General features: G+C 48.9%; 3 protein-coding genes, 1 non-coding gene and 1 pseudogene across 15 annotated transcripts; all 5 read right to left on the bottom strand.

The window, feature by feature from the left end:
• Positions 1-11,273: 11,273 nt before the first annotated feature.
• Positions 11,274-14,220, bottom strand: LOC101103344 (free fatty acid receptor 2-like; annotated as a pseudogene).
• A 20,935-nt stretch (positions 14,221-35,155) lies between these two features.
• Positions 35,156-45,352, bottom strand: FFAR3 (free fatty acid receptor 3). The gene is made up of 2 exons (XM_027977432.3): positions 41,907-45,352; positions 35,156-41,635 (listed from the first exon to the last, which is right to left on the bottom strand). Exons 1-2 carry the CDS (start codon positions 42,016-42,018, stop codon positions 40,650-40,652), a joined length of 1,098 nt encoding a protein of 365 aa, XP_027833233.1. The 5' UTR covers positions 42,019-45,352; the 3' UTR covers positions 35,156-40,649.
• FFAR1 (free fatty acid receptor 1) lies at positions 45,281-51,721 on the bottom strand. Its single transcript, XM_042231370.2, has one exon. The coding sequence runs from the start codon at positions 46,546-46,548 to the stop codon at positions 45,643-45,645; it is 906 nt and encodes a 301-aa protein (XP_042087304.1). The 5' UTR covers positions 46,549-51,721; the 3' UTR covers positions 45,281-45,642.
• TRNAG-CCC (transfer RNA glycine (anticodon CCC)) lies at positions 47,936-48,008 on the bottom strand. The gene has a single exon. It is a non-coding gene; the product is annotated as a tRNA-Gly (tRNA).
• Positions 50,910-64,861, bottom strand: CD22 (CD22 molecule). 12 transcript variants are annotated; one of them, XM_027977448.2, is made up of 14 exons: positions 64,816-64,861; positions 62,665-63,071; positions 61,620-62,000; positions 59,725-60,018; positions 57,852-58,112; positions 57,439-57,702; positions 56,078-56,332; positions 55,608-55,871; positions 55,263-55,526; positions 53,360-53,456; positions 53,129-53,204; positions 52,614-52,738; positions 52,167-52,251; positions 50,910-51,857 (listed from the first exon to the last, which is right to left on the bottom strand). In XM_027977448.2, the coding sequence occupies exons 2-14, from the start codon at positions 62,951-62,953 to the stop codon at positions 51,726-51,728; spliced, it is 2,787 nt and encodes a 928-aa protein (XP_027833249.1). In that variant the 5' UTR covers positions 62,954-63,071; positions 64,816-64,861; the 3' UTR covers positions 50,910-51,725. The 12 variants fall into 12 exon arrangements, with proteins under 12 accessions (XP_027833249.1, XP_042087920.1, XP_042087921.1 ...); XM_042231986.1 differs by having other exon boundaries at positions 62,665-62,830; XM_042231987.2 differs by having other exon boundaries at positions 62,665-62,809.
• Between the last annotated feature and the right edge of the window lie 5,230 nt (positions 64,862-70,091).

The raw sequence follows: 70,091 nt of genomic DNA, 5'->3' as shown, positions 1-70,091 counted from the left end.
GCAGGGCGGGGAGGGTGGGGGGCAGGTGGGGGCAGGTGAAACTTATACCGGTTGTTACTATTATTATTTTATCTTTGTTTAGGATAAGGCTAGATTACATCTGAGAAAAGTCGATTTTTTAAAAAATCCATAAGTAAATCAGGTGGTGTGTGGACACAGTAAAAGTTGTGATCCTGCTTTTCATAACTGAAGTGAAACTCGAGGCGGGGCCACAGTATTTTGTCCTCTTCTTCACTTCTCACTGCTTACCACTGACTTTTCCATCTTTTCCTGCTACTTCGTTACTGGATTTTCTGTTGTGTAGAAAACCAGCTCCTTAGGTCTCTGTTGTCTTTCAGCTCTCTCATCTTTTCTGCTTCTCTGGCTGAAGAATTATTTTCACGAGGATTCCAGAGTCTCGTAAGCACTCTCCACTCCAGGAGGGGAAGATTCTGGTATATCATAGATCAGCGGTTCTCAAAGTGTGGCCTCTGGGCTAGCGGCGTCAGCATCACCTGGGAACTTGTTGGAAATGCATGATCTTTATTAAAATATTTATTTATTTATTTTTGCCATTCTGGGCCTTCACTGCTGTGCGTGGGCCTTCTCTCATTGTGACGAGTGGGGACTACTCTTCGTTGCGGTGCACAGCTTTCTCATTGTGGAGGCTTCTCTTGTCGTGGAGCACTAGCTCTCGGGCGTGTGGGCTCAGTACTTGCGGCTTGAGGATGCTAAAGCTCGAGGTCAGTAGTTGTGGTGCACGGGCTTAGTTGCTCTGTGGCATGTGGGATCTTCCCTGACTAGGGATCGAACCCGTGTCTCCTGCATTGGCAGGTGAATTCTTAACCACTAGACCACAAGGAAAGCCCAGAGATGCACATTCTTGACCCCTCACGCTAGACCCGCTGAATCAGAAACTCTGGGGGACCGGCGGTCTGGGCTTTAACCAGCCCTTCAGGAGATTTCCGTGCACACTAAGGGTTGAGAGCCACTGTCACAGAGGGGCTGTTGTGGGGTTGCGCAAGTTCACAGTCCTGTTCTGGGCACCTGGCACTCATGGGAAACTCTCAGGCTTGATCGCGAAGACAGGGACCAGAGGCAGAAGAGTAAGCAGACAGGGAGCCAGCTGAGCTCTGTGAGTGCCTTTTAGCCTGGTTCCCTCCTGAACCTTCCAGAGGCAGAGCTCAGTGATGTCAGCCAGGCGGTTGGGAAGACAGCCTGGATTCCCACGTGGGCTCTGTCTTGATTAGCTGTAAAGTCTTGTGGAGTCACATAACCTCTCTGGGCTTCCTGGTGGGTCGTAACCCTCTGTGAATAGAGCAGGATTGTTTGGGGAAATAAATAAGGTAACATTTGCGAAAAAACGTGTGTGTGTGCATGCACTCAACTGTGTCCGACTATTTGTGACCCCATGGACTACAGCCCACCAGGCTCCTCTACCCATGGAATTTCCCACGTAAGAAATACTGGATTGGGTTGCCATTTCCTCCTCCAGGGGATCTTCCCTACCCAGGGGTCGAACCTGCGACTCTTGCACCTCTTGTATTGGCAAGCAGGTTCCTCAGCACTGTACCACCTGGCAAGACTGAAAATACTTCTGTACGGTAAATTGTAACCAGACAAATAAACTCTTTACTGGAGCGAGTCTCAACTTTTCCCCAGTGGCCACACATGGGACAGATTATGCTCACATGCTGGACAAACTCCCGGAGCATTCCAACTGCAACTTCTCCCATTCGTCTCCTGATCAACAGAGAGAATGCTGACAGCTGAGTCAGAAGTTCCAAGGGGACAGAAGAGACGTCTCTCTGCCCTGTGGCCTTGGCCTTGTCCGACCCCTCTCCCCTGGCCTCCAGAGCCCCATTCAGCACTGTGCTGTCTCCCCACTGGCATCTCTCTAGCCCTTTCCCAGAACACAAGCAGTCAGCTAAGAACTTTGCTTTGTACTGTTTTGTTACTGAGCAAGAGGGTGCCTGCCTCCTAAAGGGAGTCTCCAGGCTCCTAGTGAGGCAGCAGAATTGGCGCTCCCTCTCCTCACCCGACTCTGCTCCAGGGTCAGGCTTTTACCACGATGGCCATGTCATCAGCAGAAGGTTGATGACTTCTCCGTCTTTCCTCGGAAAGCCCTGGCAACCCCGTCTAAAGGAGTCCTCTCCTCCTTGTTAAGATACTGTTTGATGTTCTTCATTGTGTCTTACCAAAATCTGAAATCATTTTGTTTATGTTTATGGTCACCAGTTCTTGGTGACTGGGAGGTGCTACTCAGGCCACAGTCTTGGTTTTATATTGCTCCCAGTAAAAGCTTTTCATCAGCTCAAAGGACATGAGTTTGAGTAAACTCCGGGAGATAGTGGAGGAGAGGGGAGCCTGGCATGCTGCTGTCCAGGGGGTTGCAGAGTCAGATACGACTTAGCGGCTGAACAGCAAATAGAAATGCATACCCAGGCACACTTTTAGGTCAGGCAAACAAGGATTTTTTGTTTTGTTTTGTTTTTGTTTTATTTGCTGCCTTTCAACCCCCACCCTTGGCTCGGAAACAAGGAGGAGGAAGCCACACTTATGCTACCAAAACAACTTCATTAACTATCTGGAGACCTCTATTAGTTTGGTCACATAGTAATCATTTACAGTTCGTCTCATCCCGGGAGAGTCCGCACGCTAGACCAGAAGGGATCCTCCAACTCCACCGCACTTCCAGAACATAAACCTCGTGCAAGCTAGTAGCTTCTCTGTCTCGTTGACAATAGCATTCCCCAACCTTGAGCAAGTCCTGAATCGGAGCAGGTACTCTTGTAAATACAGTTGAATGAGAGAATGAAAGGCAGACAAATAAGAATGTGGGCTGCTGAGGCTGCTGTTAAGTCGCTTCAGTCGTGTCCGACTCTGTGTGACCCCATAGATGGCAGCCCACCAGGCTCCCCTGTCCCTGGGATTCTCCAGGCAAGAACACTGGAGTGGGTTGCCATTTCCTTCTCCAATGCATGAAAGTGAAAAGTGAAAGGGAAGTTGCTCAGTCATGTCCGACTCTTTGCAACCCCATGGACTGCAGCCTACCAGGCTCCTCTGTCCATGGGATTTTCCAGGCAAGAGTACTGGAGTGGGGTGCCACCGCCTTCTCCGAGAATGTGGGCAGTTGTCTCCATCTCTGAAGAAGGAAGTGGTCCTTTGTCTTCCCAAAGCCCTGCAGCGAGAGCCTTTGGGGAGCACATGAGACTTTTAGAACAGTGCCAAGTCCACAGAAAGTTCTTCATCATGCTTCCTGTTGACAGAGGCCCCAGAAGACTCAGTTCCCCTCCCAGGATCCTAACATTCAGCCCCCAATCCTCTTTTTCTGGCCATGCCCCAAAGCATGTGGGATCTTAGTTCCCTGACCAGTGATAGAACCCGTGCTCCCTGCAGTAGAGGCAGAGTCTCAACCACTGGACCACCAGGGAAGTCCCCAAACATTTAGCCCTATAGTCTTCCTTGCACCAAAAGCACCAAGCTGCTTTTGAACAAAATTCTGTACTCCTGTCTCTGAGTTCTTCCCAATAGCTCCTGACTTTTCAGAAAGCTGGTGGAATAAAAGGAGCCCTGGACATGGAGGATCAACCTAGATTCTGGTCCAGGCATGACCACTGTCTGGCTGTGTATCTTTGAGGAAGGCATCTAGCTTCTTTGGAACTTGGAGTCCTTGCTTATGTAGGAGGCATAAGAAACCAACTTCAATGATTATCATATGAGTTGAGCCATAGAAATGCTTTTAAAACTACAGAGCACATTTCTTCTAATTTTAGTTCTTGTTGTTAACCAGGCATGTGACCTGTGAAAGCAGCTAAGGCAGCCCCCAACATACCTAGAACTATATGCCGTTCCTTGTCCATACGCTGTCCCTCTAACCTTTGCATGTCAAAATGCAAATGAGTTGGTGAAATTATGAGATATAGCCTCAAATGTCCTATAATTTATTTAAAAATATCATAAAAGATATATTTCAGAAATATTCCTTATTATTAGTTACAAACTGTTTACTGTTTGTGTTAATATCTTGATTCCAGGTGACAGAAACTTGCCCAGGCTGATTAAGCAAAAATGGGAATTTGGGGCTGTAGAACTGAAGAGTCTGTGGCAAAGTAGCTTCAGAAATGGCTAGATCCAGGTGCTTAAATGAAGCTGCTGGTCAATTGCCTCCAGGTTTCAGCTCAGTTTTCTTTGCCAGCTTCATTCTCAAGCAGAACCTTCCCAAAGACAGCTCTCTGAAACTCCAGGATTACATTTTTTCCAGCCTAACAACGCTGTGGAAAGAGTGTGCTTCTTTCCAAATCACTCTAGAAGAATCTAGAAATGATTGACTCTGGATGGACTGGTTTGGGCATGAACCCGAGTCTGGGTGACATGCTCTTCCCTGCAGCCTGGTTGGGGCCGGTCTTTTTTTCCCCCAACCCCCTACCCCCTGCCACATGGACTGAGAGTGGAGAAGGAGTGGTTGACTAAGAAAGAGTGGGGTGTTGTCACCAGCAGAATGAAGGAAGAAAGCTTGGCAGGCCAAACTCCAGGGATCCACTCACAGATGACCACAGGAAACAGGCTCAGCACAGAGGCGAGGACTGTTAGATCAGTTAAATACCAGGGTGTTTCTTTCAGACAAGGAAGCCCAGCTCTGCTTGGGACCTCCCCACCTTAACTTGTGTAATCCGTCCACCAGTTTACGTCTTCACTCAGTCACTCAGTTTTCTTGACCTTTACTCTTCTGGCGTCACCCGTTCACTGGCCATGAACTCCTCACCTTGGTCTCCTACTGGGTGACCCTGCAGTCACTTAAGCCTCTCATCTTCTTCCTTTTCTGGATCAGATTTTATGGTGCCATCTCCTAGGGCTTGCTTGGTGTTTGGGGTGATGAGCCTCATCCCATTCCCAAGCAGATGTCTCTGAGTTCAGCCCTGGAGGGACATCTCCCAACTAGTGGACTAAGGCGCAGAGACACAGGTGCTTCTGCCCTCTCGGGATCTCCCAGGACATTTACACTTGAACTTGTGATATGTCAGGAAGAGGAAGGTCAAAGGTTGAGCTCTTTCTCAAGCCACTCAGCCCTCTCTATTTCCCCCAAAACTCTGTTCCCACAAATCTCATTCATCTTTTCAAGCCATGATTATTCTTCCAGATGTGGCTCTGCTTTCATAGTTCAGGTGTCCTGTTTTACATATTTTCCTGAGCTAATCATTTGAAATGAACTTGCATATGAGTTTGTTCATGTATTGGAGAAGACTCCTGAGAGTCCCTTGGACTGCAAGGCTATCAAACCAGTCCATCTTAAAGGAAATCAGTCCTGAATATTCATTGGAAGGATGATGCTGAAGCTGAGGCTCCAACACTTTGGCCACCTGATGAGAAGAACTGACTCATTGGAAAAGACCCTGATGCTGGGAAAGATTGAAGGTGGGAGGAGAAGGGGATGACAGAGCCTGAGAGGGTTGGATGGCATCACCAACTCAATGGACATGAGTTTGAGCAAGCTCCAGGAGTTTGTGAAGGACAGCTAAGCCATGTGCTGCAGTCCATGGGGTCACAAAGAGTTGGACACAATGGCACCCCACTCTAGTACTCTTGCTTGGAAAATCCCATGGACAGAAAAGCCTGGTAGGCTACAGTCCATGGGGTCGCAAAGAGTCAGACATGACTGAGCGACCTCACTTTCACTTTTCATTTTCATGCATTGGAGAAGGAAATGGCAACCCGCTCCAGTGTTCTTGCCTGGAGAATCCCAGGGATGGCAGAGCCTGGTGGGCTGTCGTCTATGGGGTCGCACAGAGTCAGACAGGACTGAAGCAACTTAGCAGCAGCACCAGCAGAGTGACAACTGACTGACGTACTCCTTTCTCTGCTCCTGGCCACACTCCCTGTTTTGTTATTTTCCCTAGACAGAATCCAGTTGAACTGGCTGTTCTTCATCCCTGTCTCACAAAACCACTCTAGAATCCCTAGACACATACGCACCTAAAGAAGAAAGCGGGGCCATGTGTCGAACTATCCCCCAGAGGGCTGGGGTCGTGACACAACCTGTCTCTGTGTGCAGGTAGGGCTTCTGATTCTGACTCCCAGTGTCCCATCTCCTGACTCCGTACGACCTCTGCCTTTTCCCCACCTCTTCTCTGCTTCAAGCATATAGATCCAAGGTGACTCCAGTTTCCTTGGAAGCCATTTGACAAAGACACATAAATACATGAGCGACCATGTGGTTCTATAGAAAATATGCCTGGTCATAGCCCACGTCATATAGTCTAGAACCAACAGGCTGCATTCTCATCCCCATAAACCAGGACACTTGACCCCCATCCCCACGCCCTAGATTCACCCTCAGAGTCCCAGCATCTTATTTTCCTTTTACTCCATTGTCAACCTGGACCAAGATTTTCTCCTCTAGGACCAAGATTTTCTTCTGGGCACCATTTCTTCTCAGATCAGATGTACCTCCAGTATAAACAATGGAATGTGGGAGAAATACCTCTCTGCTACTATTTTACAAATTCTTGTATTTATTTAGTTTTGGCTGTGCTGGGTCTTCTTGGCTGCCCTCAAGCTTTTCTCTAGGTGCAGTGAGTGGGGGCTACCCCAGTTGCAGTGTGCAGGCCTCTCATTGCAGTGGCCTCTCTTGTTGCAGAGCGCGGGCTCCAGGCTGCTTGGGCATCAGTAGTTGTGCCCTAGAGCACAGGCTCAGTACTTATGACCCACGGGCTTAATTGCCCCGAGGCCTGTGGGATCTTCCCAGATTAGGGATTGAACCTGTGTCTCCTGCATTGGCAGGCAGATTCTTTACCACCGAGCCACCAGGGAAGCCCTCAGCTACACTTTAAAATTTTTTTTAAATTGAGGTGAAAGTTGCATAATATAAAGCATACTATTTTAACCATACTTAACTGTACAGCTCAGTGGCACTAAGTACATTCACATTGTTGTACAACTCTTACCATCATTCATCTTCCAAATTTTTCACCTTCCTAAACTGAAATTCTGTCCCGGTTAAACACTAACTCCTCCTCCCCCCTCCCCACCCCATCTCCATGCCAAGGATCCTGGCATCTACCAGTGTACTTTCTGACCCTATGAATTTGACTATTCTAGGTACCTCGTATAAGTGGAATCAAACAGTGTTTGTCTGTGCCAAATGAAAACTGGAATACATTTTTAAAGTTAACTTATGTCCTACAAACAGGTTGTACCTGCTTTTATTTCTCATTCCCTCTGTGCAATACAGTAGGCCCTCACCAGCCATCCACATTTAATTGTGTTGTTGTTGCTGTTGTTCATTCATGTCCAACTCTTCACAACTCCATTGACTGCAGCACTCCAGGTTTCCCTGCCCTTCACCATCTCCCGGAGCCTGTTCAAACTCATGCCCATTGAGTCAGTGATGTCATCCAACCATCTCATCCTCTGTCATCCCCTTCTCCTCCTGCCCTCAATCTTTCCCAGCATCAGGGTCTTTTCAAATGAATCGGCTCCTCGCATCAGGTGGCCAAAGTATTGGACCTTCAGCTTCAGCATCAGTCCTTCCAATGAACATTCAGGACTGATTTCCTTTAGAATGGACTGGTTGGATCTCTTTACAGTCCAAGGGACTCTCAAGAGTCTTTTCCAACACCACAGTTCAAAAGCATAAATTCTTCAGCGTTCAGCTTTCTTTATAGTCCAACTCTCACATCCATACATGACCACTGGAAAAACCACAGCTTTGACTAGAAAGACCTTTGTTGGCAAAGTAATGTCTCTGCTTTTTAATATGCTGTCCAGGTTAGCCATAGCTTTTCTTTCAAGGAGTAAGCATCTTTTAATTTCATGGCTGCAGTCACCATCTGCAGTGATTTTGGAGCCCAAGAAAATAAAGTCTCTCACTGTCCCCACTGTTTCCTGGTCTATTTGCCATGAAGTGATGGGACCAGATGCCATGATCTTTGTTTTTTTGAATGTTGGGTTTTAAGCCAGCTTTTTCACTCTTCTCTTTCACCTTCATCAAGAGGCTGTTTAGTTCCTCTTCACTTTCTGCCATCAAGGGGGTGTCTTCTGTATGTCTGTGTTATTAACTGGGTTATTTTACCTTTTTTTATTTGTTTTTTATTGAAGGATAATTGCTTTACAGAATTTTGTTGTTTTCTGTTAAACCTCAACATGAATCAGCCGTAGGTATACATATATCCCCTCCCTTTTGAATCTCCCTCGCATCTCCCTCCCCATCCCACCCCTCTAGGTTGATGCAGAGCCCCTGTTTCAGTTTCCTGAGCCATAGAGCAAATTCCCACTGGCTATTTTACATATGGTAATGTAAGTTTCCATGTTACCCTCTCCATACGTCTCACCCTCTCCTCCCCTCTCCTCATGTCCATAAGTCTGTTCTCTATGTCTGTTTCTCCACTGTTGCCCTGTAAATAAATTCTTCAGTACCATTTTTCTAGATTCTGTATATGCTCTCCTGTAATGTTGCTGAAAGTCTGGATTTGGTTAAGAAAGATGAGGAATGGGGAGACAGACCACTTCTTTACCCTAAGGGCCTGAAGAAGTTCTCTGCCCCACCTTGCCCATGCTGTTGCTGTTTAGTCCTTATGTCCAATTCTTTTGCAAATACATTGGAGAAGGAAATGGCAACCCACTCCAGCATTCTTGCCTGGAGAATCCCAAGGATGGAGGAGCCTGGTAGGCTGCCGTCTACGGGGTCGCACAGAGTCGGACACGACTGAAGCGACCTAGCAGCAGCAGCCCTCTAGCCTCCTCTGTCCATGGGATTTCCTAGGCAAAGATACTGGAGTGGGTTGCCATTTCCTTCTCCAAGGGATCTTCCTGACGCAGGGATTGAACCTGAGTCTCCTGCTTGGCTGGACGATTTTTTTTTTTTTTTAAACCACTGAGCCACCTGGAAAGTCCTGCCCATGTGTAAGATGTACAATATATGGACATACACACCTAGTCCATTTACATGTTCCTGCCATGTGTATATCTGGAGCATCTGCCACTCCACGGGGTCACTTTGAGGGTCTCAGGCCTCATTTGAGCTCATTTTCCTCTTGGCAAGTAGCACATACCTGGTCTGTTCCCTCCCACTCCCGACTGTGTGTCGACTACAGGGCCAGTGTCAGAAGAAGAGCTGCTGGGAAGGTGGTCCCGGTAGCAGGGGCTTCTGCCAGCCTTTTCTTTGAAAGAGCTGGCTTTATGCTATCACTTTGGAGAGAGTTTGGCAGTTTCTGCTGAAGCTGAAAATGCAGATGCCAATGCTCCCAGTGTTTCCTTCCCTGGAGGAATGTTCCCACAAGCGCACAAAAAAGACACGCACAGGGATGTTCAAAGTACCATTGCTATGCTGATGGAAAGTGGTCAAGTCCACAAATCATTTTGCTCTTCCCTGCCTCCCTCTTATCACTCTGCGCCCGGCCCCTGTAGCGGAGTTTCCTCCTGGCAGTGAAGTTGTAAATGCTAGACCTGGGCTCTTCGGTGGACTTCCGTAAGCCAGCAGGTCTCCACCCAAGTAGGGGTGGGAGCAGAGCCTCTGCCAGGTGAGCAGGTGAGAATCACAGGATAGTATGAAGGTAGGATGGCGTGGATGGCTCGAAAATACATGTTTAATATAATTTTATCTTTGCAAAACAGTATTTGTTTAATGTGACACAAATGACAGCAGTTAGCAAGGTATTATTGTCAAAACGGCATGTGTTTCAAGGTCGCAGAGTGCTTGTCGTGGGGGTGGTATCTTGAGCCCAGTTCAGAGACAGAGCTCTCACAGGAGTTTACATAAACCAAGTGACCTGATTTCCTTTCCTGTGGAAGCACACCCTCCGCACCATTAACCTGAAAACCGGAAAGGGCTGAGATATGGTATTGCTAATGGTATCTTCAAACCTTCCCCTTAACACAATGCTCCAGGAATTATTTATCAGCAGGTGCAGCAGTCGTTGCATTGAACTAGATTATATGAACCAGATGTTGCTGAGTACTCTGACTGCAAAACGGGGCTCTAACTGGGGCTCTGTGAACCCCCCCAAATAAAGGACACTAAGTGTGCTCAGGACTTTTACCCTGATGAGCTTTCTTTAATCTTTGTTGACCAAAAAAAAAAAATCAAATGTACAGTTTTTTTCAGGATGACACTGGCAAATAGAATTAGTATTGAGCCTTCCCTTCCTCCAGTTACTACAACTTCTCAAATCAGAAATCCTATCTATAGTTTAGATCAATATAGTGAAAGTGAAAGTCACTCAGTTGTGTCCAACTCTTTGCGACCCCATGGACTGTAGCCTGCCAGGCTCCTCTGTGGCATTCTCCAGGCAAGAATACTAGAGTGGGCAATCTCTCCCTACCCTAAGGCACTCTTAACATATGAAAACATCTGAAATAATCAGTACAATAATAAAGACAGAGCATATAATTTCAAATCAGTAATGTGAGAAATCAATATGAGAATGATATGAGAAACGAAAGGAAATAAAACAAAAGGAAAAAACCCAACTTAATCCCAGAGGAAGGCAAGGGAAGATAAAAAAGAAATATTAAAATATGAGGAAAACAGAGAGCACAAAATAAGACGGTAGGTGTTTTTTTGTTTGTTTGAATATGTTCATGGTGACAATTCATCTGGCCAGTACACTTATTATCAGGCCATGCGTGATATGCACGTATGTTTCAGTGTGTATGTATACTTCAATGAAAGTGTTTAAAAATAAGATGGCAGAAGTAAATCCAAATATATTGGAAATTAATTATGACATAAATATGAATGAATGAAAGGATATAGTTAAAAGACAAATACTTTTGAATCATAGGACTGGATCACAGAAAATCCAACTACTATATGTGTTGCTTATAAAGGACACATTTAAAACATCAGGATATTGAGAGTTTGAAAAGAAAAGGATGGGTAAAAATGTACTAGGCAAATACTACTAAGAAAATGCATATTGGTGTGACTGTATTCATATCAGACAAAATAGATTTTAAGGCAAATTAATGTTGAAAGACATTCAACATTCTCAGAAGACTGAACTACAGGGAGAAATAGACAAATTCACTGTCATAGAAGGAGTCTGTAAGCCACCTTTCCATGCAACTGATAGATCAGACAAAAGTAAATAAAGGTGATAAAGATTTGAACATTCCAAATTAACAAGTTTAATCTAAAGTGTATAGAGAGAACACATCAACAATTTCAGAACCTTTATTCTTTTCACAAATGGAACATGAGATAGACTATATTCTAGACCAAAAAACAATTCTCAACAAATTTCAAGGAACTGGTACTATTAAAATAGTATTCTCTGATGGCAGTGTGATTTACTTAGCAATGAGTAACAATAATAATAATAATAATAGGGTCAATTAAAATTCATATGCTTGAAAATTAAGAATCATTTCTAAACCTAGGAGTCAAAGAAAAGAAAATTAGGTGGGAATTAGAGCCTATTTATAACCCAAAATAATGAAAATTCTGCAAATCAGAATTGCGGCATCTCCCTAAAAGTGCTCTTAATGTGCCTGCTAAGTTGCTTCATTCGTGTCTGACTCTTTGTGACCCCGTGGACTGTAGTCCACCAGGCTCCTCTGTCCATGGGATTCTCCAGGCAAGAATACTGGAGTGGGTTGCCATTCCTCTCTCCAGGGAATCTTTCTGACTCAGGGACTGAACCTGCATCTCCTGAGGCTCCTTCATTGAGGGAAATTAATAACCTTATATGGGGCTTCTCAGGTGGCACTAGGGGTAAGAACCTGCCTGCCAAAGCAGGAGACATGAGAGACGTGGGTTTGATCACTGGGTCGGGAAGATCCCCTGGGGGAGGGCATGGCAATCCACTCCAGTATTCTTAGCAGGCTACAGTCCAAGTCCACAGGGTCACAAAGAGTCAGACACAACTGAAGCGATTTAGCACACATGCAAGCAATAGCCTTATATACTTACATTAGCAAAGGACAAAGGCTGAAATAAATGAGTATCCAACCTTAAAAAGTAAGAAAAGGAACAACTGAAAAGACTCAATAAAGTACAAGGAAGGAAACAATAAAGATAAAATTAAGACATTAATGAAATAGAATACAGAGATAAGTGTCAGAGAAAAGCTGGGTTTTTGGAAAAGACAAATTAATAGACCTCTGGCAAGACTGATCAAGGAAAAAAAGCATATAAATACACCGTTTGGGGATTGAAAATAAGACATAACTACTAAGAAGTATCCTGACCCAAGTTTCTTCACACCACCACCGATTTCCTCTCAAGGACATTTTTTCTTGCCCATTATAGATGTGAGCCCTCAATTGCTTTAGTCAGGGCTCACAGGCAGCATCTCATCCTGCTCTGTAGACCTCTGCCTGTGCTGGATGTTTAGACCCCACATGTGGAAATCACCCACTTTTGATTCAGGGCAAAAGATAAAGCTAAAGAATTCTGTAGTAGATACAACATACCTTGGCAATGTGGCAGGTTTGTTTCCAGACCGCTGCAATAAAGTGAATGTCGCAGTCAAGTCAGTCATGAATATTTTGGTTTTCAGTGCCTGGTGGCTTGGTGGTAAAGAATCCATCTGCCAGTGCAGGAGATGCAAGAGATGTGGGTTCAGTTCCTAGGTTTGGAAGATCTCCTGGAGCAGGAAAATGGCAACCCACTCCAGTATTTCTTGCCTGAAAAATCCCAAGGACAGAGGAGCCTGGCAGGCTATAGTTCACAGGGTCACGAAGAGTTGGACACAGCTGAGCATACAGACAGACAGACAGACAGACAGACACAGACACACACACACACACACACACACACACAAGCTTATACCGTACTTTAGACTGTAAACTGTACAATAACATTACATCCCCCCCCCCAAAAAAACCCACTTTTAAAATTTAGAAATACTTTGTTGCTCTTTGCAAAGTATTGCTCTTAGAAATACTTTGTTGGCCATATAAAGTTGCCACAAACCTTCAAATGGTGGAAACCACAGTATCTTGGAAGTACAATATAAGGAGGTATGCCTATTACTGAACTCTGCCATCTTACAGACACTGGCAAGGAATTCCACGGCTCTGATATTCCAGGATAAAAGGGCTTATAGCTTACCACAAGCAGTACTAGCCACGAATGAGGAAATGTCATAAACCGCAGGGAACAAAATGAAAACCCTCACCCAGTGGATGAGTTAGATTTAAGAGGTCCACTGCTCTTTGCCCCTTAAGCTCCGCACAGGAGAACTTGCCCTGGTTCTGTTTCATTGTTCCCCTTTTTGAGCCCCCTTCTCCCCAAAACATCGTAACCCAGGCTGGCAAATCTAGTCTCATATGGCCGCACCTAAGCCCCCATTTCCTCTCTCCGCAGCTGGCTGTCCAGCTCGCCTCCTCCAGTGCCCTACCAGGGAGGCGCCCCGCTCTGCAGCCTCAGTAGCCCTCTATCAAAGGCTCTGCGCACAGCTGGGAGGAGAAATAGAAAATCAGAGGGTCAATGCAGGCATTGAGAGCGAGCATCACGGCGCAGACCCGCCACCTTTCGCTGGTCTTACGGAAGAACCCCACCACGTGAGACACATTGTAGGGCCCGAAACAGACCAGGAAATTGAACAGCGTCGCAACAACCAGCGCCACGGCTCTCCAGCGCTTCCGGGTCGCCCCTTGCGGGTGGGAGAGAACGATTCGCGCCAAATACCACTAACAGAAGATGGTGACCTCCATGGGGACGAAAAAGAGGAGGCGGCACAGTTCCAGCCGCACCGGAAGCAGCACGCGCAGCTGCTCTTGAGTGAAGCTGTCATAGCAGACAGGGCGGCTGTTGGCCTCCCGCGGCGAGTTGGTTGGTAAGTGCTGGACAATGATCACAACGCTACAGTGTCCGAAGGACAAGAGCCAGATGGCCACGGCAGCGATCACTCCGTACACGGGCCGGCGGTTAAGCTTGTGCTGCACGGGCAAAGCCACACTGCGGTAGCGCTCCACGCTGATGCCCACCAGCAGCCGCGTGCGGCAGGAGATGCCGCAGTAGAAGCCGAAACCTGTGAGGGCACAGAGCGTGTTCCCCAGGGGCCAGGTGAAATCATGCGCAGCCTCAGCCGTCCTGAAGGGCAGCAGCAGCAGCAGCAGCAGCAGCAGGAGGTCGGCCAGCGTCAGGCTGAGCAGGAGGATGTGGATGGGTGCGGGGTGGGGCTGGCGCACGCGCCCCACAAAGGCCCACAGTGCCAGGATGTTGGCAGGGAGACCGAAGAGGAAGGATAGAAAGTAGACAAGGAGAAGTCCCAGGTTTTGGGGACTTGGGGCCATCCTTCCTGAAGAGACAAAAGATGCTGTCAGAATTCTCACTGAGTCTCCTAGCCCCAAACCAAGGTGAATCAGACTCTTTACATCTCCCCTCTGTTTCACTAAGGGATTATTGCCTACCCTGCAGAGGGAACACTCTTCTTCTTCCTGAGTGTCAGGGAGAAAGAACTTGTCCTTCTTCACAACAAAATTGTGCTTTTTTGCTTCACAACAAAATTATTTCTTTAGAATCTACACAACAGAGTTACCCAAGAAAATTACTTCTTTAGAATCTTCCTCTTCTCCATTTCCGCCCTGCAAATTGAGAGAGAGAGAGACAGTCTTAAGAATTTTGATGTCTCAGAAGCTCCCACAGGAAAAGTTTTGAGGTCTCCAAGTCCCCAATAGAAAGGGGGACGTCCCTGGTGGTCCAGTGGTTAAGAATCTGCCTGCCAATGCAAGGGACACGAGTTCGATCCTTGGTCTGGGAAGATTCGCCTGCCTCCGGGTGCTCCACAACAAGAGAAATCACCACAATGAAGAGTCGGTCGCCCCCACTCGTTGCAACTAGAGAAAACCCCCTCACAGTGACAAAGACCCAGAGCAGCCAAAAACAAATAAACAAAAAAAAAATTTTTTTTTTTTAAAGAAAGGACATTGTGTGAGGGTCTGTGCGGTCCTCTGTTTTAAGTACCTAGAACTGTGCCCGACACATAGCAGGGGCTCAATCAACTTCTGTCAGTCAGTGAATGGCTGGGTGAACTGTGGTTCCTCACGAAGACTGGGTAACCCCAAGACTATCTCTGAATATTTCCAAATTCTACTTGACCTGCTTGTGGCTTTTTCCTCTCCTAATCTTTGACCTCTTTTCTTTTTTCTCTCCCCGAGTCACAGGGCTTGAACACAAGATTCTTAGCTTCAGCTCTGAAAATGGGAGTTTGGTTGAGTTTGAGGGGAAAGCAGCTCAAGCCCGAGGTGAGCCTCAGATGCCCTGCTTCTCAGTTCTATGCAGAGCCATTCAAAGACAACCTGTAGGTTCCGGGTAGGATAACAGAGGGGCCTGACTGGGACCAGGATTCCAGTCCAGGCCATGCCATGGATCAGTCATGTGACTCTGGGAATCATTCTAAGTCCTCCCAGCATCGGCTTGTTTGCTTCTGGGTTACATATAGCTAGTGATTTCACCAGAACCACCACAGTTCCCATAGGCTGCCAGCCAGTTCACCCTTCTCCCGCTTGAAGAAAGCATATACGTGAGATGTATGTCAATCAAGAATAACCTTTAATCTCCTTGTACACACTGTTATGCGCTTCGTAGGTGGCTCAGTGGTAAAGAATCCGCCTGCCAATGCAGGTTGGATCTCTGAGCCTGGAAGATCCCTTGGAGAAGGAAATGGCAACCCACTCCAGTATTCTTGCCCGGAGAATTCCATGGACCAAGGAGCCTGGTGGTCTGCAGTCCCATGGGATAGGAAAAGAGTCAGACACTACTTAGCAACTAAACGACAAGAACATACTGCTATATCTGAGATGGATAGCCAACAAAATCCTACTGCATAGCACAGGGAACTCTGCTCAATGTTAGGCAGAAACCTGGATTGGAGGGGAGTTTAGGGGAGAATGGATACACGTGTATGTATGGCTGAGTCCCTTTGCTGTTCACTTGAAACTATCACAACATTGTTAATTGGCTATACTCCAATATAAAATAAAAGTTAAAAAAGAGTAACGTTTAATCTCCTTTCATTCATCATTAACAAGTGTACATTTAAAATTAAACTTGAGTCCTTAACCTGTTACTGGTAGCATATTACTGGTGGCCCACCCGTATATCTCACTTCTAAATTGGAAAAATCTCAGAAATAGAGGGACCTGTGAAAAGGGAGATGACCCAACTCGTTGAGCTCACCTTTTCTGTTCCTTGTGTTCTTACCTGTGCCCTGGCCCTCACCAGCACCCTCTCTCCCTTGACTTACCCTGGCCCCCTTTCATTTCCATGACCTTCTTCCCTCCCCTCCTTCTAGAGTCAAGTTCATACTCTGCTCCCTCTTCCTAAGTTTATCTACTCAAACTCCTTCCATCTCCTTTCCACCTACAGTTGTGATCCCAACAGCCTCTTCCCTGAGCCCAAGCAAAGTCAGGAGCCTTGCCTTTTCCTGGAAGCGGATGGATGGCTTTGAAAATATATCAGGTCTCAGAAGCAAGTGGAACCTAGTCTAACTGGGCCACCTTCCACCTCCCCCAAAAAACAAGTGTGTGTGTGTGTGTGTGTGTGTGTGTGTGTGTGTGTTTATACCTAGAGGAGTCACGTGGTCAAAAAGAGGAAGGTCAATAGTTGAGCTCTTGCCAAGGCAACTCGACCTGGATCCCCCACCAAATTCTGCCCCACCAAACATATTTCTTCCAGAACCCAGATCGTTATTGTTCTTTCGAGCGTTCTCCTCCTTCTGCATTCCAAGTAATCTCTTCTCTCTCCTTTCTGTGGGCCATTATTCCAAACAATTTTGCACACGCATCCACTCCCTGCTCCCTCTGCTCTTTCCTCACCTGTCCCCCCACCCCCCCAGGCCCCATCTTTTCTCTCAAGGCCACTGACCTGATCAATTTCCTGTTCTCTTTCCAGGCAGCTCTGGAGGAATCTGGTTAGCATCTTGAGCATTGCCTGACTTCCTCTGGCCCATTAGGTCCCTTCTTAACAGATATTTTCTTCCTTGGACTCAGACTATCCATGTAACACATAACATGGACTCAGTCCATGCTGCTGCCAGGCAACCTGTTTCTGGCTCTTCTCCTCTCCCTTCTTCTCCCCTCTGGAGTCATTCCCCTCCCACCATGATCTCAGTCCTGCTTGGACCACCCTCTCTTCTCACTGTTCTCTCATCAGCCTATATAGGACCCGCATTGCTCCCTGCTAGCATCTCAAGGCAGACATGCAAGATGTTTGTCTCTCCTCAGGAAACGTGCTTGTCTGTCCACTGGCTGCCCGACGCTCCCAACAGAGGCTCTGGTTCTCTTCCCATGACCCAGGAAACATGACCCTCAGCCGTTTCTCCTCCAGAAAGGATCTCTTCTCACTCAGCTCATCACTCCCCACCTTGGTGCTCACGTGGTCTCTCTACATTTATGCAGCCTGCCCTTTGTAACCCACATGGTGTGTATCCTAGAATGGGCACCTAGGAAGCGCTTTTGATGCTTGATACACAGGAGACGAAGGCAACATAATTATCTTTCATTCTCTACCAAGGTATTTTGTGCTATTTTACTGTCTGCCTGTGATTGAGCAAGAGAAACTTACTGGAAAGGTGAAGATTGCTGGATAAGGATAAGGCTGCTTTCATTAGCTTAAAATGCTAAGAGAGGGAACTCTTTTCTCCACCCTTATCCCCCAGCCATGCAGACCGGCAGAACCCTCTCTTCTAGCAGGTGCCAGGACCCTGAGCCATTTCCGAAGCCTCAGCAATCTCTTAGGAAACCCCCTTTTGGCTTGGAAAATGGCAGTGCTTCATGAAGAGAGTCTAGGTAAGGTTGGTTCTTCTGGAAATGACTGTTTTGAAGCCTGTCCTTAGGAAAAAGTAGCTAGTACAGTCCCTTGATTGTGGTAGGCACTTGATCGTTGTTGTTTAGTGGCTAAGTCAGGTTCAAGCATTTTGCGGCCCCATGGACTGTAGGCCCCCAGGCTCCTCTGTCCATGAGATTTCCCAGGCAGGGATACTGGAGTGGGTGGCCATTTCCCCCTCCAGGAGATCTTCCCGACCCAGGGATTGAAACTGCATCTCCGCTGAGCCACCAGGGAAATCCAGGCACTTGATTACTTGTGGCTGGGAGTAAAAGGATTGGAGTTGGATATGCCTGTAAGGGCTTATTAGCTGATGATACTAGCAGAGTAAGTCAGAACCTGTGCTTTTTACCTTCTTTTAAAATCTCCATTCTCTTCTCCAAGTCACCGGTATTGGGACGTCCTTGGTGTCCCTAAGACCCCAGCCTCATGGGCATTTAGACTAAGTTGTTAGCTAAATCACAGAGCTTCAGTGACCCCACCCAGTGGCATCATAGGAGTGGGCAGTGCAGCATCTCCAGTCCAACTCAACTAAGTTTACCTCGGAGTGAGTCACACTGCTCCCCACCATGCCACACCTGTCAGCAGCACCCCGCTTCCCAGCCCTGTGCAAGGCATGGTTCTGGATGCTGGGGACACGAGTGAGCAAGACACAGGGTAAACAGGTAAACACACAAAGCAGGTGATTTCAAGTGAAGGAAGGAAGCAAATCTAAAGAGAGTCTGGCACAGGGCTTTCTTTAGGTAAGGCTCTCGGTACAGGCCTGCACTGAAGAGGGGTATTTGAACTGCTGAGAAGGAGTCAGCCATATGAAGGGCATCCCAGGTAGCTGTTCAGTCGCTCAGTCAGTTGTATCTGACTCTGCAGCCCCATGGACAGCACCATGCCAGGCTTCCCTGTTCTTCGCTATCTCCCGGAGTTTGCTCAGACTCGTGACCATTGAGATGATGATGCCATCCAGCCTTCTCAGCCTCTGTTGCTCCTCCTCCTCCTGCCTTCGATCTTTCCCAGCATCGTTTCAGGTAGAGGGGATGGCAAAATCCAACGCTCTGCGCCAGGAACAAGCCCGCAGTATCAGGGGAATTGAAAGAAGGCTAGTGTGGCTGGGCCTGCAAGATGTGCTGGGCCATACAGCCTCTGGGCCCCGTGAGCACACGGGGTGATTCTGGGTGTGTTGGTTCATCTGGAGTCGTTTGACCTTGGATGACAGTGTCTCATTTGTTGATCTGATCTTCCTCTCTGAGGATTAGATACGTCCCCGGTAAAACTCTGTGGCCAGTCAGAATCTGATAGCTTCCTTCTGGTTCAGTGTCTTCCTGACCTCTTGACAACACAGAGCCACCACTGTCCTCTTCAGCTTCCAGCGACAACAGGTGGGGTGATGATCAGAGGTAGGGTTGCAAAAAAAAATGGAGTGACTTGGAAATGGATTTTTTTTTGATGATGCAATTCTTTTATTTTTTGTTTCAAATTAATTTTTATTGGAGTCTAGTTGCTTTACAATGTTGTGTTCATTTCTGCTGTACTTTTTATTTTAGTTTTTGGATCTAGTTCCCTGACTAGGGATCAGCTCATGCCCTTTGCACTGGGAGCGCAGAGCCTTAACCTCTGACCTGCTAGGGAAGTCCCGTCTGCTGTGCTTTTTAAAATGATAGAGATGGAGGTGTGCAGCCCAGCACGTACCAACAACAGAAGTAAACAGAAAGGAAGAACGTGGGCCTGACCCGGGAGCTAGGCTAGAGTTAGCCACTAACCTCATTCAAGCTGGGGCCCTGACAGCTTACCTCACTGCATTTCCCTGAAACCCCTTTGAAACCACACAGTCTAAGATCAGGAAACCTTATCTCTTAGGAAGTTGAGGTTCACCAGATGCCTCCCCCACCCTCACTCCAGCTGCTGCCTGTCCACACCCTCATGTCCAGCACCTCAAGAACGGACTCCAGGCACATGGACCTTACCACCCCATCCTTCTGGTTGGACAGACCAAAATCCTGAGAGATCCCTTTGACTCTTTGAAAATATCTCCCAGGATCTGACTTCTCCATCAGCAAATCCTCTCCACTCTATCTTCAGAATATATTCCTAATCCAATCCCTTCTCACCACATCTCCTGTGCCACCTGGTCAGGCTGGCATCACCATCTCTCACCTATGTCCCTTTGTTCTCTCCTGTCTGGCCCCTTTGCATCTGCTGTCCCCTTCAGTCTGTCCTCCACACAACAGCCAGAATGATCATTTAAAACATGAGTAAGTCTGTCTCTCCTCTGCTCAAAATTCCATGGTCTCCCTATCTTACTCATCAAAGCCCTGGTCCTTACAATGGCCTCCAAGTTCAACTGGTTTGGCTTCCTGCCCCTGTCACACTCTGACCTCATCTGCTCTGCCTCTCTCTCCCCTTGCTACTTGGGACATTTCTCCATGGGGTGCAACTTGATGACATCTCTCAAACTTAAAAATTTGATATCATCTGACCCAACAAGTTGATATTCATGAGTTTATTGTGTGGATATACTTTCTCATGTGCACAAAGAAGTGTATTCATCACAGTGTGTTTTGTTTGTTGGTTCTCTGAGAATAAAAGACCAGGGACAACCTCTGTCCATCAGCAAAGGGTCTGGTTAAATAAAAACCATGGGGCATCCAATCAGTTGAAATACTGAGCATCTGTTACAAATAATGAGGCAAATCTACATACGCCAGGGTAGATCAGACTCTGAGGCTTATTGTTAGATGAGAAAAAGCAAGTCATGAGACTAGTGAGTTGTAAGAGAGAGCAGACCTACACCCTCATATTCACCCAACGAGTTCTCTCTGAGAGCCCCTAGGTAACAGTACTGGCTGTCACTGGGGAATCAGCGGTGAACCAACCTTGCCTCCCAGAGCAGATGTTCCATTGTGATAAGACAAGAATTAGATTGATCAGTTTAGTTCAGTTCAGTCGCTCAGTCGTGTCCGATTCTTTGCGACCCCATGAATTGCAGCACACCAGGCCTCCCTGTCCATTACCAACTCCCGGAGTTCACTCAGACTTATGTCCATTGAGTCAGTGATGTCATCCAGCCATCTCATCTTCTGTCATCCCCTTCTCCTCCTGCCCTTAATCTCTCCCAACATCAGAGTCTTTTCCAATAAACAGATACATAACCTCAAGTTGGGGGCCAGGCTGGTGCTAAGAAGGAAGATGGAGGTTGGAAAAGCAGAGTAAAGGGGCAGAGAGCTAGGGCAGTCCAAGAAGGGCTTTCAGAGGAGGTGATATTTGAGCAAAGCCCTGCAAGAAAAAAGGGCTTCCCTGGTGGCTTAGATGGTAAAAACTCTGCCTGCAATGCAGCAGACCTAGGTTCAATCCCTGGGTCGGGAAGATTCCCTGGAGAAGGGCATGGCAACCCACTCCAGTATTCTTGCCTGGGAAATTCCATGTACAGAGGAGCCTGGCGGGCTACTAGTCCACAGCGTTGGGAAGAGTCGGACATGACTGAATGACTAACACCATACACTGCAAGGAAGAAGAGCATGAGGGTGAGACTGTCGGGGGTTGGTGCAGGCAGAGCATGGCCATCCCCGAGATAAGCCACAGTGTGTCAGAGGAGGTCAGGGAGGCCAGAGCTGCTGCAAGAGGGCTGAGGGAGAGTTGCAGGAATAAGGTCAGGGCAGTAGGCAGGGCCCAGAGTGTGTGGGGCCCTGTGTCTGAGGTCGGGATGTAGAGTGACATCTGAGGTCTGATGGGCAGAGGTGTGAGGGAACTTGGTCCACATTTCCAAAGGATCCCTGAAAGCTGATGGGTGCGGAGCAGATTGCAGGAAGGGATGCCCATGGAACTGTTCACAGTGGTATGTCTCCAGGAAGGGGAACTGGGTATTGGATGGGCATTGGGGTAGAAGGGAAAGTTACCAATCTCCATGTATCTTTTGTACTATTAAAAAAAAAATCTTTTTTTCTGAGTGCGTGTGTTTAAGTTTACTCAAAAAAATAAAGCAAGAGAAAACATTCATAGCTAACATTTGTTGGGCATGTATTATGAGCTATATTGCTTGTCACAGTGAGCCCTTAGGCTTAATTGAGCTGAGACAGTCCATGTAAGTGGCCAGTTGTGTGGTCCACACCACCCAGCCACAGCCTTTTCTTCAGTTGTGCTGTTCCAGGTGGGAGAGGGGATAAACCCAAAGTAGACATAAAAAACAAAAAGGGCAGAGCTAACAGCCTTGCAAACATTGGATCTCTGAACCATATCCCCAGCGAGACTCAGCTTTATCCAGTTTCTGTGTTGTTTTGTTTTTTGCCAGTTGAATGGATTTCCAGCAGTGTCTCCTTGCTGCTTTAATGCAGCTCCATTTTTCTGATTAAGAATAGGCTGAGCACCTCTCAAGAGAATGTAGGCTTTTTCAGCCCATAATCATTATGCCACCCAGTGTCTAAGTGATGGCTCTTAATTGAAGCAACAGAGGTCAACTCTGGCTAATTTAGGGATTATCTAATAAGATGTTGGAAAGCTTAGAGACTTGGCTGCAAGGCTGGAGAACCAGGCTTACAGAAAGCGTCTGTCTACAATGCGGTAGACCTGGGTTCGATTCCTGGGTTGGGAAGATCGCCTGGAGAAGGAAATGGCAATCCACTCCAGGACTATTGCCTGGAAAATCCCATGGACAGAGGAGCCTGGTAGGCTACAGTCCGTGGGGTCACAAAGAGTCGGACACGACTGAATGGCTTCGCTTTGCTTCACTTTCACATGTAGCCAGGACCGCCATAAAATCATGCCTCAGATCCAACCCAAAGAGGATCCAGTAGCCCTTCCCTCACACACACCCCGCCCCCACTGCCACACACACACACTACACTGAACCTTGGGCCCCAGAGCCTCATTCCTTCTCACCATGACTTCCCTCCTCTGTACCACACTGCAGCCTCACATTCAGAATTGGGGCAGGTGTACTTGATGGGCCAAACCTAAGAGGGCTGCTCAGAAAATAGGCTGATGTAGGCCCTGATGTAGGCTCACATCAGGACCTACAACTGTCAGCTTCTCCAGCGGGAGCAGGGCTCTGCTTCTCACCAAGATTCAAAGTTCACATGTGGGCAGTTTCTTCAACACAGGAAGGGTTTCAAATGCTAGGCAACCAAAGGGTGACCGGAGGCCCACAGTGGGGCCTCTCAAAGGTCAGGACAGTCCAGATCATTGCCATATTTTGAGGTTCCCAGTATATGAAAAAATAAGTGATGAAATGCCCAAATGAGATTTAATAGTGGGGTGGCATTCCTAACAAGAAAGAAATAGAACCGGACCATAAACAAGGTTGAGTGCTGAAAAATTGATGCTTTCGAACTGTGGTGTTGGAGAAGACTCGAGAGTCTCTTGGACAGCAAATTCAAACCAGTCAATCCTAAAGGAAATCAACTCTGAATATTCGTTGGAAGGACTGAAGCTGAAGCTCCAGTACTTTGGCCACCTGCTGCAAAGAACCAACTCATTGGAAAAGACCTGATTCTGGGAAAGATGGAGGGTGGGAGAAGGGGACGACAGAGGACGAGATGGTTGGATGGCATCCCCACCTCAGTGGACATGAGTTTGAGCAAACCCGGGAGATAGTGAAGGACAGGGAATGCTGGTGTGCTGCAGTCCATGGGGTCAAAAATAGTCAGACACAATGAGTGACTGAACAGCAACAACAACTCACAAAACAGTTTTAGAATTTGTTTTTTTTTTTTGATGGACTTCTTTACAGAGGTAGAGCTGGAAATGGGCCACAGGTTCAAAGTCAGATCGTGTCAAGATAGTCCTGTAACTTTACATTTAACCTTATTAAGTGTTCACATCAGAAGAGTGATGCTGAGCCCTGGGCCAATTGCCTTCCAGGCCGGCGCTTTCACGGGCCCTGGTGTGGGCAGATGGTCCAGGGTCCGCTCCCGGGCAGCAGCCCCTCCCTGCATGGGCAGTCCGGTCCAGCTGGCCTCAGCCAAGGGCTGCCTTGGATGTGTAGGTGCCGCATACCACAGAAGATATTACTGCACCCTGAGGCCATCTGAAATGAATGCACGCATGCACAGTTGCTTGAGTTGTGTCCAACTCTTTGCAACCCCATGGACTGTATTTTGCCAGGCTCCTCTGTCCATGGGATTCTCCAGGCAAGAATACTTGAGGGGTTACCATTCCCTTCTCCAGGGGATCTTCCCCACCCAAGAATTGAACCCGTGTCTCCTGGGACTCCTGCATTGCAAGCGGATTCTTTACCACCAAGCCACCTGGGAAGCCCCTAAAATGAATATAACCATGTTATTCAGTGGACTGGGCTGGGCAGGTTCAAGTAAACCTTAACTTTATTTTCCCCTGCATCTCTTCTTCCTGCAGCTTGCATGGATCCTTGGGTGCCAGGGCTTCTTCAGACACTCAGACAACAAAAAGTCCAGTCCAGTTAAATAACCACATAGCTCCAGGCCAGTATAACATCAAAATTCCTAATTCTATTCTAAGTAGAGCTTCTCCCTGAAGCTCTGCAGTGCCTCGGGCTCACAGCCTGAAGAAGAGGGTGGTACACTGTCCGGTTTCTCTTTCTTTGCTCCACTTTGTCTCATCTCCTCTCCTGCATGTTAATTTCATTTTGGATCCACTGATGGTCCCACACTGTGGACAGAGAGGAGGCGGAATGGGCAGTGGATGTCAGGCTGGCCTGGTGCATTTACGGCCTGGAGCCAGTGCCCTCTGAATGGGACAGACATCTAGTGCCAACTCATTCTCCCATGGGGACCTTTCGCTGATTGTTGGACTTCCCAGGTCGGCACCTTTCCCTTGGATGTGGAATACCTCCTCCCCTTGGCCACTTTTGATCCACCCTCAGCCCCTGGGCATCCCCTCTGTAGGTCTGCATGGCTCCTCTAGGCTGCCCCCTTGGATGGCATCATTTACAAAATGCCTTTAGGCTGGCTTCTCAGCAAAGTGCCCCTTTTTTGGTACAAGGGAGCCTCATACATTTGTCCCATTGTTGGTGGAGCAGCAGCTCACTCCAGTGTAGCTTCTCTCCCATTTTTGCCTGCCAGTCCCAGCAAGCTCTTCAGTTTTTATATCTCCCAGCTAGCATCTGGCACCAGTCCTTGCTTCCCTAAACTTCAGGGGTAGGTTCAGTTCTGCCAGCAGCTGTCTTGACATCCCTCTAGGGTTATCTCATCGGTGAGCAGGAAGCTCCCTTGCTTCTTCCCACTGGGATCAGAACACAGCACACTCACAGCTCCTCCCTGCCTGCCTCTTCCACTTGCCAGCTTCTTGGATTTGGCCAGAGGTGAGTCTTGAGCTTACGTTCGCAAAGCCAGTTTCCAGAGTCTGCATCGAAGATCTAACACCATCACGTGGTCGTACCAGAGTCTGCAGAGTCTGCATCGAAGATCTAACACCATCACGTTGCGGTTGTAATTCGTGTCTGTTGTTTGACTTTAATGCCCTGTGTCCATTCCACAGACCTGATCCTCTGTTCTGTCGTCTGTCAAGAAAGCGGAATGATGCCAACCCCTCAGAATTATTTTACAAGGTAGATCATCCCTGGGGAAGAGCTTTACCAAACTGTCAAGCCCTCCACCAGCTCTGCTGCTGTGCTTCTCCGGCAGACAACCTCATGGGCTGAGGCAATGGTCCCCATCCTTTTTGGCCACACTATGCAGGAGAAATGACACCCCCCCCCCCCCCCCCCATGTGCGTGTAACACCTGCCTTCAGGGAGTACAGTTTTGAGCAATCTCAAGTGTATCAGTTATACCTTCACCTCTCCCCCCTCACTGAAAAATGTTTGTGAGCCAGAGTCTTGCCACCCAAGGCCAGCTTTGGCTCTGCATTTTTTTCCCCCTAAGTAACTGTTTTAAAATTCCACTTTCTAGCTGTGATGATAGGACCCTCCTCCCTACAAAGTATGACACTGTACCTCACAGGCTGTTGCCATGCATCTCAAGTCATTCATGGGAGCCCTATAATTTGGGGGAAATCTCATGCCTGCTCTTTGAGGGAACCTGGAGACCAGTCTGGGAAGAGATCGAGAGCGCATGCCAGAAATCTGACTGCCTTTTGAACTCATTTCTGATGATTTCCTGTGACTGGTTCCCTGGAGACAAGCAGACAGTGTTCTGTCTGGGTGTGATTCTCCTGATACCCTGTGGGTGCATTTTTTTTTTCTTTTAAAGTCAGTTTTATTGAGTTGTATTTTTCCTAGAACTTTGCCCTTGTAATCTTTAAAAAAATTTTTTTTATTGGAGTATAGTTGCTTTACAATGTTGTATTACTCTCTACTGTGTAGCAGAGTGAATCAGCTATATATATCTATATATTCCTTCTGTTTTGGATTTTCCTTCCCATGTAGTTGCATTTTCTGTATCTCTGGGAGAAATGGTGGTGTCCAAGGGCATGCATGGATCGGCCCCCCGCACAAGAGGTAATGATGCTCCCAACACACATTTCCTGTGCACTCACCCTGGTGGTCATTATTTGATGACCCTCCCTGCTTGCCACCCTCATTTTTCTTAAAGAAGCTCCTGCCTTCCCTGCTTTAGGTTTGATGGCAGTGTAGCCACCTCACCCCTCCCCAGCGCTAGGGGTGGACCCTTGGAGTCCTGAGTGGGTGGCGTGATTCATCCCCAGTCTCAGCTGACCTCACAGTGGCCCGTGAGAGTGTTCAGGCAGCTTGAATCTCTGTGCTCTGTTCTCTGATCTAGCTTGGTCAGATCAAAGTGAGGAGTGTTCTTCCATTATTATTTCTGTATTTTAAAAAATTGCATAATCATGTTGGGTTGGCCAAAAAGTTCATTTGGGTTTTTCCATTTTTCATTTTTCCATTTGAACTTTTTGGCCCACCCAATACATGAGTATATTCTTATTCTAAAAGCATCCAACAATACAGAAGTCAAATGTGAAAGGCAACTTCACTTCTCCCTGACATATCTCCCTTCCTAGTAAACATCTCTTTTGTTTATACCCATATATGTACATATATAAATATATAACTTAAGAATGGGCAAATGGAATCATACTATATACAATATTCTGAAATGCTTCATTTTTTTACCATAAAATCTGCCTTGCTGATCTTTCCATGTTAGTACACATAGAGCTACTGTATTCTTTTCTAAAAATATTTGTTTATTTGTTTTTATTTTTGCCTGTGCTGGGTCTTCCTTGCCTTGGGCTCACAGCCTGCAGAGGAGGGTGGGACACTGGTTTCTCTCTCTTCGCTCCACCTTGTCTCATCTCCTTTCCTGCATGCTAACTCTGCTTTGGATCCACTGAGGGCTTTTCTCTAGTTGCGGTGAGCGAGACCTCTTGTTATGGAGCATGCGTTCTAGGGCACTCTGGCTTCAGTGGTTATGGCACATGTACTCAATAATTGCACGCGCTTAGTTGCTCTGAGGCATGTGGAATCTTCCCGGACTGGGGACCAAACCCATGTCTCCTGCATTGGCAGACAAAGTCTTTACCACTGAGTCACCAGGGAAGCCGTACTGTATTCTTCCCAATAGCTGCATGGTATGGTTTTTAGGACCGTCCTCGGGCTTCCCTGGTGGCTCAGAGATTAAAGCGTCTGCCTGCAATGTGGGAGACCCGGGTTCGATCCCTGGGTAGGGAAGATCCCCTGGGGAAGGAAATGGCAACCCACTCCAGTACTCTTGCCTGGAGAATCCCATGGTGGGAGGAGCCTGGTAGGTTACAGTCCATGGGGTCGCAAAGAGTCGGACACAACTGAGTGACTTCATTCTCACCCTCACTGTCTCTAATGTACGCAGTCATTTAGGGCCCATTTTCACTTTTCTGTTCCTTTGTCATAACAAACAGTGCTTTGCTGAATAACAATCTCTCTGTCTGCCTAGACTTGTGTGAGTATTTTGGTTAGATCGATTTTTCAGAAATGTAATTGATATAATTCCTGGGTCAAAGAGATGCACTTTCAAATTTTTGGTAGATACTTTCATATTACCTTTCTGAAAATGTTTAGTAATGTACATTTCCACCAACAGTGTATGAGAGTACCTATTTTCATACACCTTCTCCAATGCTGGATTTTTTGAATCTTTAACATTTTTGCTTATAGCATGGGTAAACTAAAGTGATCCAAGTTCATTTCCGATAACTATGGGAAAGGATGGGGTATTTAGTAAGTAATGTTGGATTGGTTGACTGCCTATTTGGAAGAGTCGCAGTTAGAGAGCGAAAGTAACTTCCAGTGTTTTAAAGATCAAATGTATTTTTCAAAAATACAGAAATGTGGCAGATGGCCTTTGCCACGTGGCTGGTGGCGCTGCCATCTTGGCGTTTCTTGAGTTAGAAGAGTGGAGCCTGGCCGGGAGGTGGGGAGGGGGTGCTGGCTCCATTACTATGGATAGTTTTTCTTCATCTGTGAGCTCCCAAGCCACACCTGCTCTTTCATCTTCAAGGCAGAGAAAAAGGATGGTGCCAAGCACATTCTGGTTTTGACCATGCTCTGCCTCACCAGGTTGGGGGTGGGCAGGGCGCAAAGAAGAGTGTAACATTGTATAAGTCATGGCTTGGAACCATGATCACCAGAAGATCACAGTACCTGTGGCCAGCCTCAAGTTGTCCTGCCAACCTATGCTGTTTGGATGACTTCCAGCTCCAGCCACCTGTAACCTTCCACCTCTTGTCGAGTTCTGGCTCTGTGTGGATACTGGGCAGCACCAGACTGTTATTATAAGCAATGATGTTTCTGAAGAAGAGAGCATAGGAGAGGGGAGTGAGGAGGAGGAAGCTGAGCTGTTCACCATCCTGCCTGCCAAGAAGCAGGGGGATAAGCTCTAGTCCTCCTGGTCAGCTAGCTGCTTGCCGCCTGAACCATGTTCCGCGTTCCTGTACAAGTTTCGATAATTTTGTGTGTTCTCTGTTGAAGAGGATGGACAGCCGTGGGGTGGAGTGGGCGAGGTCTTAGTCTGGTGACAGGAGAAAGAGGGTCCCATTCTCCATCGGGCCCTGGTGTTCTCATCCTGTGCCATACCCGTAGCTTCTCTTTGCTCCAGGAAGGGGAGGCCCTCTGACCTTCTTCTATCCTGACCCTCTCTCTCCACTTGCTTATGAGGTTGGAGGTCAGTATCGGATACTCAGAACTACACATTTTTTTACATTTTTGGAAAAAGGTTGAAATAACGTGGTGCGGAGAGTTTTGTGGGGTTTTTTTCTTTTGCAAATATTATAGAGAAGTTGCATAGATCTTATATAGGTTTTAAGTTTATTTCCTGGCTGCACTGGGTTTTCCTTGTTGCCTGCAAGCTCTCTCTAGTTGTGGTGAGCGGGGCTACTCCTTCTTGGCAGTGCTTTGGGCTTCTCATTGACGTGGCTGCTCTTGTTTAGAGCATAGGCTGTAGGCACACAGGCTCAGCAGTCGTGGCACTCGGGACTTAGTCGCCCAGAGGCATGTGGAATATTCTGGGAGAAGTGATCAAACCCATGTTCCCTGCACTGGCAGACGGATTCTTAACCACTGGACCACCAGGGAAACCCTACAGTTTTTAAGCTTTGTAAATGAGATGACTTTTTCCTAGTGTGATATAAACACAGAAGTCATCAAAGAAATGACAAATATGAGCACATTAAACTATAAAGCTGTGGAAAAAAATATCGTTAACGAGACTATCTACATACGTAAAAAAGGTTTATGTACTAGCATTCAAAGAGCTTCTACAAATCAAATAAGAAAAAAAAACAAGTATAGGTAGATAAAAAAACAAATTACTGTATATAATATAATATTCTCTACCTCAATTTTCATCCAAAAAATTAAAATAGTACTGATTATGATGTTTAATTTTATGTTCCACTTTTCTGGACCACAGTGCTCCTATATATATTTGATCAAACATTGTTCTAGATGTTTCTGGGAGGATGTTTTGGAGTGATATTTAGGTTTAAATTGGTAGACTTTGAGTAAAGCAACTGTCCTTTTGTTAATGTGGGTGGGCCTCTTCCAATCAGTTGAAGACCTGAATAGAACAGAAGGTTGACCTCCCCTCAGCAAGAGGGAATTCTCCACCAGACCTCATCTGCTCCATAGCTCTTCCTGGTTTTCCAGCAGATGGCCTCTGGACTCGAACACCGAGTTCATCCTGAGTTGCCAGCCTCCTGTCCTCCTCTGTCAGGTTCTGGACTCACCAAACCACCGCAGTCTTAACTGCCCTAAGCTGAAACAACTCAGTGTCCTTCATGGGGTGTACGAATAAGCAGGTTGTGGTGTAGTCATACAGTGGAACAGAGTACTCAGCGAAAAAAGAAAACAAACCATGATAGTATCAAATGAGATGAGTATCAAAGGCCTTATGCTGAGTGGAAAAGCCAGTCTCAAAGGTTAAAAACTATAACCTACAGGGTATCATTTGTGTGACAGTCCAGAAAAAGTGACACTGATGATAGGGATTAGGTCTGCAGCTGTCATCAGTTAGGGCTGAGGGGAAGATGTGACTCTGACTGCTCTTTATCTTGATCGTGGTGGTAGTTAGAGGAACCTGTGTGTGTAAAATTCACAGAACTGTATGTACATCTCTCCCTGAAAAAAATTCCTTTTTATAGTATGATTATTTTTTAACAGAAAAAAATTAAATTGTTTCTTTAAAAAATGATGCCTGGGTGTCTGGCATGGGCAGAAAAGTAGAGTTCACCATTTACAGAGGTGGGATAGGCTGGGTGGTGGGGCCAGATCTAGGAGGGGGGGGGTGAGGAGTTCAGTTTTGGACTTGGGAAGCGGGGATGCTCCCTGGGCACAGTTGGGTACACAGGAGTCTGGGGCTGGAGATTTGGGAGTCAGCAATGATTGACGCGGTGATGAACTAGAACACCTGGGAAGAGGGTATAGAGCAAGGGCAAAGGGGAAGAGCCTTCCAGAACAATGTTTTTGGGAGAGTCAGGGTAGGAAGAGGAGCCGGGGTCGAGATGGAGGGATCAGGGGATGGTGGGGTATTAGGATCACGTCTCCTCTGCCTGACTGCGTCCTCCAGGGGCCTTCCCTGGGAGGAGGGCTGGTGGTGTGAACAGGAACTTCTAAATGAGAACGAGGGGCTGGTAAGAATGGTTTTAGAAAGTCAGTGGTCGTCTTTGTGATGTTCTGCCCTCAGATCTAGGCAAAATTCTCTCTGAGCATTGCTTCCTCCTGCTTTCCTCCCTACCTGTCCATCCCCAACATTCTCTGCAGCAGAGGCCACCGACTGGAAGCCCAGGAGCCAGGCCACCAGCCTCAGATCTGTTTTCACCACACACAGTCCTTTCACATTTTGAATTGTTATCAGCTTAAAAGAATATAAAATTTCGGAAACAGCAATTTTTTTTTTTTTAATTTGGCTATGTTGGGTCTTGGTTGCAGCACTTGGGATCACAGGCTCTCTAGCTGTGGTGGGCAGACTTAGTTGCTCCAAGTCATGTGGGATCTTAATTCCCCAGCCAGGGATCGACCCCATATCTCCTGCATTGCAAGGTGGATCTTAACCACTGGACCACCAGGGAAGCCCTCAAAACAGCAATTTAAATAGCTGTATTTCCAACTTGAAAAACTAGAAGGTATGGCAGCATGGAGCCCACTGCCCTGCATGATAACTAGACAGGAATTGAGTTCAGATGAGCCGTGGACTCTCCACTCAGCCATAGTCCCTACTACTTACTCCCTACAGTGGCCAATACTTTGGCCACCTGATGCGAAGAGCTGACTCACTAGGAAAGACCCTGATGTTGGGAAAGATTGAGGGCAGGAGGAGAAGGGGGAGAGAGAATGAGATGGTTGGATGGCATCATCAACTCAATGGACATGAGTCTGAGCAAACTCCAGGAGATAGTGAAGGGCAGGGGAGTCTGGCGTGCTGCAGTCCATGGGGTTACAAAGAATCAGACACGACTGAGCAACTGAACAACACTCCCTACGAATGTCCAGTACTGAGAGCTGGTTGCTATTTATCACTGTTTTGAGCTATGGTTTCTGCCCTTTTGTGTAACTTCGGTGGTTCCACAGCTGTCCCAATTTCTGCAGAGTGGTCCAACAAAAGCAGAGACTTGCTTGGATTATTGAAACTTGGGAGGATTTTCTCGACAATGGTGAAAGTGAAAGTGAAAGTTGCTCAGTTGTGTCCGACTCTTTGCAACCCCATGGACTGTAGTCCGTGGAATTCTCCAGGTCAGAATACTTAAGTGGGTAGCCTTTCCTTTCTCCAGGGCACCTTCCCAACCCAGGGACTGAACCCAGATCTCCTGCATTGCAGGCAGATTCTTTACCAGCTGAGCCACACAACGGTATGTACAACCAATCAAAGGCACCTGAGGTGAGGTGTCACATTTTTAGTCAACTGTTTTTGACTGAAGCTTAATTTGCATATTAGCCCTTTTTAAAGAGATTCATTTATTTATTTGTCTGCATCGGCTCTTAGTTGTGGCACATGGCATCTTTGTTGCATCACGTGGGATCTTTTGTTGCAGCCCATGGACTCTAGCTGTGGTGCCCTGGCCCCAGAGCACACCGGCTCAGTAGTTACCGTGTGCAGGCTTAGTTACTCCTCAGTATGTGAGATCTCAGATCCCAGCCAGGGATCGAACCTAAGTTCCCTGCATTGCAAGGTGGATTCCTAACCACTGGACCAGCAGGGAAGTCCCAGTAGTCACTTTAATCAAAGAGTTCACTAAGTTTTGATAGATCTGTGTAACTCCCATCCAAATCCAACACCATAAAATGTCCCTCTGGTGTCCTCTCAGCCAATCCCCTCCCAGTCCCATCCCCAGTCCCTGACAACCACTGATATGTTTTTTGGTCACTTAAAGGGGTTCTGGTACCAACTCCAAGCTGGGGTGTCATTTCCTCTGCACCACCAAGCCACTCTCCCAATACTGCTGAGTGTCCTATAATTCAACTCAATTCTGACCCCATCTACCCAGAGGTAGTGGGTCACTTCCACATCCACTCCCAGCACACCACTTTTCCCAAGTCTCCATGTGTTCACCAACCTAGAAGCTCTCCGAAGTCCATCCCTTTGGGTTTTTATGGAGGCTTCCATAGGCATGATTGATTAAATCTTTGGCCATTGGTGACTGATTCAACCCCCAGCCTCCCTCTAGTCCCTGGAGGTCAGCAGGGGTAGAACTGAAAGTTTCAATCCTCCAATCACATAGTTGGTTCCACGCACAGTCAGCCCTCATCCATCGAAAGTCACCTTATTAGCATAACAAAAGATAGCTTTATTGCTCTCATCACTTAGGAAATTCTAAGGATTTTTAAGAATTCTGTGCCAGAAATGGGGATGAAGACCAAGTATGTACTCATTATAAATCACAGTGTCACAGTCAGAGGGTATCCTGTTACCCATGTGACCAGTTTGTTACTTTTTACTGCCAAGTAGTGTCCCATTGCACGGCTACATCACAGCTTTAAAATCCATTCTCTTTGGATGGACACCTGGGCCACATCCAATTTGGGGCTATTATGAATTAAAGTTGCCCTGAATATTTGCATGCAGTCTTTGTTTGGACAGGATGCTCTCATCTTCTCGAGTAATAGCTGGGAGGACACCGCTGCTCATAACCTCAGAAGTCTTGTCTCCAAAGCCCTCCTGTGCTTCTTGTCTCACGGAGCTGGGCGACTCCTCACTGGGTTGGTTGGCTTGCCATCTGCGTGCAGCGGCAGGAGCTTGCTGGCCTGTTTGTTCGGTTCACTCTGCAGTGAGCTTTTCTGCTTACATCTTTTTTTCTGGCTGACCTCTTAATTTACAGCAAATAATCTGATTGTTTTCCAAAGGATAAGCAAACAAGGAGTAATTTCAGTGGAGGCTTCTAGGGTGTTAGGAAGAGAGGGTTGTGCTCTAAGCAAAGAGAACCACTAGAAAACAATTATTAGAAAGGGGGAGGGGACAAGCGAATCAGTGAACCGCAAGCCCATGACTGCATATCAATTACAAGTAAATTATGCATCCAGGAACACATATCCTCATCTTCATATGGGCAGAGTATGTGTGATGGTGACTTTATGGACACAAAGACTGCGTAGCTCTCCTGTTTCCAAGAACATACGCAAGGCCAAGTACCCTTCTATAGGGCAGCATCCATCATGATCTCCACCCTGCTCATTCAACACTGTCTTGTTTTCACTGCAACCAAGATTCCATATTGGAGAACAGTATGGAGGTTCCTTAAGAAACTAAAAATAGAGCTACCATTTTAATCCAGCAATTCCACTCCTGGATATATATCCAGAGAAAAACATGGTTTGAAAGGGTACATGAACCCCAATACTCATCATAGCATTATTTACAATAGCCAAGATATGGAAGCAACCTAAATGTCCCTTGACAGAGGAATGGATAACGATGATATGGCAGATATATACAATAGAATATTACTCAGCTGTGAAAAAGAATGAAATAATGCCTTTTGCAGCAACATGGATAGACCTAGAGATTGTCATACTGAGTGAAGTGAGTCAGATAGAGAAGGAGAATTATTGCATGACATCACTTATATGTGGAATCTAAAAAAAAAAGTACAAATGCACTTATCTACAAAGCAAGTGGAGTTACAGAGGTACAAAACAAACTTACGGTTACTGTAATTAAGAGATGGGGACAAACTGGAAAATTGGGATGGACATATACACACTACTATAAAATGGGCTTTCCAGGTGGCTCAGTGGTAAAGAATCCTTCTGTCAAGCAGGAGACATGGGTTCTATCCCTGGTTGGGAAGATCCCCTGGAGAAGGAAATAGCAACACATTCAGGTATTCTTGCCTGGGAAATCCCATGGACAGTGAAGCCTGGGGAGCTATAGTCCATGGGGTCGCAAAAGACTCAGACATGACTTAGCAACTAAACAATAACAACAGATATACAAAAATAGATAACTAATAAGAACCTACTGTATAGCACAGGGAACTCTACTTAATACTTTGTAATGACCTACATAGGGAAAGAATCTTTAAAAAGAGTTGATACATGTGTATGTATAACTGATTCACTTTGCTGTACAGCAGAAACTAACACATTATTAGTTGATATATATTTATGTGTAACTGATTCACTGTGTTGTACAGTAGAAAGCAGCACAACATTGTTAGTATATCAGCTATACTCCAATATATGTATTTTTTAAATCCCATAATAAGCTTGGGAAATTTCATCAGTAAAAGGAGGAGAGCTTGCAGTTGAGACTGTCAGTCAGATGATATTCAACCTTAGAAAGTGTCCATCTTTGTCAAAGTTTTGCTCTTTGTCTCATAGTGCTGAGTCCATGCAGCCCCAGTCAGCTCTCAAAAGCCTCTTTCTAAACAAGGGGGATCCCAATATCTTGATGCCAGAGCTACTGACTGGAACCATAAGAAATCTCCCCTGAGTCCACTCGTAATAGGTAGAATAAACACTAAGATTTCATAGCTCCTACAAAGCAAACAGAGTTTAGAAATTCCAGGATCATAAAATAATTTAAAATAAGAGAAGACGTCATTGGATAGGTTCCAATAGGATACAGGATGCTTTGGGGTACAGGCTTATCCATTAGAGTTAAGATACGTTTGGCTGCAAGTTAGAAAATATCTTGCCTATAGCAAGTCAACCATAGGGTATTTGGAGGTGGTGATCCCAGCTCAACAAGCTCAGCAAGGACCCAGGCTTGTTCCATCCTTCTTCTCCGCCACCTTTAACTTATTACATTTGTTCTTCAAGTATGTGGTCTTATGGCCCCCAAAGGGCTGCTGTAGCTCCAAGTATCACATCTTCACATAAAAGCTTCCAAATCAGGAAGGGAGAGGGCTATTCCTCACACATCTATCTCCTTTAATAAGGAGGAAAGTCTTTCCCAGAGACCTTCAGCAGACTTCTTACCATTTTTTGGCTCAAAATGGGTCATGTGTCCATCCTGAGACCAGTCACCCATAAAAGGGAACAAGATTGTCATGACTAGTTTTAATTGTGAATCACCCCCTGGGGCTGGGCGATCTGCAACAGGGGATAATTAATTTAGTGCTCTTACTAGTCTGAATGCAGTGAAATCACTCTTTTCCAAAAACATTTCTAATACCCCGTTTCCTGTTTTGTAACATGTCCTGTCCCCTAGTTCCACCCCTCCATGGGAGTCAACTCCATGGCCCTTCCCACTTCCAACAGTATTTATCAGATTTCATTCCTTCTAGCCCATTCTTCTTCTGGTATGTGACCCCACCATCCTTTTCCCAGAACATGGACCACCATCTTGATACCTTGATCTCCCTCCATGTGGTTTTTCAGAACTGGCCTTAAAGGGAAGTCAGAAGGTTTCCCACTTCTCTTCATGATTTTAGGGGCCACAACTACCTGTATTTCTTGGGCCTTTTTTTTTTTTTTCAACCTGAGGTATCATGTCAGAGATAGGAAGGGAAAAATTGAGCACTCTCACATTATTTCACTCTATTTGTTCCCCCACCCAAGATTCTGTCTTCCACCTCTGATTCTCCTCTCCCAGAATCAATGGCCTAACTCTTCTTCCATGTCACTTGCTACTTTTTATTGCTGCTCTGCTTTCTCCTTTTGGATGATTCTTGCAACTAGTTCTGCAGACTCCCAGGCTTCTTACTCCTACTCTCCCTCCCCAATCTGTTCTTCACCTCCCACCTCCCTGCTCCCCCAAACACAATCGGGTCTAGTTTTTGCCCCATCCCAGGGTTCAGGGGAAGCAGACTTACCTCTCCTGCTTTGCATCACAGCTTCCCTGGTCCCACCAGGCACAGACACACAGTGGGAGGCTACTTGCTAAACTGTCCACAGGCTCTGGTCACAGGTGATGTATTCAGCTCAGCAAAAGGCCTGGCTTCCTCCCTGCTCCCTGTCTGGCCCTCTGCCCTCCTCTGACTGACACAGGTTCATGGGCAGTCTGAGCTGCAGTGGTTTCACCACTCGCTGCCTTCAGTCAGGCCGCAGTGAACCATCTTGGCCAGTTTCCTCACGACTTCTTCGGTGGCTTCCCTAGATTTCTGGTCACACTTGGCAATTTAAAGCTCCCAGCCTCCTCCCATTCCCCTACGAGCTGACGCTTGGGAACCTATGACTGAGATGAGTCAAGCCTACTCTTCCTTTCATCCCTCTGGGTTGCACTGCCCCAGGTCTTTCTGGGGTTAGGGAGAGGGTGACCTTTCCTTCTAGGAAGGAAAGTTTCCTACCCTTATGGCCATCAGTGACTCCCTTTTGTAAGCCTTTAAAAACTTGTTTTGTTAATTAACAAAATTTTACTGCTAAGAAATCTAATTCTTAAAATCACAGACTGGGAATTCACTGGCAGTCCAGTGGTCCGGGGCCCAGGTTCAATCCCTGGTCAGGGAACTAAGATCCAGCAAACAGTGTGGCATGGCCAAAAAAAAAAATTAAAATCACAGACTCTCAGACACATGGCTGTTTGAAATCCCCTCAGTGAGAATGGAACATTCCACTGCTGCCTAGAGGCACTGGGCAGGAGCCTGTGACACAGAGAAGCAGCCTGGCTTTTCAGCCTCCAGAGCGTCACGTGAGTTTTCAGACACAAAATTCCACCTTTATCTTTATTTTGTGTTTTCCAGAGAAATAAGACCCTGGGTCTGCTTCTTGGCGCAGCCCTGAAATTGACCTCTTTCCATCCAGGCCTGCTGCGCTTTGAGCCTATCAAATACGGTGTCATCAAAACATCACCTAAAGGTCACCCTCATCCCAAACCTCTAAGAACCCAGTCTCTTCATTTGTGAGATGCCCCACGCTTCCTCTGGAGTGTGTGTGGTCTCCTTTGCTCCAGCAAGATAATGAACCTAACTTTGTAGGGCTGATGCATGAGACAGGCTTTCTCACTCTGTGAGTGATGAGACCTGTGCTCATGCGTTCTACACAGGGGCAACAATTGTTCCCAAAGACGTGAAAAATGTAGTTCTGGGGGAACCAAAAAGTCTTATAGTGGTTTATGGTCTTCCAAAGGGCTACACACATAGACAGATACAGAGTACGTCTGTTGTATTAAAATGCCATGGTGGGGGGGGGGAGGGGGAACTTCCCTGGTGGTCCAGTGGTATAAAATCCCCCTCGCAAGGTAGGGTAAGTGGGTTCGACCCGGATCAGGAAGCTAAGATACTACATGCTGCAGGGCCAGAACTGCTGAGGCCACGCAACCCACCAAAGATTCCACGTGCCACATCTGAGACCCAAGGCAGCCAAATAAATTGTCAAAATTCTAAAAAATAATCATAAGAATTCATGGGCAGGGAAGGGAAGGTACTGAGTAGGAGGAAAATACCCAGAAAAGGTCCCTTGAGGGAACAGTGGTACAGAAGTTTGAGAAACAGTACTTTAGCTTTCATGCATTGGAGAAGGAAATGGCAAGCCACTCCAGTGTTCTTGCCTGGAGAATCCCAGGGACGGGGGAGCCTGGTGGGCTGCCGTCTGTGGGGCTGCACAGAGTCGGACACGACTGAAGCGACTTAGCAGGAGCAGCTGATACTGACTAGCTTTGGGTGCTTGCTGTGAGTCAGGTCCCCAGTTGCTCTCTTTTGCAACTGGAATTGAGTTCTCTGAGCTCTGTCTTTGACCTCTTGCAGCACCCGGAGAACTGCCCCCTCCCCGCCCACGTGCCTGCCACGTCCTCACCCACTGGGGCCTCACACCCGCCGGCTCTGCCGAGTGGCGAGGGTCCGTGATGCGCCATCACGCACACGCATGCGCCCACGCCATCTCTCCACCCGCCTCTCTCCCCTGCTTTGAAGGGCACAGGACAGCAGCCCCAAACCCACCCTCTACTGCCTGAGCACCCCTCTCCCTCGACTTCCAAGAGACGTGGAAACACTTTCACTCTACCTTCACCCCCACCCAGCCTCTGATGACTCTTCATCCTCCCTGCCCCTCAGTCTTTGGTTTATACAGACTGGAGTGGGGGTGGTGCTGGGTGATGCTCAGCCTGCTAAGCTGCCTCTTCTTCCTCAGTGTAAACTCTGAGGGAGGAGTCACATTCCTGTTCTCCACGGTTCTCTCTGGAATGCTGGGTTTCCAACTCCTCTTTGTCCTCAGACTTGGGTCGTCGCTACCACCCCTGGAGTTGCAGGATTCCACGGCACCTTTGTGCCCTTTCCGAAGCATGTATACCCATGTTTCCATGAAGGCCTGAATGCCTTGGGACAGACAGATGAACCATGGGACAGAAGGACAGCTCATGCCTTCATCTCTGCACAGAGATGATGTCTCTCTCCTTTCACCCAAGACTCAATCCCCACCCACAGCCAGTCCTCATTCCCCAGTGACCCCGGAAGAAAGCAGATGCTAAAGACATTAGTAAAGGGCTTCTCAGGTGGCTCAGTAGTAAAGAACCCTCCTGCCAATGCAGGAGGCGTGGGTTCAATCCCTGGGTCCAGAAAATCCCCTAGAGAAGGAAATGGCCACCCACTCCAGTATTCCTGCTGGGAAATCCCATGGACAGGGAGCCTGGCAGGCTACAGTCCATGGGGTCTCCAAAGAGTTGGACACGATTTAGCAACTAAACAACAACAACAAAGACAGGAGTACTGAAATCCCTAAAGTTCTGAGCCCACCCATCTACATGCAATACAGGCACAATGAATAATTTTGAGCTCAATCTGACTGGGTGTCAACAGTGCCAGCATTTCTCTGGTTGCTTTGCGGGGCAGTGGGGGAGGCCCTGATCAGCTCTTTCTCAGGTATCACCCTCCCCTCTGTGGAAAACAAAAATTTACCACCTGATCACAGTTTGATAAAAGTAGCTCTTAAGAACACACATTTGTCTTTTCGGTAACCTGAAGTCAACGTGCTGACTAATTCTCTTATTTTTTTTCAAGGAGGTTTCTTTACTGGGAAGAGGATGTATGCTCACAGATAGTCCATCTGCTTTGCATCCAGTTCTGTTTCTCTTCATGATCTGTTTACATTTGTCCCAGTCAGTCTGCCTTGGCTGACTCTGGAAGTCTGACTGGGCCTGCTTACCAATGACACCCAGCTAGTGGCAGAGTGGCTCAGGGACCTGGGTTTTGGAGTCAGCTAATTTCAGCTTCCAGTCCTGCTTCAATCGCTTGTGGGCTATGGGGTCTTGGGTAAGAGACTTCACCTATCTGGGCCCAGTCTCTCACCTGTAAAATGGGAAGAGTCATAGTACCTGCCTCATAGCGACAGAGAAGATTGAAGAAGACAGTGTCAGGCCAAGCTCTTAAGATAGGTTAGTTATTGTTCTTATTCTTCCAGCTCCAGTCCTCTCTCAGCATCTAAGCTTCTTGTCCATCCTTTTTCTTTCAGAGTCTAGGTGTTTTATCCTTCCATCCATCAATTCCACCTAAGATACACTCACATATACCAATCACATGGACCATTAAAAAAAAAAAAAACAGGTTAAGAAAAAAAAAAAATTCTCTTTTGCTTGCCGCCAAATTTATTAAGGTAATGTTCCTTTGCCATTTTTCATAAATGTCCCTGAAGATCTGAAATTATTGAACAGTGGAAACTTTCTGGAAAATCCACGTGTGGCAGCAGAGTGCTCCCTCCCACCTGGAGTCCTGTGTCCCTACCCCCACCAGCTTCGTCAGTAGTTCTGAGGGATATATTCTTCCTGTCTTCTGTCCCAAGTCACTGGGCAGCTCCCTGGGACCCTGAACACTGCTCTCAGCTCCTCTTCTACCTTCAGCAAAGTTCAGGAGCTGGCCTGCTGCCATGGAAAGCTCCTTTTTTCTCCATAGCTCTTCCTCACCTTGACCACTTCCTGCGCAAGTCAGGGGTTGGGAAGGGAGGGCAATGTGTGGTGAGATCAGGAGCTGGGCTTGGGCACATCCTGAGGAAGGCGGGGTGCCTGCTCTGCCCCGGATGGTGCCAGTCCCTGGTCTGCCTCTCCAGGGTCCTGCCTGACTTGAGCTTGGAACTGCCCCGGGGATGATCCCCCTTGCAGCCCAGTCCACCTGCCACCAGCTCCAGAGCGCCCACCTAGAGTCCGCTAGCTGGCCTCTATATTGAACAGCTCTTGTGGTGGCCCCTCTCCCTCGCTCTTCTTCGAGGTGACGCCATTCTCCTGCCGCCAAGGGCCCCAGGACCCAGTCAGCCGCCCCAGCAATCCCTGGAAGTCAGCTTGGAACCCAGATGATGAGAAATAGTAGACGAGGGGGTCGAAGCAGGAATTCAGGGTGCTGAGGAGCAGCACGTAACTTCTCCACGTGGGGCTTTCACCCTGGATGTAGCCCACGATGTGGGACACGTTGTAGGGCCCAAAGCAGACGAGGAAGTTGAGCAACGTGGCGGCCGCCAGCCCTGCCACTCTCTTCCGACGGCGATGGCTTGCTCCCCTCCCGAGTATGCAGACCAGGCGGCTGTAGCAGTAGCTGCTGATAAACAGGGGCACCCCAAAGAGGACCACTGCCATCTCTAGCCGGACAGGCAGGAGAAGGGCCAACTGATCCTCCCGGAACTCCAGGTAGCAGGTCCCGTTGATACCCTGGCTGGGGGAGGAGTCCCCTGAGAATTCGATGACGTAGACCACGCTGCAGTGAGCAGCGGCCAGGAGCCAGCAGGCCCCACTGACCAGGCCAGCCTGCCCCGGCCTCGGCCGAGCCTTGTACCAAAGTGGGTAGGCCACGCTCAGGAAGCGCTCTGTGCTCACAGCTGCCAGGAAGAGGGACGTGAGATAGATGGTGGTGAAGAAGAGGAACCTGGAGAAGGGGCAGAAGACGAAGGGCAGGGACCAGTGCATGGCACTGGCCGCCTCCACCATGCGGAACGGCAGGAAGAGCAACAGGACCAGGTCCGAGAGGGTGAGGTTTAGCAAGAGCACGTCCACGGCCACCGGGCGGCGCCGCAGCTTGCCCACGAAGATCACCAGGGCCATCAGGTTGAGGGGGAGCCCCACGAGGAAGGTGAAGAGGTACACGGAGAAGAAGAGCCAGTGGTTGCCGAGGAAGAAGGAGCGGTCTGGGCTGGTCATGGCCACTAGTGAGAGAGAGAGAGAGAGAGAGAGAGGGACAGAGATGGCAGCCCAGGTGGGGGTCTCGCACCATCTGCTTCCCAGCTGTCGGCCGGGAACACCCCCACCCCCAATCCCTCACGCTTTCCAGCAGGGAAAAGCCTGCCTCTCTTCCTGGTCACACCCGGGCTCCTGCCCCTTCCCTGTCCCTCTCTTCCTGGTCGCCTCCTGTCTCCTGTTCCCTCTCCCTGAGCGCCAAGGTGCCCTCCACAGAGCCCCTAAGGACCCCGTGCTCACCTGCTGCTTTGAGACCCCGAGGGCTCTGCCGCTCAACACCTTGCCGGCTCCTCCAGATCAAGTCCGGTGAGCTATTATCTGGCAGAAGTGATAAAAACCTGGCAGTGCCCATGACGTCACTCGCTGGAGAGCAACGGCACAAAAGATGCCTTTAGCTCCGTTAGCAGCGCCGCCGGGCCAGTATGCAAAATGAGGAACAAATTCCACGACTGCCTGCACGCCTTGCTCCTCCGCGGCCTCGCAGGGGATGTGCAGGCTTTGTCTTCTCCCTGACCCTCCACTTGAATTTTATCTGCTCCTCTAGAATGGCACTCCTCCAGTTTGCCTTGTAAGGGCAGGAAGTGTGACACAGCCATTCAGAGCCTGGGCTCTGGATCCAGGCTGGGGTTCAATGCTAGCCCTGTCACTTGCTAGCTTCATGATTTGGGGCCAGTGACTTAAGCCCTCTGTGCCTCTGCTTTCTCATCCATATAGAACAGGATCATCAGTGTCATAGGCTTATTGTGTAAAGTGTTAGTTAATAACCTGTCAAAGGCTAAGTTAAGTGTGGTGAGCACTGAACAGATGTCAGTTGCCCTCACCCCACTTCCTGCAGTGGGCTTGTCTCTGGGCTGATAGTAATATTAATGTTGGCGGCGATGGTGGAAACAAGTACCTTTTAGGGGCCACATAATGCATAGCAGGGGCTTCCCTGGTGGCTCAGTGGTGAAGAATCTGCCTGCCAAGCAGGAGATGCAGGTTTGATCCCTGAGTGGGGAAGATCCCCTGGAGAAGGGAATGGCAGCCCCCTCCAGTATTCTTGCCTGGAGAATCCCCATGGACAGAGGAGCCTGGTGGGCCACAGTGCATGGGGTCGCCAATAGTCGGACACAGCTGAGTGACTGACACTAACTATTGACTTAAGAGAAATGAAAGCATATATCCACAGAGACTTGCTCATAAATGTTCATAAGAATATTAGTCATAATAACCAAAAAGTGGAAACATTACCTGGTGTCCATCAGCTAGTGAGTGGATAAACCATGTGGCATAGCCAGACAGTGGAATACTATTTGGCAACAAAAAGGAGGGAACTACCCGGGCATGCTGTAGCGTGGATGCCCCTAAAAACGTTGTGCTGGGTGAGACAAGCCAGACATAGAAGACCATGTAGGTTTCCATTTTTATGAAATGCCCAGAGTAGGCAGATCTGTAGAGACAGAAAGTAGATGACTGGTTGCCTGGGGACTGAGAGTGGAAGTGGGTTAACTGTAAGTGAGCATGAGAGTTATTCCATTTTTATCAAAAAATGTCCTAGATTGCTTGATAGTGATAGTTGCACCCCTTGGTAAATGTACTAAAAATCACAGGATGGTACACTTAAAATGGGTGCATTTTATGATATGTAAATTTTATCTCAAATAAGCTGTTAGAAACCGGGCAGAGAACCAAACAAAGTTTTTGCTGTTGTGGGGCTTACATTTGGTGGGAGGGGATGTCCTTGAGAGGGACTGAGGAGGGGGACAATAATAAAGACACAAATAATACAGAGGCCAAGAGCCCCCAGAGGAAACAGTGCAAGCACAGGGAATGGGGGTACACAGGTGGGCCTTCCGGGGCCACTGGTAGCAGGTTCACGGCACAAAGGGAGAGGATAACCAGAGGATGCTGGGGGCGGGCTCTGCGGGGCTGCGGGGAGGAGCTGAAATCTCCCCTAAGTGGAAGAGGTACCAGTAACCGGAAGAGGTGGCCCAGCAGCAGCACGTCCTCTGGTGCAGTGGGAGGGAGCGTAGTTGTCACTTTATGGGAGGGTCACCTGTGCTGGAGTTCAGGCTTTGACCAAGATTCTCTGGTGTCCCCACTGCACAGAGAGCAAACTTGTCTCTGGCTTCAGTGGAGCCTCTGACCAGTGACTTCACTTCTCTGGCCTGTTTCCATATTTGTTTGCTATTGCTGTTGTTTAGTCGCTAAGTCATGTTGAACTCTTTGCAACCTCATGGACTGTAGCCCACCAGGATGCTCTGTCCATGGGGTTGTCCAGGCAAGAGTACTGGAGTGGGCTGCCATTGCCTACTCCATGGGGTTTTCCCGACCCAGGGATTACCTGCGTCTCCTGAATTGGCATGCAGACTCTTTACCACTGAGCCACCAGGAAAGCCCTCCATCTTTATAAACAGGGGTAATAAAACTGTCTTTGGAGGGCTGTTACAAGCATTCACTCACTCAGCAAATTTTTACTGCAAGCCTACTATGTGCTTGGCTCTCTTCTAATTGCTGGGGTTATATCAGCAAATGAAACAAGAATTCTTGCCCTTGTAGGCATTTGTTTTTCTTGGCCACACAATGCAGCATACAAGATCTTAGTTCCCTGACCAGGGAATCCAATGCATTCCCCTTGTAGTGAAAGCACAGAGTCTTAACCTCTGGACCATTAGGGAAGTTCCCCCTTGTAGACATTTAAGCATGAAAAGATAACTTGTGTAAACCACAAGTGCAAGTCAGGCACGTAGCTACCAGTTTTTTTGCTTCTATGTGTTCACATCTTTGTCATCATTAGAGGAATAAGTCTGCTCCCTACACCTCGTCTCAGAGCAGACGCCCATGCGTGTGTGTCTCTCTGCCCCTGTCCTCTGCCCACTCTCTCTTGGGTTCAGGGTGTTACCACTCACCTTCACAAAAGGGACCACAAAAAGAGGCATACCCCGATACCCCTAAGTTTTCCAGATGCACCCTGACCTTTTGGGGTCCTCCTCAAAACATCACTTTTTATGTCCACCGCTCCATTGCTGTAAGGCCTTGGGCAAATTTCTTAATCCCAAGAAATGAAGATGATGATCATACCTGGTTCCAGGACCAGAGCAAACTCCTGCAGCGCCTTAGTGCAAATTAGGAAAAGGCACTCCCTGCGGAGCACAGCCCTGCACCAGGGAGCGTGCACTGCCCGACAAAGTGGGTAGTGTCTTTGTTCAAATTAGAGTAAGTCACTCCTTCTCCTGGGTGGGAGCAGCCCCACACCAGGCTCATGGCTTGGTGAGCAAAGCGCAGTCTAGAACTCAGTCGGCGTTTGCCCCTCTGCCTGACTCCCTTGTGCAGTGAGCTGCCTGCTCATCTGTACAGCAGCTGCACGGCTAAATCAAAGGACTGTGGGAGGATGAAATGAGACAACGCTTGCAAAACTCTTGACATGGTGACTGTCACGTATATTTGTTTGCGACTATTTCCGGTGCTGCTAGTATTTTCCCTTCTCCTTGCCCAAGCATCTGTTGCCTACCAGCTTCCTGTTCACAGTTCTAATGCTGCCCCCTTGTGAACCCTAGAGGGCATCACAGTGTCATGGTCTTGCCTCCTGCTTCTTCTTGAGAAATTTAAATGTACATTCCTAGGAAATGATTTTGGAGTAACATCTCCCCAAGGGCACCATCAGAGTGGCAGTGCCTCTGGCTTAGAAGCAAACGTCCTCCTCCTCCACATGGCACGCTGGCAGTCGAGGCAGTCAGGATTCGAGGAGACGAGAGACAGGGGAGGTGGGAAGTCCTGTGTGCCCAGGGCAGCTTACCTTCCTCTTGCCATCCGGCTCCAGGCCTCCATCCTTCTCTCTGACTGCAATACTCTCTTCTAGGCTCAGTTCTCCCCACAAATGGCTCCAGGGATGCTCCCAGGTGAGGCCGCCCCGCCGTTCCTTGAAAGTGGCCCTCGCCAGGAGCCTGGAGAAGCAGCCAGGCTCTCCTGCTCCCTGCCCCTTTTCCCCCAGCAGCAGCTACTGTTTCTGGGTTGCCCCTGTTTTTGTTTTTGCCACACAGACTGTCCCCCGGCCAGGGCGCCCTCCCAAGTAGCCGGTCACCAAAGGGTTGAGCACCACGCTCCAAGCACCTGTGATAAGCCCAAGCTGCCGCCACTGGCCTCCGATATTGGGGTGCAGGAAGCCAGCCACGTTGGAGGCATTGTAGGGTCCTAAGCAGAGCAGCAGCGTGAGCAGGGCCCCCCCGGCCACCCAGGCCGCCTTTAGCTTCCGTCTGTGGCTCAGGCCCGAGCGGGCCAGTGCCCGGAGGCAGCCCACGTAGCAGAAGGCCGTGATGACCAGTGGCAGAAAGAAGAGCAGAAGCGAGATGCTGAAGCGAGCAGGGCCCGCCGATGCCGGGTCCCAGGCCTCCAGGCAGATCGGAGAGCCATTGACTGGCGTGCTGATGCCCAGGGAGCTGGTGGAATTGTCCAGCCAGCCCCCTGGGGCCTCCAGCCCAAAGACCAGCCCCAGGTGACAGAGGACGATGGCCCATATGGCCACACACACACCCCAGGAGTAGAGCGGCCTCCGGGCAGCTTGGTAGCCCAAGGGGAAGGCAGCTCCGAGGTAGCGGCCAACACTCAGGGCGGCCAGGAAGCCCCCGCCCGCATAGAGCGGAGCGAAGTGGACCACGGCAAAGGCAGGACAGAGCGGGGCCGGCAGGGGCCAGGCGCCCCCAGCCAGGGCCTCCACCGCCTTCAGGGGCAGAGATGTTGCCAGCAGGAGATCAGAGCAGCCCAGGTGGAGGGCATAGACCAGGCTGGGGGTGAGGCGCAGCCGGGCGTGGGACACGGCGCCCGCGATGGCCAGGGTGTTGAGTGGAAAGCCCAGCACGAAGGCAGCCACATAGAGAGCAAAGGAGAGCTGCGGGGGCAGGTCCATGGGACCCCTTGTTGCCCCACTCCCTGATCTCAGATCTCCCGGGACCAGGGAATGGGGGCTCCTGGAGTCACAGACTGGTCTCAGCACCGCTCAGGGCACTAGACGCCATCTAGTGAGACTGGTAGAGAGATGGATGCCCCATAGAGGGAGGTGGCAGCTCTTTAGCAGTCTAGCCTGGATTTGAGCAGGGACCACTCGCTGTCAGCCCTCCGCTTTCTCTCCACCACGTGCCCCCTTAAAATGGAGCGAGCGATCGCTGGTAACAGGGGGGAGATGGAACACAGGTGAGCAGGTCCCAGGAGAGGCAAGACCTCCTGATTCCTGAGCCTCTGGGAAAACAAAGGGTGGAGAGAGTTCAGAACCAGAGTTAAGCCCGAGAGGATGTTTTTCTCAAGAGAGGAATCTAGACTCCTGTGTTCATGCCCCTTTCCCAATTCCCTGGAAAGAGAGGGCCCTGCGCCCCCTAGCAGGCAGTGTGGGTCAGGTGGCAACTCCCAGTTGAGGGAAGGAGAAGTCAGGGTATGGGGAAGGTGAAGACTGTGGCCAGGGGCAGGAGAAGAGGGTCACCTGAGGAGAGTCCAGGGGTAAGCCAAGTCCCCTCGGTGTAGGGGAATGACTTTAGCTGACTTCAGGGGTTCCCCCTGAGCGGGGGCATCTGGGCTTCTGGACAATCATTCTTGCAGGGATCTGGGGAATCATTTTTATGGGGAGAGAAGCCACAGAAAGAGGGACTCACCTCCTGGTGCTGCCAGATGTCTGAGGCTCAGGAGTCCCCCGAGGGAGGGCGGCCAGGATGGGCAGTGAGCCGGAAGGGAGGGAAGGGCGGGGTGGCAGGGCCATTAGCCTGAAGCACTCACAGCCTGGATGAGCAGCTAATGGACCATCTCTGAAGGAGATGAGGGTCCAGGGTGATGCGAACACAGGAAGGGGAGAGGTTTGAGGTGTGGGCTTTCGTTGGGTGGAGGGAGGCATGCCTGGCCAGCACCTTTAAAGAGCAGGGTGGGTGGGGTACAACCAGCACCCAGTTTTATTCCGCCCCACCCCCAACAGTCTGTTTGAACCTGCCCTGGGGGCTAAGTCTTCTCTACTCTTGGACGGGCTCGTGGGCAGGGCCAGGCTCACTCTCAGAGACTAAAACAGTCCTTCTGGTCACCATAGTACCTCCACTTGGCACGCAGTAGGTGGGGCAATGTGGGGTCATGAGATCACCATGCCTAGCTGGAGCTTCCGCTCTCCGCGTACCTGATAACAGGCCTTGGGCTCCCCCGTCCTCCTTCTCCTCTCCCCTCTGGCCTGATGACTGTGGCTGGGTTTTTTCATATTTATATTTATTTTTTCTACATTTATTTGGCTGTGCTGGATTTTAGTTGCAGCATGTGGGATCAAGTTCCCTGACCAGGGTTTGAACCTGGGTCCCCTGCATTGGGAGCACGGAGTCTTAGCCACTGGACCACCAGGGAATCCCCCGACAGTGGTTACTGACCCTCCCCATGTCAGCAGGCATAGGAGGAGGAGAGACCAGGAACAGGCACAGTTGAGATGGATGGCACCGAAGTACTGGCCGGTGGTCTGCCCTGCCCCTCTCTGAGCTGCACTGATGGCAGAGGGGACCCCTCCTGGGGGCACTTGTAGGGATGCTGGGTGGCACGTGCCTCCATTTGGCTGCTTACCTTTCGTCTCAGCCTCTGGGAACTCGGTCGTTCACCTCCCTGTTGGTGTCATCCTCCCTATATGCCTGCTTAGTCATTTCAGTCGTGTCCAACTCTTCACAACCCCATGGACTGTAGCCTGCCAGGCTCCTCTGTCTATGGGATTCTCCAGGCAAGAACACTGGAACGGGGAACTTCCTGACCCGGGGGTCGGACTCGCATCTCACTGCATCTCCTGTGTTATAGATGGGCTCTTTAACCCACTGAGCCACCTGGGAAGCCCCATCCTCCCTAAGTGAGATTTAAATGGCCCCAGGCTGTCTCTGCGGTCCTGTCTCTCTGTCTCTGACTAAACAGGTGTCTGTCTATCCATCTGTCTCTCTCCTGCGTGAGACTGACAATACGGCCTCTCTGGACTTCAGCTTTCTTGGGCGTGTGTGTTGGTCACCACGCCACTATGTCCTCCCCGAATTCCACGTCACCCTGAATAAGCTTCTCCGAGTGGCTCCCTGGAAGTGCTGCCCATCAGGCTTCAAGTGCGGGCAGCATGAGATTCCCAGCGGATCCACAGCTCCCTCCAAAGAAATGGTCATATCTCCCTTTGAATCTCAGGTTCTCCATCACCTCCCTTCCAAGTCCTGCATATGTCATCCAGCACCTCCCCTGGGATACAGAAGAACTCACTACCTGCTGTTTAGGGTTTTGTCTTTTGGAAACACTCAGAAATGGACAGGGCTGGGGAAAAACCTCGAGGAAAGTGCCATTTTACCTGTTGTGATGCGTGTTTGGGAGATGAACAAAGCTGGGTGCCAAGGGAGACAGCGGGTTTTCAAGCTCTTCTCCGCTGGCTCTCCCACCTTGCAGTTCAGGTGTCTGCCAAGCATCACAGAGAAGCCCTTGGTCCCTGCATCCTGTGGGCTCTGCCTCTGCTCCAGCCCTTCTGCTGTCATTGTGTGTTGTTTATTCTGAGCACCTGAAACTCTGCGACATCAGATTTGCCAACTCCTCTGCTAAAATGTACGGCTTCCCTGGTGGCTCAGTGGTAAAGAATCTTCCTGCCAATGCAGGAGATGCAGGTTCCATCCCTGGGTCAGGAAGACCTCCTGGAGAAGGAAATGGCAACCCACTCCAGTATTCTTGCCTGGAGAATCCCATGGACAGAGGAGCCTGGCGAGCTATAGTTCATGGGGTCCCCAAAGAGTCAGACACGGCTTAGCGACTAACTGCTAGAATGTTGGCCAGTGAGGGCGAAGCTAGCTGTCTGGTCTGTCCACTGCTTGTTGCATACACAGCAGGGACTCACTGAGTCAGATGAATGGTCTATTGTCTGGGCTCCGGGAGGATGGTGAGGTCTGGGGCTGGATGCGGGGCTGCGTGTGTTCCTGCCACAGGGCTGCCCAGTCTCTGCTGAGCACATCTCAGTGGGGCCTCATGACAGCTACATCTCCTGGGCAATTGGTCATGAAGTAGGTTGATATCAGCAGCCAGGCATGGGGACAGGATGGAAGTCACCAGCTGGTTGCCAGGGAACCCCGTGCCAGGCCTCCTCAGGCTGCCTCCAGCCCCTTGGGCGTCTAAAACCCTCTGGGCAGCTAGACCAGAGACTCCTAAGTTAGGACCATGCTCTATCTTTTTTTTGGTATCCCAATAACTGGTTCTGTGATAAATGGTTGAATGGGTTCAGTGATTCTGGTTCCCAAGCCCTTCTCCTCTCATTTCAACAGTCCTCAAAGCCTTCTCTAAAAAAGCATATGGTGCTCACAAGAGGTTAACCGGAAGTTCCCTGGAAATCCAGTGGTTAAGACTCAGCACTTTCACTGTGAGGGCCCCAGAACTGAGATGCCCCAAGCCACATGGTGTGCCCAAAAAAGAAAGAAAAAAGGGGAAGAAGTCAAACTAGGGATAAAAAGTTCGACGGGGAAATCAGCGCCCCACTCCTCGGGTATCCCAAGGACAACCTTGCAGAGAGCACCTGGTGTTGGACAGTGGGGAATGTTGGGGGCAGGAAAGGAAAGTGATGTCTTCAGAACACCCATCACAGGCCAGGAATTTGCTGGACACCTTGATGATTGATGAACCATGCCTTCCTGCCCCGAAGGAGAATGGGCTTTGGCCCCTTGGGAGAAGTGGAACCGGTAGAGAGAGAACAGATGGAGAAGCAGAGGGCAAGTCAGCCAGGAAACGTACTAGAAAACGAGTGGGGGTAAACGAAGGTAGAAAGGGTGAGAGGTCCCTCCAGGTCTTCGAAAAGCCATGCAGCTGTGGGTTGCGAAAGAACTCAGCAGGGGCACTTTTTGAGAAGTGCTGTGAGCAATGAGTTGGCTTCCCCTTTTCACAGTCTTCAAGAGATGCAAATCAGATAGAAATTTGATTCTTAGGGACTTTTGGCTGCTGTGTTAGCCTTCTTATAATATGACATAAGACTCATTTCCTATCTCGAACCACCTGCATCTTCTTTTTAACAGATGAAGAAACTGAGGCTTAGAGAAGCCGGTGAACTCTGCCCAAGCTCACTTGGCTGGTCAAGTGGAAGAGTCGAGACCCAGACTCTGTCTTGTGATGCCAGTGGACTCTCGGCAACCAGGAGATGGGCTCTCCAGTCTGGTGGTTTGGTCATGACCTTTCCCTTCTTCCCAAGCCCCAGGATGCCTGCCCCACCTCCCTGTCCCCACTCGCACTCTGCAGACTGGAAATCACTCACTGGCTGCTTGATGCCATATCTGAGTCAGGTTTATTGTGCAGCTCTGTGTCTGTTACATGCGTATCCACATCGGTGTACATCTCAGACCCCGAGACCTCCAAGGACAGGGGCCACAGCAGCATAATCCTCTCTGTGGAATGCCTCCTAGAGGAGGAACTGGCCCAGGGCAGTGCCTCTCTCTACCTCGTTTATGTTCCTCATTTCCTGGGCTTTGTCCCGGAGGCAAAAATTAGGCATTATATTAGTGAGTGAAGTTATCAGAGCAGGGGTCGCTTGTCAAAGGAATGGGATGAGAGAGAAATAAAAATAATGACCAGCTGATCCCAGCGGGGACACAGCCATCTAGGGGATGGGGTTTGGGAGGGGGCAGATGGTGGCTCAGATGGTAAAGGTTTGGCCTGCAATGCAGCAGACCCGGATTCAATCCCTGGTTTGGGAAGATCCCCTGGAGAAGGGCATGGCAACCCACTCCAGTACTGTTGCCCGGAGAATCCCATGGACAGAGGAGCCTGGCAGGCTACTGTCCATGGGGTCACAGCTGGACATGACTGAGCGACTAACAGACCACACACACACAGGTGGTGACCGATGGCTGGGGAGGGCCAGGGGGAAGATTTGTGCAGTTCAGGGTAGGTATGTAGATGAGCCGCTGAGAGGAAAGGACCAGGAATGAACCCTTTGGCAGGTTACCAGTGCTAAGAAGGGAGACTGTGTCTGGGCCACGTACAAAGTTCTCTGCACCAGCTGGGCTGCAGCAACCTTGCATGCGTGTGTGCATGGGTATAACGCCCCAGCAGAGCAGCAGGGGCTGAGAAGGTTTTGGCCCATCAGTGCTTGAGGGTCACGTATTCCACTCCTTCCTGGGCCAGGGCCCGCTTCCCATTCCCAAAATGGACCAGCTCCGAGTAATGAATGCCCTCATCGTCTAGGACCTCCGGAGTCACGTTCTCATAGTCGGCCTGAGGAAGCCACAGTGTGGTGAGCAGCTTCCCACTGTCCACTCCCACTGTCCCTTCCCTCCTGGCTCCCCCTACCCCCACCCCAGGGTCCCAAGGGCCCAGGACGAAGCCCTCTTGTCTGGAAACTGGATGCAGTTGACCTCTCTAACTGGGAGGCGCCTGCCCAGGCTCTGACCATGCCAGGGCCTGGGCAGCCCTCCCCCTGCCCAGCCTCTGCCACCACGGAGCCCACCGGGTCCTTCCCATCTGGGACACAGGGACGAGGCCAGGTTCCCCCTCCCCCCGCCTCCCACAGCCCTGCCCTCTTACCGCTTGACTGTTCTGCACCACAGCATAGGTGACCCTGTCGTCCCTGCTTGGGGGAATTTCCCGCATCTCTGAACTCCCTGCGTCTCTGAGAGGGAAGGCAGATAGATAACCACAGGTGAAGACTTTTGCATGCAATTTGCTCCTTTTTCCAATTCCCCCAGCCCCTAAGAGCACCCCCAGCCTCTCAGCCCCCTGTGTGTGATGCCCAGGGTTCATAGCAGGAGCTCAGGTGTCCACCGAGTGAACATATGTGTGTCTATTTTGTGAAGCCTCAACCTTGGTGAGGGAGACTGGCCCTTGCTTGAAGGCATAGATCCAGTTCCCTAGCCCATTCATTCTCCAGGGGGTCGTTACAGAGCTGGAATGAGAAGATGAAGCAAAGAGGAAGGCAGGACAGGAGCCCTACCCCCATGTCCCTCCCAGGGCACGGGTGTCACCCCCTGGTACCTAAGTCTCTGCGTGTCAGTCTCGCCAAGAGGAAAGCTCAAGGTAGCATAGCTGACTGTATCTTCCATCACCGGGTTGTAGCACCCCAGGGAGTGGGGGCGTTCGGCTTGGGGGGTCCTTCTAGCCTGAGAGAAAGACAAAATTTCAGCTCTTATCACTCCTCTCCCCATCCTAACTCCCCCACCCACCCCCACAGTACTCTATCACCCATGTCCATTGCATTTCTTTTTAAAGATTTTTTTTTGATGTGGACCATTTTTTTAAAGCCTTTATTGAATTTGTTACAATATTGCTTTTGTCTTCTGTTTCGGTTTGTTGGTTCTGTGGCACGTGGAATCCTAGCTACCTGACCAAGGATGGAACCCAACATGCCCTGCATTGGAAGGCGAAGTCTTAACCACTGGACCGCCAGGAAAGTTCTTTTTTATTTGTTAATTGACACATAGTTGATTTTCCACTTCGCTTCTTTCTTGACTTCAAGACCTGCCCTGCATTCCCTCTTTCTGCCCTCCTACCTTTATATTCCTCACAAAGAAGCTCTGTCCACTGGAACTTTCCTGAAGGCCCTGCTGTCTCTGAATCCTCTTCCAACTGAGAAATAAAGACGTGATCAGGGAGGACGAAGGGCCTGGGGAGAGCGCCCTGAGGACCCAGCACGCTGGGGGCTGCAAGGCTGCGTGACCAGGGACCCACTCCCTGGGATGGGGGAGGCAAAGCAAAGGAGTCAGGTGGTAGGAGGCACTCACTTCCGCTGAAGCTTGACTCCCCAGATGGCCAGAAGGAAGATGGCCAGGCAGAACCCCACTCCCAAGGCCGCACGCCGGCTGATGGTGGCAGCACTGTCTGATGGAGAAGGGAGGCACGTCAGCTGACGACACAGCCTCAGCTGGGGAGCAGGCCTGCTCCACTCTTTGCCTGGGAGGTATCCTCGGCTTCTCTCTGAGAGGCCACTGTCCTTCTGGCCTGCAAAACTCCTCCGTGCCCCAGGCATGTGACTCAGAATAAGAGGGAGAAGCCAGCCCTGCCCTCTGGACATCTATCTCATTAGGAGGGAAGTGCAATCGGTTTTCAAGAGAAGCGCCTGCTTTGTGACAGACTCAGGCACACGAAGAGCACCCAACCCTCATAAATGGTACTGTCTCATCAGAAGGCCTCTTGAGTATGAGTGTGTGCTAAGTCGCTTCAGTTGTGTCCGACTCTTTGCGACCCCATGGACTGTAGCCCTCCAGGCTCCTCTGTCCATGCGATTCTCTAGGCAAGAATACTGGAGTGGGTTGCCATGCCCTCCTCCAGGGGATCTTCCTGACCTGCATTGGCAGGTGGGTTCTTTACCACTAGTGCCACCTGGGAGGCCCCAAGGGCCACTTGGCTTTACTTAAAATCACTTGTCCTTCAACCCAGCAAGTCCAGGCAGGAACCTAGCCTACCATTGTCCTTGTGGGTGTGCCCGGAGCAGGAGACTGTGCCCAGCCTTGAGGAGGGCACTGGGCACATAGTTTAGCAACATTGCACCCTGAGGAAAGGAGGCAGGTCTCAGGGTGTCTGTGGAGGGGAGGCCTAGGGAACGTGGTATTAAGTTACTTTTCCGAATGACACAGTGAGGTTGGCTCCCTTTAGCACCAGCTTTACATGGTGATGGTCCTCTACGTTTAAAGTCCTGGCTTCAGTCACTAATCTGAGAAAAACACAATAAGTAAATATTCCCCCCTATGTTTCCAGACTCTTCAGACACCTGTTTATGCACAAATCTAGAACAATCTCCAAGTGCCTTTATTACATGGAAAGTGAAAGTGTTAGCCGCTCAGTCGTGTCCGACTTTTTGCAACCCCACAGACTGTAGCCTACCAGGCTCCTCTGTCCATGGAATTCTCCAGGCAGAAGTACTGGAGTGGGTTGCCATTCCCTTCTCCCCGGGGGTCTTCCCGACCCAGGGATCAAACCCTGGTCTTCAGCACTGTAGGCAGATTCTTTACCATCTAAGCCACTAGGGAAGCCCCCATTACGTGAAGAAAGGAAAATTCAAGGCAATGTGTGAGCTCTTCCAAAGTCTAAGTAACAAAGAAGGGTGTATGGACCCAGGTCTCTAGAGGCCTATTGTGCATGAACAGAATATTTCTTCAAGGAGACATACCCAGCCAACAGCAAAAGCCTTGAGGGAGGAGAGGAGGCAGAGTTCTCAGGGAGCAAGAAAGAAGTGACTGTCCTTCCACTGTTTACCCTTCCATGCTGTTTCTTTTCTTTCGTTTTTTTTTTTTTCTTTTTACCATGTACTTACATTGTCTTAAAGGAAAAAAACACTGCTAAAAAAAAAATCAAAAGATAGAAACAAGCAGCCTTTCAAGTGTTAGACAAAGAGGGAGAGGCAGAGAGAGGGAGCCAAGAGGCGCTCAGGGTGTCTGGAAGGAGGGAGGCAGGCAGAGAGGGAGTCCTCCTTGAGTCTGGAGAGACTGAGCAGGAGAAGGAAGGTGGAAGAGCTGTGTGTGGAGCAGGGGCCTCTGAGCGCAGGGTTCCCCACACCCCCGCCCGCCCCCTGCAGGAGAGGGAGGGTGCACAGGGCAGGATCAGGGATGTGATCTGAACACACAGCAGCACAGCCGAGGAGGAAGCCCCAGGAGTGGCCAGGGCCAGAGAAGAAGCAGGGGGCCTTACAGTAGACAGTGAGGGTGGTCGGGGGCGACTGGCTCTGGCCCAGATGGTTGGTCCCCCGGCACCAGTAGCTGCCTGCGTGCTGCAGCTTCACCGGCTCCAACCTCAGCGTCTGGCCGTAATGGTGGAGGTCTTGGTTATTCCCATCAAACCAGTTGTAGTGGGAGGTGGGAGGGTTGGCGTCGCTCTCGCAGGTCAGGACTGCCGTCTTCCCCTCCACCACGCCATCTTTTGGGCTGATGGACACACGCAGCCTTCTGGGAGCATCTGCAGGATGAGCAAAGTCAGGATTCAGGTCACTGGTCCTCTGCCCATCTCTGCCATCTGCCTCCAGCTCCAGCCACTCACACATCACTCGGAGCTCGCGGGCCTCAGATGAGGTCTGTCCTATGGAGTTGTTGACCAAGCAGTGGTAGGTTCCCGAATCTTCTGGAGAGATGGGGTCAAAGGTAAGTGTCTTCCCTGCCTTCAGAAGAAGGCTTCCATCTTTCTTCCAGAAGACATGGATGTCCGCGGGACGGCTACTTGAGAACTCACACTGGAGGAGGATCCGCTTCCCAGATCGAATCTCTGTATGAGGGCTGATCTGGATGCTGACGTCCTTGGGGGCATCTGGAAAGCAAGTGCCTCAGGCTGACCTCTGAGATCCCTTGCCCTCCTCCTGTCCCCAAGACTCCCTCTCCCCTTGGCTCCGAGGCCTGACTCTCATCCCTCAGTTCTCTGTGAGGACTGTGGTCCAGGCTGCGGGCTCCTCACTCTTAGAACCCCGTTATCCAGGCTGGGCCACCCCCCAGCTCCCGCGGGCCTGGGGCACTCACAGAGGACGTTCAGGTTGACGGAGGGAGACCACGAACACCACTGGTTACAGGCTTCGCATTTGACTGGCTGTGCGTCCCAGGCGACTTTTCGAATCGTCAGCTTCTGTGATGTCTGGTCCTGGGAGCCTGGACTGTTCCAGTTATATCGAGTAACTGTGGGGTTACTGGAATTGAAGGTGCAGGACAGGGTCACACTGTCTCCTTCTCGAATTGGTGTGGGGCTTTGAATCACCGTGGTGACCCCCTTGGGGGGATCTGGGAGAAAACCAGAGAGATGGATGAAGAAAAGATAGCTACCTCTAATATCAGTATTCCTTCCAGCTTCCTCTCTGCTCTCCCCATGCCCTGCATTGACACAGTGTGTCAGTTAGCTGAGGGAAGGCTTGTGCTTCCCGCTTGCCCTGGCCATTTGGCCTGATAGTGGTTTGAGATAGGATGTTGCAGTGGTTAAGAGAACAGCTCTGGGCAGAGTATGTACGTATGGTGCTGAGCAAGGAGGGGCTGCTGTTTGCGGATCTCTGCATGGGTCTGGGGGCTGTCAAGGCTTGGTCATATAGCAAGGGCGTTCATTCAAATGAGAAAAAGCATAGCTCTGGAGCCAGACTGCTGGATCCTGCCACTTGGAGGCTGCAGACCTCAGTTTACTCATCTGTCAAATGGGGTCCTGTGAGTAGCTAACCTTGTGGAACCATTGTGAAGACGGAGTGAGAGGAGGCCATTAGAGCCCCATGGCAAGTGGTAAACACATTGCTGCCACTAATGTAAACCATATCCGTTGTCTAGATTCCAGGATTTGGGTATCCAGCGTATTTGAAGGAAATGGCAACCCACTCCAGTATCCTTGGCCTGGAAAATCTCATGTACAGTGGAGCCTGGTGGACTGCAGTGGAGCCTGGTGGGCTGCAGTTGTTCATGGGGTCACAAAGAGTCGGGCACGACTGAGCGATTAACACCAACACTAACGTGACACCCCAGGGTCCAAGGATCAGATATAGGGACTCTCTTTGTCCCGGGCTCTGCTCAGTAACAAGACTCACTGGTGCTAAACAGGGCCAGATGACAGAGAGGTAACAAGACATTTTGCCCCGGTTCTCAAAAACTTCGGACCCCTCCAGGGACTCAGTCGCTGCATAGTGGTGCCAAGTCTCTGTGTCCCTCATGGGACCCTGGCAGCTTGCCATTCATTCAGTCAATAAACATCTACTGAGCACCTCCCACGAGCCAGGCCCTGCTTTGTTGCTGAGGGCATGACTGTGAACTATAGCACAACACCCGCCTCCCAGGAGCTAATCTGTCGGAAGCCCCTGGTTTCTGCTTGCTGTCCCTTCTCGGACTCTTCTATTTCCTCTGCGACTACTCACACTGGACGTCCAAGTCAGCTTCCTGGCCAACAGATCCAGGCCCGAGACTATTTTCTGCCAAGCAGGAGTACTTCCCAGCATGCTTGATGAGGACTTGAGGGATCTGGAAGGTCCTGCCATTCTTTCCAGGCAGTTCTTGCTCATTGAAATACCAGGTGTAATTCACTGGAGGAGGATTGGCGGCTGATATACAAGCCAGCTCTACTGTAACTCCTTCTTTAATTGACGAGGGGGAGAGCTGAACCCTGGAAGGTTCTGGAGCATCTGGAAGAAGGGGCCGAGGAGGGGGGTGGGGTGAGCAGAGGCCTCTATGGGTCCCCTCCTGAGGGCCTGGGTGGGTCCCCTCCTGAAGGCCTGGGTGGCACCCCTGCTGACTCCCAGCCTGCCCCTTTTGCAGCTCCCGGGAGGCTCACAGTGCACCTGGAGATCCACCGCATCTGACTGTCTTAGGCCCACATCATTGGAGGCCTGGCACGTGTACTGCCCGCTCATCATCCTGGTCACTTCGGGCAGAGTGAGTGTTGTCCCCTGCTCCTCCAGTTGAGTCCCGTCCTTGAACCAGGACACACTCCAGTGCGGCGGGTTGCTGGTGACCTGGCACCTCATGGTCACAGACTCTCCCTCTGTGACGGTGGCTTCTTCGGGGCTGACCTGGATCTCCAACTTTGGTGCGTCTGGAGGAGCAGAGGACAGTGCAGAAGGGGTAGGGAATTTTCCGAGGGTGTTAAGTGCTGAGAAGTTGCAGCCCTTTAATTCTGATAAAGTAGCAGCCTACATAGAGTGGGGTGAGAGTCTGGAGCCACTCCTTGTTGCCCTTGTCAACAAAGGTGGGCTGGTCCAAGCACCAGGGGACTGTCACAGCCTCCCGACTCATCTCTCTGCTCCCCCTAAGCCCAGTCCCTGAAGCTCTGGTCTCTGCCAGCAGCCAGCTGCATTCCCAGGAGGGTCCATCAGAGCTTGCCACTCCCCTGCTTGAAGCCGTTCGCTGGATTCTACACTTAGAGAAAAACCCAAAGCCCTCCCTGCAGCCCCTGAGATCTAGCGTCCCAATCCCTCTCGGCCTTCCTTTCCTACCATTGGGCCCCTTGGACATAGTGCCAAGGTCAAGGGCCCCTTGCTCTGATGCAGACATGCCAGGTTCCTACCTCAAGGTCTTGGACTTGTTCTTCCCTCTCCCCGGGTTGCTCTTCTCACAGAGATACTGTGTGCCCGCCTCAGTCCCTCCCTTCACTGAGTCTCAGCTTGAGTTAAGCCTCCACCCCTCACTCTCTCTGTCCTAGCCCTGATTTCCTTTTATCTTCTCTCTTTTAAAATATCTATTTATTTGGCTGAGTTGGGACTTAGCTGCAGGACAGGGTCACTGTTGCATCATGTGGGACCTTCCGTTGCAACACACAAACTCTAGTTGTGGAGCATGGGCTTTCTAGTTTTGGCGCATGAGTTTAGTTGCTCTCCAGCACGTGGGATCTTAGCTCCTTGACTAGAAACTGAACCTGTGCCCTCTGCATTGCAAGGCAGAGTCTTAACCACTGGATCACCAAGGAAGTCCCTATTTTTTCTTAACTACACTTAGCACCACCTAAAATTATGTCCTGTATTCCCCTGATTATCTATTTGCTCTCCTATCCCCCACTGCAATGCTAGTGCCACGTAGGCAAGAACTTTGCTTACTGCTCTATGCCTGGCAGCCATAATACAGCTTAGCGCCGAGTAGGTTCACAATAAATATTTATTGAATGAATGAATGAGGCTCCAATAATGATGAGAAAAAATTCTTCATCCCATCCCCCCAAGGGAACAAAAACCCCTTAGCCAGGTGATCCCCAAATCATGTCATGGCTTGAGGATCGAGTAAATTATTTTATTCTGTTTGGCGTGCATGCTCAGTAGCTTTAGTCGTGTACAACTCTTTGTGACCCCATGGACTGTAGCCTGTCAGGCTCCTCTGTCCAGGGGGATTCTCCAAGTAAGAATTCTGGAGTGGATTGTCATGCCCTCCCGCAGGAGATCTTCCTGACCCAGGGATCAAACCTGCATCTCTTATGTCTCTTGCTTTACCACGAGTGCCACCTGGGAAGCAGACGCTAACATGAATCTGTGCCCTGAAACACCAGCGCTGATGATGGGAAGGACACAGCGGGTGCTGAAGCTCTGCCTGGGCCATTCCCATCTGCGAGTGCCCACAGACCCATCACGCTTCCTTCTCTGAGCTACCCATGCCCCTCTGAGGGGGTGAAGAGATGACAGGACCCTCGTCCCTCCCACAGGAGCGTCGGGGAGACTCACGCTTCACTTCCAGCAACACCGTTTTCTCTGAGAGTACCCGCTGTTTCATGGGGTCCCAGAGCTGGCAGGTCAGGTTCTTGCCATCATGACTCCACTTGGGCTGGAAACTGAGGCGGCTCTGGGTGGCGACCATATCAGGGGAGAGGATGGTATTGGTGGTCACAGACCCCTCCAGGGACCACTGCAAATGGATCTGGTAATCATGGCAGGCGAAATTCAGCGAGCAGGTGACAGTGACTTCCTGGTCCTCGTAGATTTCCTGACGGAGCTCTATGTGGGGTTGAGGAGCCCTCTCTGCAAAAGAGCAGGGACTCAGTGGGAGGAGAGGGTGGGTGATTTGAGAGAGTAGCGCTGAAACATATACACAGCCATGCGTAAAATAGATAACCAGTGTGTGTTTGGTGTGTGAAGCAGGGCACCCACAGTAATGCTCTTTATACGACCTGGGTGGATAGGGTGGGGAGGCAGGTGAAAGCGGGGTTCAGGATGGAGGGGACACCTGTATACCTGTGACTGATTCATACTGATGTATGGCAAAAACCATCACAGTATTATAAAGTAATTATCCTCCAATTAAACAAATAAATTTTAAATAATAAATAAAATAAATATTAATCTTATCTAAAAACATCTTCATAGAAAATCCAAAACAATGTTCAATCATATTCCAGGCTACTGTAGCCCAGCCATTGTGAAGTGAAGTCGCTCAGTCGTGTCCGACTCTTTGCGACCCCGTGGACCGTAGCCCACCAGGCTCCTCAATCCATGGAATTCTCCAGGCAAGAATACTGGAGTGGGTTGCCATTTCCTTCTCCAGGGAATCTTCCCGACCCAGGGATTGAACCCGGGTCTCCCGCATTACAGGCATACGCTTTACTGTCTGAGCCACCAGGGAAGCCCCAGCTGTATCTACACACAGATTAGCCGTCACAGGAGTGGCAGGTGGAGGCGCTGCAGTTCTTTCTGTGCTGATGTAAATGTTCTAGAGTTGACTGTGGTAATGGTTGAACATGTCTGTAAACACACTAACAAATACTGAACTGAACACTTTCAGTAGGTGAGTTGTATTAGACTTATCTCAATAAAACTGTTTTTAAAAAAAGAAAAACAAAAAGAGCAGGGACCACGCTGGAAGCCTGAGAGACGGACCCACTTTAGACACCCTGCCCCAAGTAACCCATCAGGAATCCCCGGCCACTCCGTCCACCTCTGCCTCTGGGCCCGCCTTTCTCTGCTCAGCCGCAATACCCTCTGAAAGGGCTTGTGAAAGCTGATCCTCCTTAGGAACTGTGTCTTACAGTCTATGCTTGCTTCAGTCACACGCCCTGGTGTTTGCCTTCTCAGCGGTGACTCTCCTTCAGTGGAGAGGCCTGTTGGGCAGCCAGTCTCCGCTGTCCCCAGGGCTGGGCCATCCTCATATTGTGGCATCTCTCACCCCAAACATAAGGCTGCATGGAACCACCCACCAAATCCACAGGCTATGGAACAGAATGAGCATGCCGCCTGGGGTAGGGGCCCCACACCTGTGTTTTGTTCACACCCTATCCGTGTGTCAGGTAGCTGCATAGGGCTAGTTAGAATTAATCCCTCACATTAACACATTGGCAGGTTTCCCTTGAAAATTCAGATCTCCATGTTTTCTGGAAAAATCAGGCAACCCAGAAGCCAGATTCTAGAATGTACAGGAGCTGAGTGGCAGGCAGTCTGCTCAAGGAGGGGTGAAGGCCCACACTCCAGTTTGCCATGGGCACCACGGGGTCCTTGTGCCACCCTGGTCTCTCTGGCATCCTCGTCTGGCCTCTGCAGGCAGCACAGTTTGTGATCGTTCCCAGGAGTCGGAAGTTTCCCCACCTTCCTCCTTGCTGAGACAAAGGGACCCATCCTCAGGGCCTTACCAGAAATGTTGAGGGCTAGAGGCTCCATCCATTTGTCAAGCCCTGATGTCATCCTCAGCCCCAGAGGGCCGCTGTCATTGACCTTGACAGGATTGATGAGGAGGGTACAGTTGTTTCTGTTGTTTCCCAGGAACTGTACCCTTTCCTGACTGGGGGTAGGCTCCTTGGCTTTCAGGTTCTTATAATAGAGGATGGTCCCCTTGTAGTGCTTGGCCTCCTTGTCATACGTAAAATTGTGGTACACAGTCACGTTATCTAGGGTGTGTCCACCACCTTTTGGCCAATAGTATGTGCAAGGGATCCAGATGCAGGCTCCATCCCAGGCATAGAGGGTCTCAGGATGCTTAAACTTCCAGGTTGAGTCAGAGAAAGCCAAGTATTCTGGAACCCACCAAAGTGAACAGAAAACATTAGTGAGGGACACTGAGAACTTTCAAAGGAATAAAGAATTTCCCCTGAAGAGACAGGGAGGGAGAGGGAGAGGTGTGTGTATACACACACACACGCACACACACACACACACACACACACACGAGCTTCCCTGGTGGCTCAGATGGTAAAGAATCTGCCTGCGATGCAGGAGACCCAGATTCAATCCCTAGGTTGGGAAGAGCCCCTGGATATGCATGTGCATGCGTGCTAAGTCGCTTCAGTCGTGTCTGACTCCTTGAGACCCTATGGACTACAGCCTGCCAGGCTCCTCTGTCTATGGGGATCCTCCAGGCAAGAATACTGGAGTGAGTTGTCGTGCCCTCCTCCAGGGCATCTTCCAACCCAGGGATCGAACCCTCAACTCTTATGTCTCCTGCCTTGGCAAGCATGTTCTTTACCACTAACGCCACCTTGGAAGCCCAAACACAAGCACACACACAGATATGTATATATGTATCTATATATATACATATATATATATACACACACACGCGCACACACTGCCTGTCCCCACCCTGCCCCACATTTACTCTTCTCTTCCCCTGTCTTTCCTCCTCCTCTGGCTTCCACCATCAGCCCAGACCCCAGGACCCACCGAGACTGCCATCCTTACCGAGAAGCAGGAGCGAGGGACCAAGGAGATGCATGGTGCTGTGTCTAGGCAGGAGCCTGGGCCAGGAAGAGTTTGTCTTTGAGCCACCTGGTCGCTGACATCTTCCAGACAGCTCTTCTTGCGCACATATGCCAACCCCTTTTCCCTGATCCCCGGAGGACAGTGACTGGTTGCACAGCAGGATAGGGGATTCCAGAAGCTCATGGGCCTTTTCGGGATACACCATGCCTCTCCCATCAGCCCAACACCACGTAGGACTAGCACTTCTTCCTTGCTTCCAACCATCCATCCATCCAATCCATCATCCATCCAAACTTCTATAAACTTGCTGGCTAGCTCTCAAGCTTTGAGTGGCACCAAACTGCTGAGCACCTCAAATGTCAGGCCCTAGGTGACTTGGAGCTTACCTTGGGGCAACCAGGGAAGGGTTTCACATAGGAAAGAGACAGGGCCAAACTCTGATTTTAAAGACCAGGAAAACAACAACAACAACAACTCTAAAGCCAGTCATTAAGCATGATGCCAGGAGAGCATTTAGATGGATCTGAGAGGACTCAGGAGAATGTGGTCCAAGGGACCATTCAGAGCACCGCCCCCCTGCCCCATACCCTGGGTTCTGTAGAAAACAAATCAACCAGGTATTGACACCGGCCTTGAGTAAAGGCCATGCCTATCTCAGTTCCAGTCAGGTGGGAATGTGGGCCCAGTACTGCCCTATCTTCTACTGTTTTAAAAGCTGCAAGAAGCCAAAATTTCGTGTCTTGCTTTGAAACAAAACAAAACAAATAAACACCATGCTGGTCAAACAAAACCTGTCTGTGGGCTAGAGGTGGTCCAAGGGCCACCCATGTGCAACCGCTGCCTGTGTGTGTGTGCACACACGCAATGAGCTGGACAGCTAACTCGCTAGACTTTTACACAGAGTTACATTTACATAGAGTTAAATTTAAGTCCCAATTTGCATGGTTGCACCCTTCAGGCCTGTCCCTGGGGGGGGAGCAGGTCACCAGGACAGGCCAACAGAGTGTGTCTCCTGTCTCAGCCCAGACCTTCGTCTCCTTCCCACCCCCTCCCTGCCCAGCTAACAGTTCCCACACATCAGCACCCCTGCCCCCAGCCGCTCCGGCTGTTTATCTCCTCCGGTTGTGTGGCTTAGGCTAAGGACTGTTGGGTGTCCACAACCAGCATGGGGAAAGCTAGGCTGCCGGCTGAAAGTAACAAGGAGTCTTGTTCCCAGGCCCAGAAGTCATGCTGCTCTGGCCCCAGGCATGGATGGGGTAGACACTCCATGCAGGGACCGTACAGCTCTGCAGGTGTTAATCACATTACACAGAAAAAAGTCTTTAAGGTCAAAAGCTGTATTAAAAAATGTGAAATGGAATTCTTCAGCGTAGACCTTTTCAGGCCCTTTAACCAGCTGTATATGCCTTGTGCATTTCCCAGCATGGAGCTTAGAGTACAGCACAAGACCCCAGCTTCTTTAGCCAGGGGAACTATTTTACACGCTTTAGTCCCAGGCTCAGTATTCCAGGGGATGCACTTTGGACCCCCTTTGGGTTTCCACAAGGGCCGTGGCCAGGGCCAGCGTCCATTCCTCGTGGCAAAGACTAGCCTCCAGGGGTTGGGCAAGAGTACCCCTCTGCCAGCAGCCACCAGTCACACCCTCATTGGGGACCCGCTGGAGGACACCAGGCCTGTGGGAGAGGGGCGCTTCTCAGAGCAGGGCTGTATGCTTATCCCCATGGAGCTTCAGGCGGTCTCTGGGGCACAAAGTGTGGGCCCCAGGCCTGCGATTGGAAGGCTGCTGAGGTGGGACAGTGCAGGGAGGCTGGGGACAGTCGGCCCTGTGCGCAAAGGCTCCAGACATGTGCTCTGCTCAACACCAGCCTGCATAGAGCCTCACAGGACCTCGGAGCTGGCCTCCCTGGGTCCACTATCCCCTCCTGGGCACTCCGTGAGGGCAGGGCACCCTCCTGCTCTCAGATGACTTGCCAGAAAGATGCTCAAAGACAGGGGACTGCCACCTGTTGTCTACTGGCAGGAGAAGGGAAGAGAGTCCCCACTGTGCTCCCAGCCCCCGAATTGTGCCAGCTTTCAGTGGCTGCTCCGTGTGTGCTTGTCTAATGCAAAAAAGAACGAAATAGTTTTTACCTGTTTCCTCATGTGTCTTCCCTCTTCGGGGACCCTGGCAGCATCTAACAGTGAAAGGGGAAGCACAGCGGAGTCGCCAGTGACCTATTTTCACTCTTCTTGGCCACGCCCCTGGCCCCAGCTCCCTGTGACAGCAAGGCCACTTCTGGGTATTTCTCTGAAGGAAATACAACCCTAACTCGAAAGGATATTGGCACCCCAATGTTCCCTGCAGACATGGAAGCAACCTACGTGTCCATCAATGGAAGTGTGGATAAAGAATATGTACGCAAAGGAATATTTTTCAGCCATGAAAGAAGAGTATCTTGCCATTTGCTACCACATGGATGGGACTGGAGGGAATTACCCTAAGTGAAATAAGTCAGAGAAAGACGAATACCGTATGATCTCACTTACAGGTGGAATCTTTACTGAAAATGAACCCACAGATACAAAGAACAGTTTGGTGGTTGCCAGAGGCAGGGAGTAGGGGGTGGGCAAAAGGGGTAGAAGTGGGTTAAAGGTACAAATTTCTGGTTATAAAATGAATAAATAAATCCTAGGGATGTAAGTTATAGAATGGTGACTATAGTTACTATTGCTGTATTGTATATTTGACAGTTTCTAAGAGAGTAAATCTTAAAAGTTCTCATCACAAGAAGAAAAATAGTAGCTATTTATGCTGATGAATGTTAACCAGACTTATTGTAGTGATTGTTTTGCAGTAGATATAAATATTGAATCATTACATCCCACACCTGAAACTAACATAATGTTATATGTTGATTATATCTCAATTTTAAAAAGAAAATAGGAGTGGCTATAATACAGGTGGCTCAGTGGTAAAGAATCTGCCTGCAATTCAGGAGGCCCAGGTTCAACGCCTGGGTCAGGAAGATTCCCTGGAGGAGGGCATGCCTACCCACTCCAGTATTCTTGCTTGGAGAATCCCACGGACCAAGGAACCTGGTGAGTTGTAGTCCATAGGGTCGCACAGAGTTGGACACAACTGAAGCCTTCTAAGCGGCAACAGCATAATAGATTTCAGAACAAAGAAAATGATCCAAGACAGAGAAGGATATTATGCAATAAGGAAAGGGTTGATCCAGCAAAACATAGCACTCTAAATGTGTAAGCACCAAACAACAGAGCTACAGAATGTGTGAAGCAAAATCCAATAGAAGTGAAAGAATAGACAATCCACAGTTATAGTTGGGAACTTCAACACTCATCCTCAACAACTGATAGGAGAGCTAGACAAAAACAGCAAAGGACAATACCATCAACCAGCAACATCATCAACAAACAGTATCTAGCTGACATTCACTGACTACTACTCCACCCTAAAACAACAAAATACACGTTATTTTCAAGGGAGCGTAGAATGTATACCAAGATCAACCAAATTTAGGGCCATAAAACAAGCCTCAAAAAATGTGAAAGAATTGAAATCACGTACAGTATATGCTTTAACCACAATGGAATCAAACTAGAAATAAAAAACAGAAGCATCCCCAAATACCTGAAAACCAAACAGCACACTTCTAAATAGCCTATGGATCAAAGGGAACATCTCAGGGGAAATTTAATAATACATTGAACTGAAAGAAAATGAAAATAGAGCCTATCACACTTTGTGGGACACAGCTAAAACACAAGGGAGAAATTTATGGCACTGAATGTTTCCATTAAAAAAGTAAGTCTTGAGAGTTCCCTGGTAGTCTGGTGGTTACGACTTGGTACTTTCACTGCAAAGAGCTGGGGTTTAATTCCTGGTTGGGGAATTAAGTTCCTGCAAGCCAAAAAAAAAAAAAAAAAGTAAGCCTCAAATCAATAACATAAGATTCCATCTCTAGAAACTAGACAAATAAGAGCAAAACAAATCTAAAACTGGCATAAGGAAAGAGACAATAAATATAAAAGCAGAAATCAATGAAATTGAAAACAGAAAAATAATAGAGGAAATAAAATACCTGGTTCACTGAAAAGATCAAGAAAATTGACGGATCTCCAGCAAGACTGACAAAAAGAGAGAGAAATTGTTAATATCGAAAGTGAAACAGAGACTATTTCTACATACCCTGCAGATGTCAAAAACATAATAAGAGAATATCATGAAAAACTTTATCTACTTAGAGTAAACGGATCAATTCCTCAAAAAGTACAAGCTACCACAACTCAATCAATATGAATCAGATAATTTGAATAGCCCTATAAATACTAAAGTAATTTAAAACATGCAAAATGAGCGTTCAGGTCAATATGGTTTTACTGGAGAATTCTATCCATCATTTAAAGAAGAATTAAAACCAATTATACATAATCTATTTTGTAGAAAATGGTAGAGAGAATGCTTTCCAACTCATTCTATGAAGCCAGTATTACCCTGAAACCAAACCAAAACAAAAAAGACAAATACAATACAAAACACAGAGACTCTCCTGGGACTCTGTGGGGCCCTCGCAGACTCCGGGGACCCTCCCAGAGGACTCCACAGGACTGGAAAAGGTCAGTTTTCATTCCAATCCCAAAGAAGGGCAATGCCAAAGAATGTTCAAACTATCGCACAATTGCACTCATCTCACACGCTAGCAAAGCAATGCTCAACATTCTCCAAGTCAGGCTTCAGAAGTTCCAGATGTTCAAGCTAGTTTTAGAAAGGCAGGGGAACCAGAGATCAAATTGCCAACATCCACTGGATCACAGAAAAAGCAAGAGAATTCCAGAAAAACATCTACTTCTGCATTATTGATTACACCAAAGCCTTTGCCTGTGTAGATCATAACAAACTGTGCAAAATTCTCTGAGATGGGAATACCAGACCACCTGACCTGCTTCCTGAGAAATCTGTATGCAGGTCAAGAAGCAACAGTTACAACCAGACATGGAATAACAAAATGGTTCCAAACTGGGAAAGGAGTGCATCAAGGCTATATATTGTCACCCTGCTTATTTAACTCATATTCAGAGTATATCATGTGAAATGCTGGGCTGGATAAAGCACAAGCTGGAATCAAGATTGCCAGGAGAAATATGAACAAACTCAGATACGCAGATGACACCCTCCTTAGGGCAGAACGTGAAGAGGAACTCTTGAGTGAAGAGCCTCTTGATGAAAGTGAAAGAGGAGAGTGAAAAAGCTGGCTTAAAACTCAACATTCGCAAAACCAAGATCATGGCATCCGGTCCCATCACTTCATGACAAATAGATGGGGAGACAATCGAAACAGTGAGAGACTTTATTTTCTTGGGCTCCAAAATCACTGCAGATGGTGACTGCAGCCATGAAATTAAAAGATGCTTGCTCCTTGGAAGAAAAGCTTTGACCAATCTAGAGAGCATACTAAAAAGCAGAGACATTACTTTGCCAACAAATGTCCACCTAGTCAAAGCTGTGGTTTTTCCAGTAGTCATGTATGGCTGTGAGAGTTGGACTATAAAGAAAGCTGAGCACCGAAGAATTGATGCTTTTGAGCTGTGATGTTGGAGAAGACTCTTGAGAGTCCCTTGGACTGCAAGGAGATCAAACCAGTCACCCCTAAAGGAAATCAGTCCTGAATATTCATTGAAGGACTGATGCTGAAGATGAAACTCCAATACTTTGGCCACCTGATGCAAAGAACTGACTCACTAGAAAAGACTCTGATGCTGAGAAAGATTGAAGGCAGAAGGAAAAGGGGATGACAGAGGATGAGATGGTTCGATGGCATCACTGACTCGATGGACATGAGTTTGAACAAGCTGCAGGAGCTGGTGATGGACAAGAAGCCTGGCATGCTGCAGTCCATGGGATCACAAAGAGCCGGACACAACTGAGCAACTGATCTGAACTGATAGTATGAAAAGATAGTATGAAAAAGAAAACTACAGACCAATATTCTTTGTGAAAATGGGTGCAAAAACCTTAACAAAATGTTAGCAGATAGAATTCAGCAATATATCAAAAGAATTATACAACTATAACCATGTGGGGGTTATTCCAGGGATGCAAGTCTGGTTCAATATTTGAAAATCAGTCAATGTAATCTCACATGAATGGGACAAAGAAGAAAACTCACCCGATCATATAAGTTGTTGAATAAAAAGCATTTGGCAAAATTCATCACCCTTTTATGATAAAAACTCTCTGAAAACTAAGAATAAAAAAATTTCAACTTGCTTACCTACAACTAACCTACAAAACATACTTAATTCTTAACAGTGTTAATACTCTCTCCTTCAAGCTTGGTAGCAAGGCAAGAATGTTCACTCTCAGTTACTCCTATTCAATATAGTTCTGGAAGTTCTAGACAGCATAAGAAGATATAGAAAGGCAATAAGAAGCATATAGATCTGAAAAGAAGCAATAAAATCTATTCACAGATAACATAAAGGTCTGTGTAGAAAGTCCCAAGGCACCTACAAAAAAATTCCAAAATTAATAAGTGAATTCAGCAAGGGTGCAGAATACAAGATCAACACAAAAATTAGTCACATTTCTTTATATTAATAATGAATATTTAGAAACTGAAATTTAAAGTACAAGTCCAGATTTCTTGGGCTTCCAGTTCCAGAGGACGGAGAAGGATGCATGCTCATCTCCTTCGAGAGCACCAAAATCACAACTAGCTGTTGAACAACCGTCAACAGGAGGACGCTGAACCTACTGAAAAAAGACACCCTATGTCCAAAGACAAGACATGACAAGACAGTAGGAAGGGCACAATCAAGATTAAATCAAATCCCATACCCCCTAGATGGGTGACCCACAGACTGGAGAACAATAATACCAAAGAAGTTCTCCCACTGTTCTGAAGGTTCAGAACCCCAGGTCAGGGTTCCCAGCCTGGGGACCTAACAAAGGGACTGGGAACCTCCAGGGATCTGACAAATAAATAAATAAAAAATAAAATTAAATTAAAAAAAAAAAAAAGGCCAGTGGGGCTTGATTACGAGACTTCATGGAACTGGGGGAAACAGAGACTTCAGTCTTGGAGGGCACAAATAGAACCTTGCAAACACAAAGACTCAGAGGAAAGGAGCGGTGACTCCACAGGAAACTGAACCAAAACTGCCTGCTAGTGTTGGAAGGTCTACTGTGGAGGTGTGGGTTGGGTTGGCCGGGGCTTACCACAGGGACAGAGGGACCGGCAGCAGCTGTTTTGGAAGGTCCCTTTTAGAGTAAAGTCTCTTGGAGTTTGCCATTAATCAGACCATAGAGCCCATGGACCCCAGCGCTGGGTCAATTTAGCCACTCAGTCGTGTCCAGCTCTTTGTGACCCCATGGACTGCAGCATGCCAGGCTTCCCTGTCCATCA

Source organism: Ovis aries, chromosome 14 (assembly GCF_016772045.2).
Source record: "Ovis aries strain OAR_USU_Benz2616 breed Rambouillet chromosome 14, ARS-UI_Ramb_v3.0, whole genome shotgun sequence".
NCBI lineage: Eukaryota > Metazoa > Chordata > Mammalia > Artiodactyla > Bovidae > Ovis > Ovis aries.
The sequence above is the reverse complement of the archived record's forward strand: the minus strand, read 5'-3'. Positions and strand labels throughout refer to the sequence as shown.

Bases quoted from the DNA above. Each gene is read 5' to 3' on its own strand.
- FFAR3 (XM_027977432.3), bottom strand. From the start codon at position 42,018: ATGGGCACTGCCAGGTTTTTATCACTTCTGCCAGATAATAGCTCACCG. The intron at 41,636-41,906 runs GTGAGCACGGGG...CTCTCTCACTAG, and splicing joins TCGGGGTCTCAAAGCAGCAG to TGGCCATGACCAGCCCAGAC.
- FFAR1 (XM_042231370.2), bottom strand. From the start codon at position 46,548: ATGGACCTGCCCCCGCAGCTCTCCTTTGCTCTCTATGTGGCTGCCTTC.
- CD22 (XM_060398049.1), bottom strand. From the start codon at position 62,953: ATGGATGGTTGGAAGCAAGGAAGAAGTGCTAGTCCTACGTGGTGTTGG. The intron at 52,739-53,128 runs GTAGGAGGGCAG...TCTTTCTCTCAG, and splicing joins TCTTTGTGAGGAATATAAAG to GCTAGAAGGACCCCCCAAGC. The intron at 52,252-52,613 runs GTACCAGGGGGT...CTTCCCTCTCAG, and splicing joins ACTGACACGCAGAGACTTAG to AGACGCAGGGAGTTCAGAGA.